Source organism: Dipodomys spectabilis, unplaced genomic scaffold (assembly GCF_019054845.1).
Source record: "Dipodomys spectabilis isolate Male_0828 unplaced genomic scaffold, ASM1905484v1 ptg000117l, whole genome shotgun sequence".
Taxonomy (NCBI): domain Eukaryota; kingdom Metazoa; phylum Chordata; class Mammalia; order Rodentia; family Heteromyidae; genus Dipodomys; species Dipodomys spectabilis.
The window spans coordinates 1108078-1180166 of record NW_024870794.1 but is presented as its reverse complement, the minus strand read 5'-3'; positions in this window follow the sequence as shown (position 1 = coordinate 1180166).

The following is a 72089-nucleotide window of genomic DNA, read 5'->3' as shown; positions in this document are numbered from 1 at the left end:
TCCTACCCGATGGTGGATGGGAAGCCATACCTGGGTAGGATTTCTTCCAGGATCTTCTTAGCCATGATGTTCGCGATCTCATGCTTTGTTGGGTAGGCTTTAACAGATCCTGAAAAGGTGTCTACAAAAACTAGCAAATATTTATATCCAAATTTTTCAGTTTTAATTACAGTGAAGTCTACTTTCCAATACACACCTGGCCTATCTCCACGGAGGCGAGCTCCTTTTGTAACCAGTTGATTGGGGCCATTGGTGAGCTGACAGGCTTTAAAATTTTTAATAATGTCCTCAGTGAGTTGATTTCCTTGCCTGATTTTTACTTCTGAGTGTCAGCAAGTCCTGCATTCTTTGGGTTCCCATGTGATAGACCTAATGGATTCTAATAAGAATTCCCTTGCCCAATCTTTGTGGCAATATAAGTTTCCCCTCACCAGTTTTCCATCAGTCTTTATTTCTTTCTCTATTAGGGGTTTATAGGCCATGGAAATTTTCTTTATTCACTCCAAGTCTTCTTGGAAGTACTGAGGCTCAAGAGGCATAGCTCGTGGCCCTGGGTCTATTTCCACTCTGGGCTGGAGGGCCGCCTCCTTAGCTGCCTGATTGGCCAAGTTATTTCCTTTGGTTATTGAATCAGTTACCTTTTGATGGCCAGAACAGTGCATAATGGCAATATTTGCTGGCTCCCATAAGGCCTGGATGAGGCTTAAAATTTCTTGTTTGTTTTTAATAGCCTTTCCCTCAGCTGTCAACAGCCCCCTCCCTTGGTAAATGGTTGCATGGACATGCACAGTGGCAAAAGCATACCGACTGTCCGTGTAAATGTTTAGTCTCTTCCCTTTTCCCATCTGTAGGGCTTTTGTTACTGCCACTAGTTCTGCTCTTTGTGCAGACATTACCTGGGGGAGTGCTTCTGCCCACACTATCTCAGTGTCTGTGGTGACTGCCGCACCCACGTACCTTTTTCCATCTCAAATGAAACTGCTGCCGTCTGTGAACCAGGTATGCTCGGCATGCGATAGTGGCAAGTCCAACAAGTCTGGCCTCTTTTCCTTGGCCTGGTTGCTCTTTTCATGCTCAATTTCACATTCTCTGTCCTTCCATCCCTGTCTTTGCTCCTCTGTCTCTCTCTTATTGTAAACCTTTTCCACTGTAGCTACTAGATCCCTAATAGACTTTTCACCAAGTCTATCTAGAGCCTGTAACTTTCACTTTATGTCTGGTGCAGCTTGACTTATACAGTCAAACATAATCATCTGAGCCGATTCCTGTGTCTCAAGATCATATGGGGTATATTCACTAAAAACTTCTATGAGCCTTTCAAGATATGCTGCCGGACTTTCACTTCCTCCTTGTCTAACATCATAAACTTTGGCCATATTAGCACGTTGGCAAGCCACCGCCTTGAGAACTGTCAACAGAGCCTAGCGATAGATGAGGAGTCGCTCCCTACCTTCAACCATATTGTAGTCCCATGTTGGTCAGATCTCAGGAAAATAGGCAGTTATCAGGGCAGGATCCATGATAGGTGCTCCTGTGGGGCCAGGGATATGTTTCCGGGCCACATCTTAGATAAAGTCTCTCTCTTCGGTGGTAAAAAAAGACCTGTAAAATCTGACTACAATCATCCCAAGTGGGCTGATGAGTAAAGAGAATAGTTTCAAGCAAACTAATTAAATCCTGGTGTTTCTCAGAAAAGGGGGCATTTTGGGTGTGCCAATTGTATAGATCGCTAGTAGAAAATGACCAATATTGGAGTTGCTGTTGACCATCTGCATACACAGGACCTATGGCGTGTAAGGGAAAAACAGCTGTATTAATTAGAAGGGGGGTTGATCCCATGGCATCGTTGAGTGACTGGCCTCTCAGAAACTTTAAGGTCAGGTGCCGAGGATTCTGTACCTCCCTCCTTCTCTTGATTATTCTCAGATTCTGCAAAAAGAACCTGGAAAGGAGAGTATGGGGGAGGAAACATTTCTTCTTACAAGTTATCTCCCTGAAAAACCGGGGGTTACCTCTTCTTTACCTCTTTCTCATTTTCTTTTGGTAAGTCTAGGGGGCTACATGGAGTGTTGCCCACGGCTTCCAGTCCCATCAGTCATACAGTCCAAAAACCAATAAACAGTACAAACAAAACACATGCAGGCCTGACAGTTATACAAAAAAAAAAAGCTTACGAAGTGGAGATTTCCCAAGTTGGTCCACTGACTCCTGTCATGGTGGGGTTACACACCCACGCCCCACAGCAGAAGGAGTAGAGCCACAGTGGGCAGGTAGGGCCTCAGTTAGGAGGCCCTCTTGGTCAGTTCCGGCCCAACACCAAAATGACCCCAGTCACAGAATTTACAGGGCGGTATTCCAAGAATCCCCCGCCTGCCCCACACAGTGGGGTTCCAACTCCCTCCCCACACAGTGGGGTTCCAAGGACCCCCTCCCCACCAGAGGATCTCGGAGGTATCCCAGTTCCTCCAGGGTTGTTGTGCAAGCGTGCCTGCTTCGACAACCCTTTACGAATCAGAGGGGCCATCCTCACAAAGGAAAATGAAAGTATAACAGACAAATGACAGGACAAGACAAATTAACAAAGACAGCGCTGTTTTACCTTTGGAGTCTGAGATCTCGGGGGTCTTTTGGGGGATCCCGGAGGGCCCCCACTAATGTTATACCCAGGTTGCAGGATACCCACCAAGAAGACAATCAAGAGTCAGACTTTACAGTTGTTTTAAAGTTTTATTTAAACGGGCTGCAGCTCGGGTCTTGTCCTACACTCCAACACAGCAGAGCCAAGGAGGAGAACCTTGAGCTAAAGATTTGCAGGGTTTATAAAGGCACACAACCAACCAGGTGTATGGATTACCACCATGTGTTGCTCTGCTAGAAACAAGCAACAAGTAGTCACTGCCTCAAAACTTTAACCTTTCACATGAAGATGCTACTAGTGTGTTCTAGACACTTAAGGTTGGAGACACAAAACACTCATAATTATCAAATCATTTTATAGGCAAATGGAGCAATGCAGACTCTATGAGGATCACTCCTCATATCCTGAGACAGTAAATTCACAACAGCTCAATACTAAGTGACAGGACTGGCATGTACTGTGGATATTTGCTCCCAAATCCTGTGACACTTGTTTCTCACTTTTGGCCTCAAACCTGTGACCAGAGGTTAAGATGAGGAGAGAAAATCTTTCTCAGGGAAAGCACCTATAAAGAATTTTGGGTAGATTACTTATAAATTCAAACCATGGGAATGACCCTGTTAAGAAGACAGATTGTTCAAATTAAAAAAGTGCAGAAGAGATGATATAAGGTGCCAGTGGCTGCTGTCTGTAATCCCAGGTCCTCAGGAGGCTGAGATGTAGAGAAACTTAGTTTGAATCCAGCCAGTGTAGGAAAGTCCATGACACAGTTATTTCAGAGATCACAGAAATACCCAGAAGTGAGTCTGTGACTGAAGCTTAATGCACTATCCTTGAGCAAAAGGAGCTCAGGGAGCACGCCTAGGCTAATATTTCCACCCCCAGGACCTGCCCCCTCAAAAAGAGCCTGTACTTCCATGTCTTTGTCTATGTATTGTATTCCTATAGTTGAAATTCCTGAGTAGCTATGATGAATGGCACCAACCTAAGAAATTTTATTCAATACAATGAGTTCATAACAGAGAGGTTTCTTTTAAGACAGTGCGTGTTCCGTGGCTCCCTTCACTCTTCACAGTGTAGCCTGAGGGTTTCACTGCATCCCAGGCCTGCTGGAGGAAGTCTCTCCTTGTCTGGACAGGCGCAAAAAAGCCCTCACTCCTGTACAGCTGGGTAACAAACAACTCCATCTGGACCAGATAGTGAGGATGAGTGTGGGTGGGCTCTGAAGGTCAGGAGATAAAGGCCTGTTTGTACCCTTAGCTATCTCTCTCCCCGGTGCTCTGTTTTAACAGGAGGCCTTCATTTGTGCCACCTCCCATGGCAGGCCAAGTTCTGTGCACTTATCCTGACTTTTTGAGACAATATTCCGCTGTTCAATTACAGTGCCCAATAAAATTCAGGAATCCTTTAGGCAGACAAGTAGGCCACTGAACATAAAGAAACGTTTCATTGCAGGCAATGTTGGCCCATGATGACTATCCTGTGTTTCCAGAAGCTTGGGAAATCCAAGCACATGTTGGATATCACAAAGCTTCCTGTCATCTAGGACTGGTGAAGCTCATCAGGTTTTGAAACCTTTGACTTCTCCTAGTTGGGCCCTGGGTGGCTAGGTTTTGGGGTTGAACACAAGGACTGGGTGCTGACCATAAGCTCAGTGCAGAAGCCCAGTGCTTTACCATTTTGTGTAACTACATCACATGTGTGTGTGTGTGTGTAAACATGACGGTATGTGTGTGCACGGGTGTGTGTGTGTGTGCACACACATACATGAGTCCTGAAACTTGACCTCAGGACCTGAGCACTGTACCTATTTTCTCTTGTATAATGATATCCCTCTCCCACTTGAGCCACATAGCCACTTCAGCCTTTGTCCTAGTAATGTGGTCCTGAGAAATGAAGCCCAGGATTTCATATATGGAAAACACTCTACCACTAAAGCACATTCCCAGCCCTCTACTTCAGCTTTATTAGTTTATTTCTGTCTTTTTTATTGTTGTTGTTGTCAGTTGAAGGAGTTGAAGTCTTGGCCTGGGTGCTGTCTCTGACCTCTTCAGCTCAAGTCTTGTGCTCTACCACTTGAGCCACAGAGATACTTCTGGTTTTCTGGTGGTTCATTGGAGTTAGTTTCTCAAGGTTCATCCTCAGATCGCAACCTCCTGAGTAGGTAGGATAACCAACATGAGCTCAAGCACCCAGCTTCCCCTTCAGATTCTTAGTAGTGAATTAGAGATAATAGTCTCATGTTATCTTTTGTGTCTGAGGTAGTTTGGAACTCAGATCTTTAGAACTCAGCTTCCCAAGAAGGCAGGATGACAGACTTCAGCTACTGACCCCTTGGCCATGGCCTCTGCTATAGGGGATCCATGGGTCCACGTGGTGGAGTGCTAGCCATGAGCCCAAGAGGTAAGGCTCAGAGCCTAAGCCCTGAGTTCAAGGTTCATGACCGAGACAAAACAAAACCAAACAATTCTCTGCTGTAGACAACTCACTAGTCTTCAGTAATACATAATTTTGTCCCTGATGGGGACCTATCTGAGCCTCAATATTCTTGTCTGTATAATCATCTAAGTTGTGGAGCTCTTACATAGAGAAGATGTAAGAATACACCTGGTTAAGGACACAGCACATGGACTCTTTGCACCACTCAGCACACAACATCCTGTTAAAGACTCAGCACCCAGCACCCAATGCAGAACTCAGCACACTGCATCCTATGAAATACTCAGCACATGGCTCTCTGTGCGGGACTCAGAAGCACATAGTTCCATGCCACAAGCTGTAATTAGATTTAGGGTGCTTTCATCAGTATCACCATTCTTTGAGGAAAATTTTACAAGCCATACAAGTTCACATCTAATTGTTTAGTGGGGTGCTTTTTTGGGGAGATGGTGTTAACCATGGGGCTTGAACTCAAAGCATGGGGATATTGTTCTAATAACATTTGCTCAGGGCTAGAGCTCTACCTCTTGGAGCCACATTTTGAGGTGCCTCTCAGACTTCCTTCCAGGACTGGCTTTTAAAGCCCCTGAGCAGCTAGGATGACGGGCTTAAGCCAGGATGACGGGCTTAAGCCAGGATGACATGGGTAACCCGTGGAGCTGGGTTGCAGCAGTTTACATGTGGCTAAGTCAGGTTAGGTGGCAGCTGTCAACACCAGACTCCTAGCTTGATCTCTAATGATGTATTTGAAGTTCTGTACTTCTATAATTGCAGTTAGAACATTCTACCTTTTATTAGCATCAGACCTGGGGCTTGAGGAAGAGCTTAGACACTGTCACTAAACGTTTGTGTTCAAGGCTGGCACTCAATTGATTGAAAGACAGCAGAACTTCTGGGTTTTCTGTTTTGTGGCACTGAAGAATCGAACCCAGGGCTTCGTGCTTATTAGGGGAGCACTCAACCACTGAGCCCCAGGAGTGAACGAGGTACAAATAGATAGAGATTGCTGTATATAAATATTATATATATACACAAAATAGATTTCTGCATATGATTAAATTATAGATAATATTACTACCAATTATTAGGTATTAAATTATGTCTCCATTTAATGATGTGTCCCAGTTAACAATTAATAAAGCATAAATCCATACATATAATTAGATATTTCATAGAATGAGACCAATGTCTATATATTATTAAATTATGCATCATGTGTTACTACCAATTATTAGTTATTTAATTATATCTCCATGTAATTTTTATTCTGTTAATTCTTAATAAAATATTAATTAAACTTTAAATATTAATTAAACTTTAAAATATTAAATAAACTACACTTATTGCATCTAATTTTATCCTAGAATGATTCACTACGAATTCTATTTGTTTATCATTTACTGTAGTGGCAATTCTTCTACCTATGTTTTTTACCTTTATTACATCCTATTACATAGCATATCGATTTGCATCCAAATTATACATCCTACCTGACACCGAGCACTTTCACAGAAAAGGAAAACATGTGTCACGCTCGGCTTCTCACTCCAAAATTACATTTTGGCAGTGCTGGGATCTAAACTCAGGGCAAAGAAGGCTCAGTTCTTGAATGGGTGACTGCCAGCACAGCAGCCACTAGCCAATTCAGCTGCCAGGTAGTGCCCAGGCCCTGAGATTCAACCCTGTATGTTGACTCCAAATTGTGCTTAATGAAGTTATTCATTTTATTTTTTTTTATTCGTTTAACATTTATTTTATTGACTGCTATAACACATGGAATAATTACTACATTTATTACATAGGAAATAGAATTGCCTGTGTATGAAACTTCACACCTGACACCCAGGACATTCACAGAAAAAGAAAGCATGAGTCACCCTGTGTCTTACTGCACGATTCAATTTTTGTGAGTGCTGGCATCTGAACTCACAGCCAACAAGGCCCAATTCATGAATGGGTGAGTGTCAGCACGCCAGCCTGGGGCATATTGAGCCGACAAGCAGTTCCCAGCACCTGAAATTGAGCCCCAGGGGTTGACAAAACAAGAACAGATTGACATGCAGATAGTAATACACAAATAAATATAGATCTTTATAGAGTGCCAGAGATGTCTATACATTGTTCAGTTATATAGGCTACATTCCTACTAATTCTTGGGTATTTATTATGACTCCATGTAATTAATATTACTGTTTTCATCCTTAATGAATTATTAATTAAATTGACCACTGTCCCGAAACTATTGTGTCCATGTAATTAATAGTATTCTTTTAATGTGCCAAAAATATCCATTGAAATCCATCGGCCTCCTAAAACCACTCTCTAATTTTATACTAGTATCATTCAGGAACAACTAATTCAACCTTGACATTCATAACTTTCCATCGGTATTCCTATGAATAGGAACGAGATCTTAAGATCTCCCTCCATTGGTAGGGGTCAGGACCCAGCTTCTAACACAGGACCTATGTTGTCATGTTGGCCCATGGCTTCCCTGGAAGCCCGACAGCCTTCAGCAATGGCAGGTTACCAACACTTTTCAGCACTGTCATTTAGACCCAGAATGGTCACCTTGAAAAGAGAACAAATGTAAAACCGGCAGACATCTGCAAGTTACTGTTTTTTTTTTTCTGTGTCGTTTTATTTATTTATTTTTCCTGTCAGCCTTTGAGGCCCAGGGAGCTAGGTTCGGCTGTGGGTCCACTGGCTGCAGCCCAGCCTAGAGGGATCAAAGCTGAGGGAGAGCTGCTATTGAGATTGACAAAATAAAAATACATAATACATTCATGCATACATACATATATAAATAGATACATTAAAATATTTAAATCATTATGAGGCTACTTGGCGTATTCGTGCTATTTTTTCTGCCGGGCCTGGGATTTGAACTCACGGTCTGGGTAAATCTGCAGTACTGTGAGGGAAGGGAAAGCTCACAATGCTGGAAGACAAGAAAGACAGGCCTGTTCCCAGGGGCTGAATTCAAGCCCTAGCACTCGCAAAAATAATATTCATATACATTTTAAATATATGATTTATATTTACATATATATGTTTACTGCATATTGCAGTTAGCGTAGTTATTCATTTTATTTTGTTATTTATTTATTTATTATATATTTTAGAGAGTATGATTACATGTATAATATTTTTTACATCCTATTAAATAGAACATAGATTTGCCTATGAGACCCAGGACTTTCATTGATAAGTAAAACAAGTGGGACAATTGGCTTTTTCTACCAGGATTAAGTTTTTGGCAGTTCTGTGATTTGAACTCCAGACCTAGAAGGCCCACTTTTTGAATGGGTCAATGTTAGCACACCAGTCTGACGCAAGTGAAGTTGTCGGGCAAATTTGAGGACCTGAGATGAAGCCCTAGGAGTGGCCAATATATAAACAGATAGATATGTAGATTGCAGCATGTGTATTTGCATACGTATATGCATCTATAAATAAAGTTATATAGAGAGACAGATAGACATGTAGATTCTAGTGTATAACTCTATATAAAGAGTGATGACTATATCTTATTTTTATATATTCTATTACTATAAATTATTTGGACTAAAATTATGCCTCCATTAATTAATCACGGTGGGAGACTAAATAAAAATTAATTAAATTAATCAATGACCTATATTTATTAAGTACAATCTTATACTATAATGACTAGCTAATTAGTAGTTCAATTGGTACATTACAAAGATTCTATTATTGTTCCTATAGATAGGAACGAGTAGGTGGAAGTCCCAGGATCAAACTCAGGGCCTAGGTGTCTTGGTTGGGCTCAGGCTTCACTGCCAGCCTGCCAGCCTTCGGTCATGCAAGGTCATGTACAATTTTGAAGCCGAGTCATTGAGACCCAGGATGGTCACTGTGCAAAGGAAACAAAGTTAAAACTGTTGTCTAAAACTTCTTGGTTTTTGCTCCTTCATCTTGGTTGGTTTAATTTTTTGTTAAAGCCGGGGGTTGAACTAGGGTCCTAGGATCCCTGGATCATCTGTGGGTGTAAAAGCTGCACCCAGCCTAGGGTAATCAAGACTGAGGCAGAGTTGTTGTGACCAAAGTTCAAGCTCCGTGCCTGCCACCCAAAAAAAGTTAAGGTCCTGGCTAGGAGTTTGGGTTATTTTATCTGCCATACCTGGAATTTGAACTCAGGGACTGAGTAACACTATTGTGCTCTGAGTGAAGTGAAAGCTAATCTCCTAGAAGAAAAAAAACTCCGGAGCATTTCCCAGTGTGTGAATTCCAGCCTTAGAACTGGCAAAAAATATTTATATACATGTATAATATATATCATATATACGTATTTGCATAGATATTACATATTGTACCTAGGACACAATATTTCCACAGAAAGGAAATCAGGTCAACATTGGCTTCTTGCTCCACCAATTGAATTTGGCACTGCTGGGATTTGAACTCAGGGCCTGAAATGTCTAATTCATCAAGGGGTCAGTGTAAGCACAGCAGTCTCAAACAAATTAAATGCCAGGCAGTTCCCAAGACCTGAGTTCTAGCCCCAAGAGTCGCCAACATATAAATAGATAGATGTGTAAATTGCTGCAAATACATGTAATAAATATATATATATAGAGAGAAAGATATATATATATATATGTATATTCCACTGTACATTTAAATATAAATATATTTATAGAATGTGAGATGTCTACATATTATTAAATTGCATGTAATATATTACTAATAATCATTAGGTATTAAATTATGCCTCCATTTAATGAAGTATCATGGATTAAGGCACAATAAATACTTCCTTGTGTAAATGGAGCTCAGCGACAATTTCTAGGTTCATAGTTCAAGCCTCAGGACCTGCACTAAAAAGAAAGAGCCAGTAATTCCATGTGTCTGTGTATATATGCATGTATTTCTATCAGAAAACATCCTAAGTCATTATGAAGAATAGCACCCAGCTAAGAAATTTGCTTTGAATAGAATGATGTCATAGCACAGAGAGTGTGAGGATATTATTAAGTTATATATTATTACAAATTATTAGTTATTAAATTATGCTTTCATTTAATGAAGTATTGAAGAGTTGAAGTAACTCCATTTTGAGGCACCAGCTATTCTGTCCTTTATGTTAAATTATGAGTTACCCAGAGCAAACATAAATTCCAGGAACTGACCTGTCCATGTTGAAGTTAACCAGAGCTGACATAAATCCCAAGGACAGAGTTATCTGTGGCCACAAACTTCCCTTGCTTCACAGATAACCCCCTGCCCTTTATTGCCCTAGCCCAAATGGTCTGATAACCCTCTGCCCTTTATTGCCCTAGCCCAAATGGTCTGATAACCCCCTGCCCTTTATTGCCCTAGCCCAAATGGTCTGATCACCCCGTCACCCCTTATCACCCTAGGATGTCCTGTTAACACATCTGGTTACTGTAATTTTGTAGTCTTTGCCTTTATAAGCCCTATGAAATTCTAGCTCGGGGCTTCCTCCTAAGCTCCACTGTGTCGGTGTCTAGGACGAGGCCCAGGCTGCAGCCCAATTGAATAAAGCCTTGCTTTTGCATTTCGGAACGTCTGATTCTTGGTGGTCTTCTTGGTGGGGGTCCTGCGATGGGAGCACTTCAGTATCATCATCTAATATTATAAAATCATTAATAAAAAATCAGTCAATATCCTTAATCATACCATGGTGCTAGAATGGAAGATATATATTCAATAATTTTTGTGTGGCATTCTAATTGCAAATTTAATTATTACTTTCATAACATTCCATTAGCATTCACATGGATAGGAATGAGTTTGTCAGGATCTCCCATCATTTGTGGGTGGTAGTGCTAGCATTCAAATTCCAGGCCTGGGAAGTTTACTTCGAATGCAAACCATTGGAATGACACCTTGAAGATTTCATTGTCAAGAAAAAAAGAACAAAAAGAAGAAAAGGAAGCCAAGTTTCAGTGGCTCTTGCCTGTAATCCTAGCTCTTCAGGAGGCTGAGATGCAAATTTGAATTCAGCCTGGCTAGGAAAGACCACGACACTAATATTTCTTAAGAGATCACATGAAATAAAAACAAAATAACAACAAAAAAACCCTGAGTGACCCTGTGGCTCAAGTTGCAGAGAACTACCCTCGAGCAAAAGGGCTCAGGAACAGGGCCTGGATGATGGGCATTCAGCAGGTACCCATGCCCAGCCCCCCAACCTGGGCAAGCTGGAACAAGCCCTCAGAGAGTACTAAGTCTGAGCAGGCAGCTTGAACAAGCATCCTTCACTGCAGTTTAAGAACTGAAGCCAGGAAGGATTTGCCTAGGCTGGTGTGTGCAAATGGTGTGTACAACGGCTGCATTATTTCCGGCACTTCTGAAGGGAAACCACAATTCTTAGGCTGACGGAGTTGTCGAAGGCTGTGGCTCTATATCTTATATCCCTCATTAGGATGTGAGCCTAGACCTCTGGGGCCTGGTGGCCATCACTCATTCATAATACCTCATTGCTGAGTCTCAGGCTGGTCCCAAATCCTGGGAAAGATAGGAAATCGCCAGCAATTTATGTGCCAAAAGGAGTAATCCAATAAATCCCACCATCATAACTCCCGTAAGAAGTAAGCCGTGGGCTTTGAATGTGGCTTACTGGTAGACTGCTTGCTTAGCACACATGAAGCCCTGAGTTCGATTCCTCCCTACAACGGAAACAGAAAAAGCCAAAAGTGACACTGTGGTTTAACCAATAAAAGTGCTAACCTTGAGCAAAAGAAGCTCAGGAACATACCCAGACCCTGAGTTCAAGCCCCAAGATTGGCAAAAAAAAACAAAAAACCAGCAATAAAAAAATGTGAGCATAGTCAGACATATTCTTCTGGGACTTAGAGGAGGGCCATGGTTATGGGTAATCAGTAGAGGGCAGGTGCTGTTTTCTCACCACTGTAACCTTAGCTACTCAGGAGGCTGAGATCTGAGGATCCCAAATGCAAGCAAGAAAGTCTATATGAGACTCTATTCTAGAATTAAACACCCAAAAATCCAGAAGTAGAGCTGTGGTTGAAGTAGAAGAGTGCTAGTCTTGAGCACAAAAGAACAGGGATAGCATACAGACCCTGAATTCAAACCCCAGGACACGCACACGTGCACACACACACACACACACACACACACACACAATACACACACCAAGATAGAGAATTTGACAGCCAGCCTGCAGGCATTCCACCTCTAGAAACTCAGTATTTTTTTTAAAGGGAGAAGGGAAGGAAACTCTTGCTCCAGGAGGTGATATAATCAGTGTCAAAATTCCACAGGAGTTCTAAGATGTGGAACAGGACAGAGAGCCTCAGGTACAAGGTACAGCATGGGCAAAGGTCTTGAGGTGTGGTGTAGAGCAGGTGGTGTGGATGGAATGAAGGTTCTGTGGCTTCAGACAAGTCTGGCAGAACACTGAAGGCTGGGTCAAGTTTTGATCTTGAGTCACAGGTAGGGCAGAAGGTGGGGTCCCAGAATGAGGCCCAGGGAAAGATTAGCTTGACATTTCACCAAAGACCCCAGCCAATTTCTGTGGCTGGAAGCCTATTTAATACAGCTCGTGACCCTCAGGCTCTCTTTGCAAAGAGGAGTCATGGCAAATGCAGGGAAGAACTCTTGCTTAAGAAAAGCTTCTAGCTCAATCCCACCAGTGGCTCAACCCTTGTAAATCCTAGCTACTCAGGATATTGAGATCAGAGTTCGTGGGTCAAAGCCATCTCAAGGGAGCAAAGTTAGTGAGACTTTCTTTCCCAAAAGCCAGAAATGGAGCTGTGGCTCAAGTGGTAGCATGTCCGCATTGAGAGAAAACGTTAAGAGACTACAGGCCAGACCCTGAGTTCAGGCCCCAGTACTGGCACCTAAAAAATAAAGAAAAGCTTTCATGAGCTAATAGTCCACTGTGGTAAAAGGCCGGATCAGCCAGGCATGTGTGGCTTATGCTGGTCCTCCTAGCTCCTCAGGAGGCTGAGATGTGAGGATTGCCGTTCAAAGCCAGCCTGGGCTGGAATATCTGGGAGACTCTGATGTCCAGGGATCCACCAGAAAACCAGAAGCGGCGATGTGGCTGAAGTGCTAAGCTGAAGAGCTGAGAGACAGTGCCCAGGCCCAGATTTAGAGCCCCATGACCAATACCTTGCCTGCTTTGACCTCATGTTGTGGTTCTAGTCAGAGTACTTTCCAGTGGTCTCCTGATGGTCTTCCAATGTCTATGTGTCCTAAAAGTCTTGAGAGCAGCCTCCTTGAAGGCCTTTGCCTACAGAGCAGGACACAGTACCAGATAAGGATCAAGCCTTGTGGCATGCAGGTCATCAGCCGGTCATCAGAAGGGCATCTGTCATGAGTGCAGTGTGGATCTGAGCACTAAATCGATGTCTCAGACCACGGTTCTTGGCCAGAAGGGTTGAACCAGTTAATGACAGCTCACAAGGGAATCACAAGAATGTGAATTTGTCAGGCACACCTTGGGCAGGTTTTGAGTTGGGCTCATGAAAGAATTGTAGGCTGAGGAATCCAAAGCAGGCTGCCTGCTGCTTGTAGCAGTCACTATGTTCCAGGATTTCAGGGGCTCGGAGCTCTGCTCAACTCACCAGTGCACAGGGGCAGATGAAGGTCTGCAATCATGGGACAACTACAAAGGAGCATTCATAGTGTCCTTCCCTTGGTTTTATATCCCTGTGCTGGGATGGAGGGGCAGGTTCCATGGAACTTATTGCCATAGCCAAGACCCCTCAGCCCAAGAAGGACTTAAGGAGAAATAACTGATGTGGCTTGAGAGTTTACTATGATTATGCCTCAGGACTGCCCCCAGTTCTAGCTCAGCTTATCATTACTACCTTCTTCTGAGTGTGTGTGTGTGTGTGTGTGTGTGTGTGTGTGTGTGTGTGTGTGTGTGTGTGTGTGTGTGTGCGCGCACGTGTGTGCACGTGCACATGAGTGCATCTTGGTAGTAGGGCTTGAATCCAGGGCCCATGCTATGTCCCATAGTTTTTTCATTCAAGGATACCACTCTACCACTTGAGCCACAGCTTTTCTTCCATCTTTCAGGTGGTTCTTGGGAGAGGAGAGTCTCACAGACAATTCTTACTGGGCTGCATCTGAATGTTAATCCTCCAATCTCAGCCTGCTAAGTGAGCTAGGAATATGAGAGCATGAGCCATTAGCATCTGGACACACTTTCCTTCTTGGATAAAACAGAATACTTATTTCCAGCCGAGCACCCATCTACAGTTATTCCTTGTACCCCTTCTCCTACCCCTCCAGGCTTCAGAGGAACCATAACCTCTCCTGAGGACAAATAAATAGAATGCACTGACAAGTTTGAGCATTATAATCTCCACACAGTCAGGGGCTGTTGGGAGCTGATATAGAGGTCAGCGATCTAGGCCAGGGCAAGTAGACAGCTGTTAGAATAAAAGTATGAAAAGACATCCATGCAGCTGGATATCAGTGGCTCATGCCTATAATCCTGGTCACTGCTTCATATTCATTCTAGCCCCTACTTCTTATTTATCTGAGGATTGGCCATATGGGTTTGGGGGCGGGGATCATCCTAGCTGAGAATGTGACTCCGTGATAGAGTGGTCACCTAGCAAGCCTGAAGCTCTGGGTTCGATTCCACAAAGAAAAAGCTAGAAGGGGAGGTGGGGCTCAACTTGTACACCACCAGTCTTGATCAAATAGAGCTGAAGGACAGTCACACACACACACACACACACAAAACCCATATGCATGCAAAATCAGAGATTTCTACACTGTAACCTTTTGGTATTCTCTACCTTTGTCCCACTAAGTCTGTGGTTGTTGGCCTAGGAGTTCGAGGCATCCAACACCACCTGACATCTATAATTTTCGGGAACAGAATGGCTAGAATGTCAGCCTTCCCCAATCTCAGCTCCTTGATTGGGTCGTGGTCTATTCAGACCCTTTGGGATTCCTTTTAGAGACTCGTCAAGATCCTTTAAAAAGTCATCACATGCTGGGCACTGGTGGCTCACGCCTGTCATCCTTAGGTACTCAGGAAGTTGAGATCTGGCTTCCAAGCCAGCTTGGGCGGGAAAGTGTGTGAGACTCTTATCCTCAATGAACCATCAGAAAACAAGAAGTGTCCCGGTGGCTCTGTCGCGACAGCCTCGACCCGCAAGGATGACGCAACAACAGGTTCTTCTTTCAGGCGGTTTATTCAGGACCTTTTACAACATCTTCTCTCCTGCTTCTTCTGCCCGCTTTTTCCTGATTCTCTGTCCCACCGCCCCCGCGCTCCAGTTATAAGCCTCCTGGATGGCCAATCCCTAAGCGCCACGTGGCATATACCGATAGGGCTGCAAACACGGACACAAACTAGGAGCCAAGTCATAGCCATATAAGGAGTTGTTTTTTACAGAGAGCACTCGTCACTGAGAAGACGGAAGGCGGGAGCCAGAGCCATCTTTGATCGTAGCCGCGCCAGCTACAATGTTGCTTTTTTGGCCGCGCCTTACAGACGCGCCGTCTTTGGACGCAGCTCCCGCAGCTCTCCACAGCTCCCCCTTTTTTGTTTTATTAAGCAACAGGTAAGAGTAGAGGTTGGGCCTCTGTCTAAAACATTAATGAGAGGACCTTGTACTGGTCTTCGCCTGAGGGGCGCCTTCCCCAGTGATGACCAGGCCCGTCCGATGCCTTTTTTGCAGAGGTTGGATCTTGGGCATCAACCCACTTGCAACCCAACATGCTTTTCTTGGGCTCACGCCAGGGAGTGATTCCCAAGTGCAGTGCGTTTGCCTCGCTCCCTGTGCTATTCCTTTAACGTGGCAAGCCATGCGTAGGGGGACTGTCTGGCTTCAATGGCAGTGAAGGCCTGGACCACCATAGCCATACTCCTGCGCTGCGAGCTCCTAATCCGGCATATGCACCACAGGCACAGCAAGATCACCAATGCCAGGATACCAATAAGGGAGCCCATTCCCGCCCACTCCTTCAAATGATCCACAGCTGTCAAACTCTCCAGTCCAATTGCCTAAAAGATAAGGGCATCGGTCTCGGGAACACGGACAGGATCCCCCATCTTGGCACTGGTCTTACAGGCTGTATCGTTGTGAGGGCGATCAGAAGAATCATCCCCACCCCTTGCATCTTGTGCTTCTTCTCCTTGGACCCTCCTAACGAGTCGTTCAGGTACCCAAACCGGATCCTGTTGGTCCTGTGGAAAAACACAAACAGAACCTCGTGCCCATGTTAGCACGGGATCAGGCCAGCGCCAGAACCCTGTCAAAATATCTTTCCATTTTACCATTCCTTTTGTTAGACCTTGAGACTTGTTATGCCTGTCCGCTGCAGACAGGCCTTGAGCATCCAAATTTAAAAAATTAATAGTGAATAAAGCAAGAGAAAGCCTTTCCTTAGGGGTACGGCCATGGCCAATTCCCCCTTTTTGTTTTTGTAAAGTCTCCTTTAGCCTGCGATATGCACGTTCTATGATGCCTTGTCCTTGAGGGTTATAGGGCAACCCATGAAGAAGTTGAACATCCATTGCTTTGCAAAAGGAGAAAAATTGATTTCCTGCATATGCAGGACCATTATCAGTTTTGAGCTGTTTTGGTTTGCCCCAAGCTGCCCACGCCTCTAGGCAGTGGGTAATAACCTGATGTGCCTTTTCTCCAGTCATAGGGGAGGCATATATAATGCCAGAGCATGTGTCTACAGAAACGTGTACGAATTTCTGGCGTCCAAATTCAGGTACATGAGTAACATCCATTTGCCATATTTTAAGAGGCAAAAGGCCTCGAGGATTAACACGAACACTAGGTAAGTGGTGATAAATTACACAATGAGGGCAATCTAAAACTATTTGTCGGGCATCTGCACGGGAAAGTCGAAATTGTTTTTGTAAAGCTTTTGAGATAACATGAAAGTTATTATGAAAAGTTTTTGCTCTATCCAAATTTGAACTAAAAAAAATCCAATCTTGACGGGTATAGCAATCAACAATATCATTGCCTTCGCTTAAAGGGCCAGGCAGACCAGTATGGGCGCGAATATGTAAGGGATAAAAAGGGTGTTGTCGTTGCCAAAGCAATCGTTGTAAGCGACAAAACAAATATCCAACAGGAGAGGCCTGTTTTATTGGCCCTGCAGCCTCCAAGACTCTTAAAGCATTTATAACATAAGCAGAGTCTGAAATTAAATTAAAAGGAAAAGGACAGGTTTGAAACACTTTTACAACAATTTGCAGTTCCACTAATTGTGGAGCCCTGGCTTGAAACTGGTGGCGGACTGGGTCATGGCCTTCACCATGTACACGCCGCATCCCATTTTAGAGCCATCGGTAAAAATATTGCAAGCTCTAGCAAGGGGATTTAAGGAGGTTACTTTAGGAAAAACTACGGGATGTTCTTTTAGAAAATTTAACAGGGGATGTTTTGGAAAATGGTTATCTTTCTGTCCTTTAAAACTACATTGTAAGACTGCCCAATCATCTACAGTAGCACATAATGTTTGTACTTGATGATTAGTATATGGAACAATAATGAAGCATGGAGCATTGCCAAAATATTGGACGCACTTCTGAACCCCCGACAACGCCAGACTGGCTACTGCGGCAGGGTAATACTCAATGGATTTTGCCGGAGAAACTTTTGGGTAAATCCAAAGCAATGGGCCATCTTGCCATAAAAGCCCTGAAGGTTGAACACATGTAGGGAGAATACACAAAGTAATTGGCTCACCTTCCTTAACTCTTTTTAAACATGCCTTTTGTAACTCATGCTCTACCTTTCATAGTGAATCACGTGCCTCATCCGTAAGCTGTCTTGGAGAATCTAATGCAGAGTCTCCTTGTAGCATGTTATATAAGGGCTTAAGTTCATAATTTGGCAGCTTTAAATAACATCGGATCCAATTAATGTCTCCCAATAACTTTTGATAATCATTCAGGGTTTTTAAATGATCCTTCCTCAATTCTACCATTTGGGGTACAATATGAGATTTATGTATGGTAGCCCCTAAATGTTCAACAACAGAGTGTTGTTGTACTTTCTCAGGGGCAATAAACAATCTTTTAGCAGAGTTCTGCAAAATCGGGGTATAATTTTGACCTTGGCCTTTTTGCAGTGCCACTAGCAACACGGCCTCTCTCTGATCTTTCTTCCTGCAGTCTCTCTAAAGCTGCTTGCCCAATCTCCACTACCTCGCTGCAGCGCTGATCCTCCAGGCAACTTCTCACTAACCTACAAATTGGTCTTACCCCACTCTTAAGTGCTCCTTGTTCATAAGCAAAATCTAAGTCCTCTCCCAATTTCTCCCATGAGGCTACCGTGAGGCTCCCGGAGACTACGAACCAAGGAGCTACAATGTTGCATTCATTTAAAAATCTTTCTAGGCTACCTATCTTTAACTTTAACCTTTTGGAGTATAACAGCTCCTTAAGAGCCAGCTCTGGTTATAAGCCTCCTGGATGGCCAATCCCGAAGTGCCACGTGGCATATACCGATAGGGCTGCAAACACGGAAGCAAACTAGGAGCCAAGTCATAGCCATATAAGGAGTTGTTTTTTACAGAGAGCACTCGTCACCGGGAAAACGGAAGGCGGGAGCCAGTGCCATCTTTGGTCGTAGCCGCGCCAGCTACAATGTTGCTTTTGTGGCTGCGCCTTACGGCCGCGCCGTCTTTGGGCGCGGCTCCCGCAGCTCTCCACATGGCTCAAGTGGCAGAGTGCAAGCCTTGAGAAAAAGAGCTCAGGGACAACGCTCTTGGACAAAAACGACAAGGAGAGGCATTGCATGTTGGCTTTGGGATTAGCATGGGCCAAATATTGGAAATTTCAAGTGCACCAAGATAATGCAGTACCTCCTCTAGTCCCATGCTCCTCTATCTTCTCCATGCCTTGGCCTTGGCCGTGTTTCGGGTCAGAATGGCTCTGGCTTGAAGGGAAGGCTCCAAGGAGGAAGATCCCAGACCAATTACCCCGGATCCTTCCTCCCTACTCACACTGCTGCTTCTGCTCTTTGCCATAGACCTTCTTCCTGAAATCCATCCATGAGATTATTGACACCAACACAATGGTGAGTGGTGGGTCCAGCCTAACTCAGGGAAGTCAGAGGTGGAAGTCAGCCTGGGACTAGGAGCTTCTATTATGGGTGTGGGCTGAGGCCAGGGCTGACATTTATTTCATTCTGAGCCTTGCAGTGGTAGGGAGACTGTGTAGACACAACATTGAGTCAGGTAAGACGGGAATATGTAGGACCACTTGTGTGGGGAAGGCTGTGGGACTCAGGGGGCCACTGTTCTTGGTACTCCTCTCTCAGATGTCCCTCTCCCTCTCTCATCCCTCAATAGTAAAAGAGAAACTTTAAATAAGGGTGATGAAGAAGGGGCAGGGGAGTATTTCCGTGTGAACCAGACTTGTGCTTCATATTCATCCTAGCCCCTACTTCTTATTTATCTGAGGATTGGCCATATGGGTTTGGGGGCGGGGGATCATCCTAGCTGAGAATGTGGCTCAGTGATAGAGTGGTCACCTAGCAAGCCTGAAGCTCTGGGTTCAATTCCATAAAGAAAAAGCTGGAAGGGGAGGTGGGGCTCAACTTGTTCACCACCAGTCTTGATCAAATAGAGCTGAAGGACAGTGACCAGGCCCTGAGTTCAAACCCCATGACTGGAAGAACAAATCTTTGTGGAGGCTTTTTTTTCCCCTGTAGAAACAATTTATTCTATTTGATAAGCATAACATGGGCCTCTTCCCTGGCCACCAATGAGCCATTAGATGTCCCTGGAATTTGCCTTCTCCCAGCAGCCTCTGCTCTACCAGATCCATAGTTTACCCTTCCAATCCCCAGGCAGATGGAGGCCTAGAGGAGCCCACCTGGCCACGTAGTTCTGGTGGCTGCTAAGGATTTTGGGACTCATTATGTCACATAGGGAGTGATCATCCCCATGTGTCGACAGTAAAAAGGGACAGAGCACTGCAAGCCTGAGTGCACCAGCTGTGGGCAGTTCTGGATATGGGGATCTGCAGCAGGACATGCTCTGTGGGGGAGTCCTGTACGGGGCAGGGAACCCTGACCTCTCCTCTTGCAGTTTCCACACTATCCCGAAGTTGCAATTCTTCAAAACCTTTCTGCTTCTCCCTCATTTTGACTACCCAGGAGCCTGAGGCCTCTGAAGCATCTGCACTGGTGGGGAGCTCAGCCTGTGTCGGCATCTGGAGCCCCGTGTAGGAGTGACAGCATCTCCTGCAGCTATCTACTCTTCATCTTCTCCTGGGACAGCCGGCACATGCACTTGGCTTTCTCCTGACACAGCTGATCCAGAATGAACATCTGTCCTTTACATGCCAGGAGGGACTCCTGGATGGTGCAGATATGTGCCGACAGCTGGTTGCATCGATGGTGGAGCTAATCTGCAGGACTCTGGAAGTCCACCTCATCAGGTAGGTTGTGGATGAAACAGATTTTCTTCTCGGACACCCACGTGTTCCACTTCCCATCCTCACACATGCTGTGGTGGCAGCTCAAGGGGCGGGGGACCTGTGTTTCCAGCTCTGTCTGGCACTGAACTCTCAGGAGGAGGGGGGATTGCCTGCAACAGTCCCGCCGCTCCTGTGGCAGTTTCCCCCTGTGGATCTCAGCCTCCTAGACTGCTAACAGAGCCATGTCCCTGTCAGTTTGGGAGACATCTCCATCCTCTGCCATCGAGGAGAGTTGCTTCCTCATCTTTTGCTTCTCCAGGGTTCACAGATTCTCCTTCCCTAGGGAATACCAGGAAGCTCAGCTGGGCCTGCAGGCGCTCCTCCTGTGGACTGGTCACTTCCAGGCACTTGAAACTGTCCTGCCACTTTGGGGGCACCACCTAGTCCCCCAGTTGGTCGAACCCTGCACTTGTTTCAGCTGCTCCAACAGCTGGGTCTCCCGCTGCAGGTGCTACTGCAGGACCTACTACTTGGAGCACAGCTGCTAATTGGAGGCGATGTGCTGCTCACAGGTGATTCTGAGTTCCTGCAGCTGGGCCAATGACTGCTCCTGCTGCTCCTGGAGCTCCCAAGTCGCTTGGCTCGCTCTCTCTCTGCCACCTCTTTCCCTTCCTCTATCTTCTAATCCTATCTTTAAAATATGTATAAGGAGTATGTTTTCCAGGTCTGGGGCTTGAATTCAGGCCTAGGGATTAGGCCTGACTTACTGGTCTTCAAGCAGGGAGAGCTTCCCCTTCCCCCACAGTACAATAGAGTTACCCAGACCCCGGGTTCAAATTCCAGGACTTGCAGACAAAAAAAAAATGGCACATATTCCAAGACAGGGAGCTTCTTTAGCATTTTTATTTTTAAAGTTCACTTCGCCTTTATTTGATACATACTGATTTTATAACATGAGAGTTTTTCAAAAAAGGGATCTAAACTTTTACATTTCAGCATAGCACATTGGTTTTTCTATTTTGACCATCTGAGAATGAAAATAAAGACATCATTTCTCCATAGAAGGTCGGGACAGTTGAATTTATTTCTATTTAGAGTTATTTCTACAATTATAAACTCTCTGCATTTGTGTCATATGAGTTTTCCTCAGTGCCTACCACGAAATACACCAGGGGAGTCCTCATAGCACAAAAGGTTGGGTTTCTGAATAAAATCTCACTTCTGTGAGGACAGTAGGTACTTCTAAGCATTTTGGGAATAAACTGGATTGTAAAATGAAAAACAAAAACAATGGGACTGTGATGTATCTCAGTAGTGGAGTACTTTCCTAATGAGCATAAGACCCTGACAGAAAAGTTTCCTAAAGCTCAGAATGTTAGAATTTTATGATCTGCATGAACAAACTTCTTTTTTTTGTTTTTTTTTTTGGTCCTGCGGCTTGAACTCAGGGGTTATCCCTGGGCTCTTCAGCTCAAGGCGAGCGATCTACTGCTTGAGTCACAGTGGCACTTCGGTTTTCTAGTGGTTTATTGGAGATCAGAATCTCATGGACTTTTTTGCCTGGGCTGACTTTGAACCGCCAACCTCAGATCACAGCCTCCTGGGTAGCTAGGAATATAGGCATGAGTCACCGTTGCCAGGCACATGAAAAAAAATTTTAAAGATTGATTCTGAGAAAAGAAAGTTGGAAAACACTTTTAGTATAAATAATTTATAATGCCATGTTTAAGGCACTAATTAAGAAGTATTTATTCATTGGCTGGTTTCTTAGTTTATTTCAAATATATATATGCATTATTAATATATATGTATATATTATTAAAAATATAGCTTTGAAGTGTACCTAAGAGCATATGTGCTCATGTAAAGTTATACAAATGAAAACGTTTCATTTTTCTTTTCAGTTTGTTTCGTACCATAAATTAGCTGGGATTTGTGTATTGTTCTGTTTTCTGTTTTTGGAGGATTTCTCTCCCTTTTATCCCCCAACCCCCTCTCCTCACATTTGAACTCAGCTTGCTCTTTCTTGGCTTCATTGTTCATAGCTTATTTTCTACCACTACAGCTAAACCTGTAGCCTGGCTTTTTGCCAGTTAATTGGAGATGATGTCTCTCAGGCTTTTCTGCCTTCATTTACTTTGAAATTTCATCTTCCAGTTCTCAGCCTCCTGAGTAGCTAGGATTAAAGATGTGAGCCACTGGGGCTCCTAGGGATAAATTAGACTTTGGTTGGTGTATTCTTTCTGTTTTTCTTAGCATGGGATCATGTACTATAGAAATTCTGTGAATGACCTGGGTCTGAAGCAAGATATAATACATATGCAAATCTGTATAATTTTCATAAGATGTAATAAATTTAATTTGTTATAAGTGTAATAATAGTCAATAAATATAAAGAAATAATAATATAAAAATGAATACACTCAAAGCAATATGCAGTAAACATAAGTATGTAGATATTAATCATTTCAAATGTGGATGAATATTAATTAACAGGGCTGGGAATTGAATTCAGGCCTAATGAACAGGCCTGAATTGCTTGTATTCAAAGAGGGTGAATTTCCCCATTCCCCAGAGTGCATTAGATTTTCCGAGACTCCAAGTGCAAATCCCAGGCCGGGCATTAAAAAACGAGCACGAAATCCAAGCCAGGGAACACCTTTATCATTTTTAAATTTTTAAAATTCATTTTATTTTATTTTCTATACATTTTATTTTTTTATTTATTTATTTTGCCAAGCACGGGACTTGAACTTAGGTCGTGGCAACTCTGCCTCAGCTTCCATCACCTTAGGCTTGGTTGGTGCAGCCTTTGGACCCACAGCCCATCCTGGGATCCTAGGCCTCAGGGGCTGACAAGAAAAAAAAATGAAAATTTTAAGGAAAAATAGCCGTAAATTGCGAACAGTTACAGTTTTCTCGGTTTTTCCTTCCATGCATGGTGACCATCCCGGGTCCAAATGACACGATTGCAACCTGTAGGTCACCTGGCCTTGCTGTCAGTGGGATGTGAGTGAAGCCATAGGCCAATCTGCACACCTAGGCCCTGAGTTTGAATCCCAGTCAAGCCACTTACAAAGGGCTGGAGAGAATAAGAAACTATTTATTGCCTGTCCATAAGAACACCAAAGGAATGTGATCAATATCATGGTTGGGTGAACAGTTTGTCAATTAGTCTAGCAAAATTAAATCCAGTATTCACAAGATGTGGATTGATTTTAATTTATAGTTTATTATGCATTAAAAGAATACAGTGTGTGTGTGTGTGTGTGTGTGTGTGTGTGTGTGTCTGTGTGTCTGTGATTTGTCAGTAGTGGGGACTGAACTCTGGGCCTGGGCGTTGTCCCTCAGCTTTTCAGCTCAGGGGTAGGGTGGTACCATGTGAGACGCAGTGCCATTCCCGGCTTTTTCTGATCATGTGTTGCTGAGGAATCGAATCCATAACTCATGCATGCAAGGCAAGCCCTCTCCCAATGAGCCACCTTCCCAGACCCTAAAAGAATACTAGTGATTAAATGGAGTCCTCACTAAATACTCGAGAATCACTAGGAAGGTAGTATATGTCATTAAATACTAGATAGGTATCACTGGCAGTATCTAAATTTCTAAATATATATTTATTTGTATACCACCGTCTTCATAGAAAGGTATTGCTATTTTGGCCAAACCTGTGTTTCCATCCTAGGTCCTGGGATCCACCTGGCACCTGAATGTGCTAGAGGCTGCCGTGCTGACACTCACCCATTCGTGAATTGGGCCTCTAGGCCCTCAGTTCAGGTCCCAACATTGCTAAAAATGTGTTCCTGGAATAAGACTGCAAGTGTGATACCTGTTTTCTTTTTCTGTGCAAGTGCTGGGTGTCAGGTATGATGTTTATAATATGTCTGCAAAGCTACATGCTATGGAATAGATTTGAATGAATGTAATAAATGTTATAGGTGCACTCACAGTCCATAAAATAAATGGTAAACAAATAAATATATAATAAAATATAATGAATAAGTCCAACAAAGAAGATATAGACAATGTATGGATGTAAGTATAAATAATAAAATAAAAATGTCTATAAATGTTATGCTCTCCAGGGCTGGGGCTTGAATTCAGGCCTAGGGAACAGGTCTGAATTGTTTGTCTTCAAGGGAGGAGAGCTTCCCTTTCCTCCCCTTCCCCCAAGTGCATCAGAGTTACCTAGATCCCAAGGTGATGTCCCTGGAATGACAGACGACAAAATGGCACGAAGTCCAAGACAGGGAGCTTCAAAAGTTTTGTTAATTAATTAATTAATTAAATTTTGCCAAGCACGGGGTTTGAACTCAGGTTGTGGCAACTCCTCCTCAGTTTCCATTACCCTTGGCTAGGATGGTGCAGCCTGTGGACCCACAGCCCATCCTGGGGTCCTAGGCTTCAGGGGCTCACAGGAAAAAAATGAAAACAGCACTGAAAAAAAGCCACAAACCCCAGACGGTCAGCAGTTTCTGTTTTCCTTCCTTGCATGTTGACCATTCTGGATGTGAATGACATGGCTGCAACCTGTTGGTCATCTGGCATTTCTGAAGGGTTGTTCTATCAGCGAAGTCATAGGCCAACGTGGACACTAGGCCCTGAGTTCAAATCTCCGTCATGCCACTTACAAGGCGCTGAATAGCCTAAGAAACTATTGCTTGTCCATAGGAACACCAGGGGAATGTGATTAATGTTAGGCTTGGATGAGTAGTCGTCTTGCATAAAATTAGACCCAATAATCACTGACTTTAATTCATAGTTTATTATGCATTAAAAGAATACTATTGATTAAATGGAGTTCTCACTAAATACATGAGAATTGGTACGAAGGTGGTATATGCGATTGAATACTAGATAGACACTTCAGGCAGTACCTAAATATCTAAATTTATATTTGGGCTGGAAAAGTGGTTCAGTTGTAGAGCTCTTACCTTGCATGCCTGAGGCCCTGGGTTTGATTCTTCAGCAGCACATAAGCAAAAAGAAAAAAGCAGGAAGTGGCGCTGTGGCTCAAGTGTAGAGTGATAGCCTTGAGCTGAGGGACAGCGCCCAAGCCCAGAGTTCAGGCCCCACGACCAGACACCAAAATAAATACATAAATTTATATTTATTTATATACCACCATCGTCATAGAAAGTTACTGCTATTTTGGCCAAACCTGGGGCTTGATCCCAGGTCCTGAGATCCACTTGGCAGCTGAATGGGTTAGAGGCTGAGGTGCTGACACTCACCCATTCATAAATTGGGCCTCTCGGGCCTTCACATCAGGTCCCATCATTGCCAAAAATTTCTTCCTGGTGTAGGATTTCCAGGGTGACACCTGTTTTCCTTTTCTGTACAAGTTCATATTATGTCTGCAAAGCTACATGCTATGGAATAGATGGGAATAAATGTAATAAATGTTATAGGTGCACTCACGGTCCATAAAATAAATGCTAAATAAATAAAAAAATATAATGAATCACTCCAAAAACCATGATATAGGCTGAATATATTGATGTAAGTATAAATCATATATTTAACATGTCTATAAATGTTATGAGGTGCTTGATTTCAGGCCTAGGGAAGAGTTTAGTTCATGCATGATTCTCATAGGAAATGATAGGCAAGATGTATGGCACAACAATTAGTTTTAATTAAGAATTCATGAAGTGTGACAATGAGAATCACATTCAGGAATTGGAGGCATTGGGAAAGATCCAAGAATCGGTTCTCAAATGGTAGATAGGATTCAAACACAGCTCGCTACATCTCCTACTCTATCCATATACGTAATTAGCATACTAGCTTCAGCTTATGAATGGATGAATATTGTGCCCCATCCCCACCCTGGGGCTCGATCTCAGGTCCTGGGTATGACTAGCTCCTTAGTGGCTCACAAGCTGATGGGCTCATGTGGACCCATTTGTCTGTTGGGCTTCCTAGATCCCAAGTTCAAATCCCAGCACTACCAAAAGGTTTATCTTGATGTGAGAAGCAAATCCTTGCACCTGTTTTCCTGTACTGTATAAGTGCTGGGTCGCAGCAAGAATCAAGAAAGCATTGGCAACTCTGCACCCGTGGGAATAGGTTGTCATCCATGTCAGCACAGTTTTATTTGTGATTCTATGCTCAATAAAATACACAATACATCCTTGAAAAAGACACAAAATAAAAAGAATAACTATACTAAATGCAAGATGCATACCACACCTGTATGTAAATAGAGATCCTATGTTTAAAAGAGCTGGGCTTCTTATTTTGTCCAGTGCTGGGGCTTCAGATCAGGCCCCACACCAGGCCTGACATTCTTGTCTTCAAGGATGGTGAGCCTCCCTTTCTCCCACAGTGCAACCTAGTTACCCAGACCTGAGTTCAAATCCCAGCACTGACATAAGATTCATCCTGATGTCAGAAGCCAGTCGTTGCACCTGTTTTTCTCTCCTGTGAATGTCTTGGTTCTCAGTTACGCTGGAGAATGAATGCATAGGCAACCCTATAACCATGGGAACAGGTTGACAGGTTGTCATCCATGCCAGCACAGTTATATAGCTGTCACACTACTCAGTAAAATACACAATACCTCCATAAATTAGACACAAATTAAGGAGAAGTGCACCCAATGCAAAATTATGCCCGCACATGTATATCAATATAGATCCTATGTTTAAATTATGAATTTAGGACTATGCTGGCCCTCCCTGGGGTTCGAGGTCAGGTCCTGGAAAAGGTCTAGCTCCTTAGTTGCTCACAGGCTGGTATCCTCACCTTTTTCCAATTGGGCCTGCTAGGCTTTGTGTTAAAATCCCAATACTGCCAATAGATGAACGTTCATGTGAGAAGCCCATCGATCCACCTGTTTTCCTATGAAAGTCCAGGTTCTCAGGGAGGATGGAGAATGCTATATAGGCAACTCTATATCCATGGGAATAGGTTGTCATCCTTTTCGGCACAGTTATGTCTGTCATGATGCTCAATAAAACACAAAATGCATACATGACTAAGACACACAATAAAAAAAGTAACTACACTGAATGCACGAGGCATTCAACACATGTATGTAAATAGAGATCCTATATGTAAAATAGGTGGATATATTATTTTTACCAATACTGGGACTTCATTTCAGGCCCTGTGACCTAGCCTGATATTGTAGTCTTCAAGGATGGTGAGCTTCCCTTTCCTCCACAATGCTGTAGATTTACCCAGACCTGAGTTGGAAACCCAGCTGTGGAAGAAAAATGGTGCCAATTCTGAGCCAGGGGGCTTTATTATTATTATCATTATTATTTCACAAGGAAAGGATTTGAACTCAGTTCGTGATAACTCTGCCTCAGCTTCAATCACCTCAGGGTGACAGGCTGTCATGGGCCCATAGCCAATCCTGGGATCCTAGGCCTTGAAGTCTTGCAAGAAAACACACACACACACAGAAACACACACACACACACACACACACACACACACACAGAGAGAGAGAGAGAGAGAGAGAGAGATTTTTTACATTTTTTTTCCTTTCCACGGTGACCATCCTGCGTCTGAATGACACGCCTACAAGTGGTATTTCACCTTGCATTGGCGAAGGCTAGTGGGCTATCGGGGAAGCCATAGGCCCATGCAGCAATGTAGGCCCTGAGTTCAAATGCTGGTCCTGACAGCTACCAATCAGGGCATTTCCCAAGAGAATCATTCCTATGCATCGGAATACCAATGGAATGTTAGCAAACTATGAATGAGAAGTTTCTGCATGCATCAGTCTAGTCTAAAATTAGATGCACTGATCTTATTGCATAGTTGATCTTATGAATCCTATTCCTTCAATGGCTCATAATAACTACCTAAGAGTTGGTAGGAATGTAGTTGATGTCATTGAATCCTAGGTAGATGTCTCTGGCACTCTATACAAATATATATTTATTGGTATACCACCACCTGCCTATCAATTTATCGCTATTTTGTCACCCCTGTGGCTCGATGTCAGGGTCTGGGAACTGACTGGCATTTTCTTGGGATAGAGGGTGCCGTTTTGACAAACCCATTGATGAATTGTGTCTGCTAGGCCCTGAGTTCAGATCCCAGCACTGCCAACAATTGGATCGTGGAGTAAGAAGCCAAGTGCGACACCTGTTTTCCTTTGCTCTGAGCATTCTGGGTGTCAGACATGATGGAGAACACGTCTACAAATCTAGATACTATGTAATAGGATGTCATCAAAATAATAAATGGAATGCATGTTATCACAGTCAATAAAATAAATGGTAAATAGATGAATAAAACAAAAATACAATAAATAACCACAACAAACAGGATATGTACTGAACATCTATAAGTAAGTACAAATCCTATCATTATAATGTATATAAATAGTATGTTTCCCAGGGCTGGGGCTTGAATTCAAGCCTATGGAGTAAGCCTATCTTTCTTGACTTCAAGCACGGTAAGATTCCCCTTTGTCCACAGTTACCCAGACCCTGAGTTCAAATCCAAAACGTGGCAGAAAAAACTGCACCAATTGCAAGCCAGGGAGATTATTTATTTATTTATTTATTTTTATTTTTTTATTTTTATTTTTTTTGTGAAGCAAGGTCTTGAATTCAGATCATGGCAACTCTGTCTCAGCTTCCATAACCCTAGTCTGGGGTGCAGCCACTGGAACCACAGGCAATCCTGGGATCTTTTACCTCCAGGCCTTGTGGAGGGGAAAAACGCGCAGAGAAGAAGTGGTGGGATGAAGTTTTAACATTTTGCACCATGACCATTTGGGTCTGAATTACACGGCTCCAAAGGGTACTTCACCTTGTATTGCTGAAGGCTGGCAGGGTACTGGGGAAGACATAGTCCTACAGGGCAATATAAGCCTAGAGTCGAATCCCAGTCATGTCACTTCCGGATAGCGGGAGATCCTAAGCCACTCATTCCCATTTATAGGAATAATGATTGAATGTTGTAAGTGTCACGGTTGAATGAGTTGCTCATGAATGATACTCTTATAAAATTAGACATTATGATTTCTGTAGGCTGATTGATTTTATTTAATATGAAGCATTAAAAGACTATTATTTCTGGAAGTAGTGCTGTGGCTCAAGTGGTGGAGCACTCGCTTTGAGCTGAACAGTGCAGGGACAGCGCCCAAACCCAGAGTTCAAGCCCCACGACCAACAAAAAAAAAAAAAAAAAACGTTTCTGTTTCTAAAAAGACTACTATTTCTCACAGGGACACTGATTTACTTCATAGTTTAGTAAGGATGAAAACAATAACATTAATTATATGGAGGCATAATAAATACCCAAGAATTGTTAGCAATGTAATCTATATAACTGAATAATGGATAGACATCTCTGGCACACTATAAAAATATAGATTTATTAGCATACTACCATCTGCGTGTCAAACTGTTCTTATTTTGTCAACCCCTGGGGCTCAATCTCAGGTCCTGGGAAATGCCTGTCAGCTCAGTTTGCCCCAGGATGGCATGCTGACACTCAATCATTCATGAATTTGGCCCTGTAGGACATGAGTTCAGATGCCAGCACTCCCAAACAATGAATCATGGAGTAAGAAGCAGATGGTGACACGTTTTCCTTTTCTGTGAAAGTCCTGTGTGTCAGGTATGAAGTGGAATACATATGCAGACCTATATCCTATGTAATCAATATTCTATGTGCTATAATAGTCAATAAATAAATGGTCACTACATGAACAAAACAAAAAATAAAATGAATAACTACACTAAATGCAATATGAAGTCAATATATGAATGTAAATATAAATCATATATTTAAAATGCACAAAAAATAAGATGTTTCCTAGGGGTGGGGATCAATTTCATGCCTAAGGAACAGACTTGAATTTCTTGACTTCAAGAAAGCAAGCTTCCCCTTGCTACACAGTGCAACAGATTTACCCAGACCATGAGTTCCAATCTCAATCCTGGCACAAAAAAATGGCATCTCTATGCTATGTGACGCCCAATTCTTAGTTATTTCATTATTTCTCCTTTGAATGAATGTAATTTTTTAAATGCTTCATAAAGTATTGATTAAAATCAATCAGTGTCCTAGAATATAATTGTGTATAATTTTATCCTAGAATCATTCAAGAACTGCCATTCAATCATGATATACATCACATTCCATTGGTATTCATATGGATAGATATGAGTTTTTTAGGATCTCCTGCCATTTGGAGGTGGCAGGACCAGGATTCGAATTTGGGCTCCAGCTAACACCACTTAAACCCGAAGATAGGGAACTCACCGGTCTGTCCAAGAACATCAGCAAGACCAATGATTAAGCCGACACCAGTGGCTCTCAGCAGTCTTCCATGATACTTAAAAGGCTGTGAAAGGAGATTCATGGTCAAAGTCACCCTAGGGTGGAAAGTTGGACCCCTATCCAACTTCAATGTCAACAAAGCCAGAAGTAGGGCCGTGTGGCTCCAGTGGTAGAGGGGTAGCCTTGAGCAAAAGCAGCTCACGAACTGTGCCTAGGTCCTGAGGTCAATGGCCAGGACTGGCAACAAACAGGCATACACAACAATCTGTGCAGCTATCCGGCTAAAGCAGGTCACCCTCTTCTTCCCAACTGGATTGGACAAAGTTCCCTGGGAAAGGGGCTGCTGTCATTTTTGACTCCGCCCATTCTGCCTGCATCACAGGATACCAGCCACAACCTCATTCAATCATGGTTCTTTCTGACCAATGGGATAAAAGAATCCTGGCCACACCCACATTCCATGCTGCCCTGTAGCACCAAGATTCCCTCTGTTGGTTGACACCACTACCAGCAGTTGAGAAGGTAGAGGTAACTGAGTCTTAAGCAAGAGTCTTGACATGAATTTGGAGTACAGTAGGAAATTGACCACCTAGTCAGAGAGTGGGAGAATAGAGGATTTCCCAGAGCCTGGGAATGTGGCCAGCCCATCTTTCCCATCCCAGTGCTCAGATGTCTGAAACAACAAGACTCCGTGAGAGAGCTGTAAGTAACAAATTACTGCCAGAATACCAGCAGAAAAATCCTCCCATCAGACCTACAACATTCAAGAAAACAAAGATTAGATAAAGGGGGAAGAATCCCAAAGACAAATACCACTGGGGAGGGTAATTCAAAGGAGGGTCTGGCCAAAGGTGATGCCGACCACGGGCCACCCTGCCTTTGGACACAGTCACAGCCACCAGGGTCCAGAGTGTCAAGGGTCCCGATACCACCAAGAATATGCAGAGGTGCTTCTGACATGTGGTGCCTGCCCTGGACCGCAGCAAAGAAGAAACCAGGTGCTCTATGCCAAGATCCAACCACTGAAGCAGGAAAAGACAGACCTGTAGGATTGAAAAGAGAAAGAGAAGGAGAAGGTAGCCCAAGTACACAAAGCACCAAAAGCAGCTAGACATCCACAAGCCACCCATACAGAGGTTGGTTTCGGCAGAAAGTGATTTACAATCGACATCAGCCAACATGCAGCTCACGGCCGATGACAGAGAAATGGAGCACAAAGCTCTCACAAGCTGCTTACAGGCCGCAGAGCAGCACATGTCAGAGCTAGATATGGTGGCTTCTGTGGTTACTACTTACAGAAGGAGACTGAAATTTTGTTCGAACAGCTGAATGATGTAACACTTCAGCACGAGGAAAAGAAGAGAAGCTTCTATGACCTGCAGCAAGTGAACACAGAGTTTTAGGAGAAGCTGGAAACATTCTGGACATAGAGTAGCAGCAGGAAGACCAGAATCTGCAAGTTCCAACAAGTGCTGGAGGGGTGTGAGGTACTAAAGAGACTTCAGGACAACCTGAGCTGAATGGTGACCGCAACGAATCTGGAGACAGACACCTTCTCACAGAACCTGAGCATTGAGAGGTCCACGCAGAAGAAGAAGCCCTGGTGGCGGACGGAGCAGGTGAACCAACTGACAGAGAAGAAGTAGTGAGGATGGAGGTAGGTGCTGCACCTAGAGAATGAGCTGAGGGAACTGAGAAGGAAGTTGGCAGAGCTATGGCCCTCCGTGGGTCCATCTCAGGAGGAGCAGCACCTGCAGGCCCATGCCTACCACACGCAGATGCAGTTGAAAACCCTGGAGGAACAACTTCACATCCAGGTCCAGGAAAACTAGAGGCTCCGTCTCAAGAATGCGGAGCAGTGGGAGCCACTGGGAAGACTGGAGGAGAAAACCAAGGATCAGCAGGAGATCCCCGAGACCCCACAATGTGCATGTGTATGCAACCCACAGCTGGAGGAACAGCTGGCCTTGCTGCGGGACGCTCTCCACAGGGTGAGCAGTGTGAAGGAGGAGCTCACCAGCTTTGTGGACTCAGAGCATCAGGTGAAGAAACATCTGCGGGAACAGCTGGACTGCTAAGAGGAACTTCCATAAAAATGTTCAGTCTATATTATGTTTGGTGTGGTTATTCATTGTATTTTTTATGTTTTTTCATTTATTTACCGTTTATTTTATTGACTGTGATGACACCTAACTATGTATTACATTGTTTACATCCTATCACATACCATCTAGGTTTGTAAATGTGTTATCCATCATGTCTGACACCCAGGACTCTCCCAGAAAAGGAAAACAGGTGTCGCACTTAGCTTCTTACTCCAAGATTAAATTTTTGGCAGTGCTGGGATCTGAACTCAGGGCCTAGCAGGTCCAATTCATGAGGGGTGAGTGTGAGCACAACAGCCTCTAGCCAATGAAGCTGTGAGGTGGTTCCCAGTTGCTGAGATTGTGACCCAGGATTGGTCAAAACAGCAATACAAGGATAGGCAGACAGTAGTATACAAATAAATATATATTGGTAAAAAACACCATAGCCTCCTATCTTTGATTGAATGACATATACTACATTCCTACTAACTCTTAGGTATTTATTATACCACAATTAAATACTATTCTTTTCATGCTTAATAAAGCATGAAATTAAGATCAATCAGTGTCCTGGGATTATTGTATCCAATTTTAGGCTCGACCAATGCACAAACTTCTCTTTCAATTCATATTCCTATGCATAGGAACGAGTGTCTTGTGATCTCCTGCCATTGGTAGTTGTCAGGACCTGGATTTGAACCCAGGGCCTATGTTGACAGGTTTGCCTATGGCTTCACTGTTAGCCCGCCAGCCTTCAGCAATGGCAGGTCAGGTGTACTTCGCACCAGTGGCATTCAGACCCAGGATGGTCACCGTGCAAAGATTAAAAAAAAAATAAACCTCAATCCCTCTGCAGCTTGCCACTTTTTGTGCTATCTCACTTTTTTTTATCTTTCCGCAAGCCCTCTGGGCCTAGGATTCCAGGATTGCATATGGGTCCCGAGGCTGCACCCAGCCTAGGGTGATCATGGCTGAGGCATAGTTGCCATGACCTGAGTTCAATCCCCACGGTGGGCCATAAAAAAGAAAAAAGAAAAAATGATTATGTAACTAAATAAAAAAATAGAGCTCTCTGGTTTGGAATTTCTGCCAGTTTTATTTCCTAGACTGGGATTTGAACTCAGGAACTTGCAGCAATGTGAGGGAAAGTGCAGACTTGCTACTACCTGAGTTCAAAACTTGTACCAAACCAAAACTAAAAAATTAAGTCACTGAGCTTGGTAGGGTTAGTAGTTATGGAGATGGGAGGCAAGGGATGGTAGTGGGAAAACAAAGGGGGTGGTAACAATGCTCAATAGGAAATATACTCATGACATTGCTCAAGTAACTGTGACCATTCTGTACAATATTTTTACAATAAAAAACATACAAAAAGAAACAATGTAGTATTCCGAGAAGCACTTTAGGATATGGGAAGGATGTCTGAATAGATGTACAAAATTCTACACTGCTTTTTACTTAATATTTAGTATGGAACTGAATAAACATAACTGCTTCCATTAAAAGATTAAGTCACTGTCTTGGAACTGGGGCCAGTATTTCTACCATTGGTGGGATTTGATCTCAGCATCCAGGTAACTCTTTTGTACCATGGGTGAAGGAAAAATTTACTGTCCTTGAGGAAAAGAAATTCAGGCTAGAGTTCCCATGGCCTGAATGAAGGCCCTGCAATGAAGAAGATATTTCTATACATGTGTAATATATGATATATACATACATATGTATGTTTATTACATGTTATGATTCTCATTATTGATTTTGTATTTATTTTATTTTTTATTTGATTCATTCTTTAATTGTTTATTTTATTTAGTATTATCATTCCCATTTACATTTTGCACATCTATTATAAAATTCTACACAATAATTTAGGACCTTGACTCATTTATCATTAAAACTTTTTGTGTTGAAACATGATACATAATTAAATGGAGGCGTTTGTCATAATCTTCTCAAGGTTAGAGTCTCTCCCAAGAATGAGCTTTGTCTTATTTATCTTTGGACACTTCCTATAGGGTGTCTTTAGATGATCTATACTGAGAAGGCTTTTCTTGAAGACAGGCAAGTTGTGGGATAAAATTGTAAGGGGGAGGCTAGAAATGTGGCTTAGTAGTAAAGAGCTCACTCAACATGCATGAATACCAGGGTTTGAATCCTCAGTGCCACGTACTAAGAAAAAGCCAGATGCAGTGAAGTGGCTCAAATGGTAGAGTGCTAGCCTTGAGAAAAAAAATCCCCAAGACTGTCAAAAACAATAGGCCAGATGCCAGTGGCTCACATCTGGAAAACTACCTTCTCATGAGGCTGAGATTTGAAGACCACAGTACAAAGACAACCTAGGCTAGAAAAGCCTGTTAGATTCTTATCTCCAATGAACCATTAAAATATCCCAAGCGGAGCTGTGGCTCAAGTGGTAGAGAGTTAGCCTTGACGGAATTGCTCAGGGACAGTGCCCAGGGTTGATACGAGACTCACAACTGGAAAAAAATAAAGGGTTAATCAAAGTACTTTTCCTATTTGCTAATTACGAGAACATTCTCTGGAAAATCAACGCTGGTATACTCCAGAATTGAAGTCAGACCTCCAGGCTTGAGTGTAGCAGATCTACATGCCCAGCCTCCCAGGCTCTAGCATTGTAACCTTGTGTCCACAGGGTTCTGAAAGGTCCAATGTTGAAAGGCTTAAATGCTCCCCAAGCCCTTTGTGATAAGCAGTTGATTGTATTGTCAATGTCATTACAAGTCTGAACTTAGCAGAGCACCAGTAGCTCTTGCCCATCACCCTAGCTCAGGAGGCTGAGGTCTCAGGATCACACTGAAGCCAGTCAGGGCAGGAAAGTCTAGGACACTCTGACTTCTACGTCTGAAAGGTCAGATTTTCAAGAGCTTCTTGTTTTTCCCTTGGTGATGAGAAGTTACTCTAAATGTTCTTAGTGTTCTTGACCCATTGACCCATCCTGGGTTCAAATGAAGTTCTCAGGATCCAAGCCCTGGCAGAGTTAGCAGGAATAACTCCAGTGTAACACTGTATTTGAAGGACAGAAAACAGTTTCAAAAGCCTGGCTAGGTGAAGAGAACAAGGAGGCAGAATATACAAACTCAACAGTGATTTGAGCTGCAAAACCACTTCATTCATTCCAGGCACAGATAGCAATAGGGGAAAACCTGAAACATTTGTTAGAGTTACACCAGGGTCAGGCTTTTCTCAGCTTCCTCAAACAATGACTAACTTTCCTCCCTCAGGTGAAGGGAGCCTCAGGCTATCTTTAGGTTACCAATAGAGAGCCAGTTTAGTGAGGGAGAGGGGAAGAACAGAGCAGAAAAGCCCTGCTCTCTGGTCTTAGGGAGTGGGATTTTTATTCTCCATCTATCAGATTTGAAGGCCCTTCTTCTACATCTGCTAGTCTTTTCTTCTTCCTTCATTCTCCATATCATTAATGTTAATCCCCAGTCCAAGGTGAGGCAGGGTCATTTCTCTTTTGTCTCCAAGCAGCTGAGTCAGAACCTGGCTCTGCCCTCTTGGCTCTGGGGCCTTCGGCTGCCTGAGAAGATGGAAAGAGACATTCTTCCTGTTCTGTGGTTGTGTGAAGGTGATGCTGGTGTTCTGGCACAATACAGAAGCCTCATGACTGTGAATTGTTCCCTTCTTTCCTCCTGAAGTCCAAGACCAGATTCATCTATCATTTTTCTATCTATCTATCTATCTATCTATCTATCTATCTATCTATCTATCTATCTATCTATCTATCTATCTATCTATCTATCTATCTATCTATCTATCTCTATCTATCTATCTATCTATCTATCTATCTATCTATCTAGGGATCTTTCTTTCTTTCTTTCTGTCTTTCTTTCTGTCTTTCTTCCTGTCTTTCTTTATCTATGTATCTATATATGTATGTATGTATCTATCTATCTATCTTTCTATCTATTTATCTGTCTGTCTGTCTGTCTATCTGTCTATCTATCTATGTACCAACCTACCTACGGGCCTACCTACCTACCTACCTACCTACCTACCTACGTACCTACCTGCATAGTTATCCCTTTCACATTTCTTGGGCTGAACTCAAGGCCTGGCACTGACTCTAGCACTCTGCTACTTGAGCCACAGCACCAATTCTGGATTTTTCTGTCTATGTGTTACTGAGGAATAGAACCCAGGGCCTCTTGCATGCTAGGTAAGCACTCTCCCACTATTCCACATTACCAGCCCCCTCATCTTTTTTTATGGTAGGTTTTCCATATATTTGTTCCCATTTTGCATCCCTAAGTATAATTTTCTGAATACCGCTTATTTCTACAAACTCTGATCATCTCTTCCCCTGCCTGATTTGTGACTGCTCCAGCATTGGCCTCATAATAAAATGTAAATAAAGGCTACTGAGAGCTTTAGTGTGCATTATATAAGGAAACAGGCCTAGAACCCTGGAAGAGAAAAGCAATGGGGCTGAAATGAAGAGAATGATGCAGTATGTACAATGAGCATATCTAAAACATAAATCAGTAAATAAAAGCAGAAATTTTCATACAGCCTCTTTGCATTTAGGGAAGTAATATACACATGTAAGTAAGTAGGACACTGATACATAAACTTGGCTTCTTTTTGAATTTTCTTTTGTGGCCATCCCATGGCTTAAACTGAGGAAGTTATGCATTCCTCAGCTATTTTTCACAAGTCTGAGGTTCTATCACTGCCACAACTCCACGTCCAGCTATCTGGTTATTCAATGGACCAGACTGGTCCTGGTCTGGCCTTTATCTCCTGCTTGGCTTTCTCTCTCAAAGCTGGAGCTCTACCCTCTAGGCCACTGCTCCACTTCTGGTTTTCTGGTGGATTATTGGAGACAATGAACCTTTCCTGCTAGGGATGGCTTTGAATGGAGATCTCCTGAGGAGGCTTCAAGTGGATTTCCTCAGGGATTCACCTAGAAGCCCCTCCACCCAATCTTTAGTCTAAATCTCGAGAGTTACTAGAGAAAAACAGAAACAGGACATGCTTCTAGTGTGTCCTAGATATTTAAGGTTGGAGATACAAAACACTCATAATTATTAGATCATTTTATAGGCAAAAGGAGCAATGCAGATAGTATGAGGATCACTCCAGCTTTCTTTCCTCATATCCTGAGACAGGATATGAGCTCAATGCTAAGTGACAGAACTGGCATGTCCTGTGGACATTTGCTCCTAAATTCTGTAACACTCATTTCTCACTTTTGGCTTCAAACCTGTGACCAGAGTGTAAGATGAAGAGAGAAAATACTCTCAGAGAAAGCAGGTATAAAGAATATTGTGTAGTTTACTTATAAGTCCCAACCATAGGGATGACCTTATTAAGAAGTCAGTCCAGATTTTAAAGCAAAGAAGAAAAGAAAGAAGGTGAAAGTGCCTGCTGACTGTAATCCCAGCTCCTCAGGAAGCTGAATTGTAGAGAATTTGAATTGGAAACTAGACAGTGTAAGAAAGTCCTTGACAATATTATTTCTAAGAGATCACAGAAAAACCCAGAAGTGGGGCTGTTACTCAAGCTTAATGCAGTACCCTTGAGGAAAAGGAGCTCTTGGACCAGGCCTAGGCTCATAGTTCAACCCCCGGACCTGCCCCCTCAAAAAAAAAACTATACCTCAATTTCTTTGTGTATGTATGGATGTATTCCTCTAGGTGAAATTCCTGAGTAGCTATGATGAATGGCACCAAGCAAGGAAAATTGTTTCCAATACAATGGGTTCATAACACAGAGACTGCTTTTATGATATTGCAGGTTCCAGGGATCCCCTCACTGCTCCCAATGTATCCTGAGGGTTTCTCTGCATCCCAGGCCTGCTGGAGGAAGTCTCCCTCATTGTCTGGACAGGAACACAAAAGACCTCACTCCTGTACAGCTGTGTACAAAATAACTCCATCTGGGCCAATTAGTGAGGATGTGTGGGCGGGCTCTGAAGGTCAGGAGAAAAAGGCCTCTTTTTACTCTTAGCTATCTCTCTTCCCAGTGCTCTGTTTTAACAGGAGACCTTCATTTTTGCTACCTCCTATGGCAGGCCAAGTTCTGTGCTCTTATCCTGCCTTTATGAGACCATATTCTGGTGTTCAGATACAGTGCTCAATATAATTCAGGATTCCTTCAGGCAGACAACTACAGCACTGAACATAATGAAATGTTTCATTGCCAGCAATGATGGGCCTATAATGCCTGTCCTAGGGTTCCAGAAGCTTGGGAAATCCAAGCACAAGTTGGATATCACAAAGAGCCTAAATCTAGTGCTTTACCACTTTGTCACAGCTTCACTTCTGCTTTCTCTCTCTGTGTGAGTGTGTGTACGTGCATGTGTGTGTGCATACACTAGTCCTGGAGCTTGAACTCAAGACATGAGCACTCTACCTAGTTTCTCTTGTACAAGGTTTGCCCTCTACCACTTGAACCACAGAGCCCCTTCAGGTTTTTTCCTAGTGATGTGGTTCAGAGAAATCAAGCCCAGGTTTTCATATATGCAAAGCACTCTACCCCTAAGGCACATTCCCTGCCATCTACTTCAAGTTTGTTAGTTTGTTTCTGTCTTTTTTGTTGTTGTTGTCATTGTAGGAGTTGAAATTTGGGCCTGGGTGTTGTCCCTGAGCTCTTCAGCTAAAATCTTGTGCTCTACTACTTGAGCCACAGAGACACTTCTGGTTTTCTGGTGGTTCATTGGAGCTCAGTGTCTCAAGGACTTTCCTGCCCAGGCTAGCTTTGAACCATGATCCTCAGATCTCATTCTCCTGAGTAGCTAGGATGACCGGCATGAGCCACAAGCACCTAGCTTCCACTTCAGGTTTCTTAGTGGTGAATTGGAGACTATTATCTCCCATAATAGTCTCATGGTACCTTTTGGTCAGGGATAGTTTGGAACCCAGATCTCAGCTTCTTGAGAAGGCAGGAAGACAGACCTCGGTTATAGAACCCTAAGCCGTGGCACTCTGCTGTAAGGGCGTCCTTGGCTCCATGTGATGGAGTGCTAGCCATGAGCCCAAGAGAGATGGGTCAGTGCCTGGGCCCTGAATTCAAGGTTCATGACTTAGAAAAAACAAGACAAAACAATTGTCTCCTGTAGACAACTGACTAGTCTTCAGTAATACATAATTTTGTCCCTGCCATGGGGACAGATCTGAGCCTCAATATTCTTTTCTGCATAGCCATGTCAGTTTTGGAGTTCGTACAAGGACAAGATGAAAGAATGTACCCTTTGAAGGACAAAATACATAATACTCTTTTTTTTTGTTGGTCATGGGGCTTGAAATCTGGACCTGAACACTGTCCTTCAGCTCTTCAGCTCAAGGCTAGTGCTCTGCCACTTGAGCTACAGTGACACTTCCAGTTGTCTGGTGTTTTATTGGAGATCAGAGTTTCAGCGAGTTTCCTGCCAAGGCTGGCTTTGAACCATTATCCTCAAATCTCAGCCTCCAGAGTAGTTAGGATTACAGGTGTGAACCAATGGTGCCCGGCTCCAAATAACCCTCTTTACAGGACTCAGCACACAGCATTATGTGAAAGACTCAGCATCCAGCACCCAATGCAGGACTCAGCACACTGCACACTGTGAAGGACTCAGCACATAGCATCCTGTGCAGGACTTAGCACACAGCACTCCGTGAGGGCCCCAGCACCCCAGAAAGGACTCATCACATAGATGCATCCCACAAGCTGTCATTAGTATTTGTGTGCTTTCATCAGTATCACCATTCTTTCAGAAAAACATTACAAACTGCACAAAGTTCACATGTAATGATTCAGAGGGAGTCAGCCACAGGGATTGCACTAAAATGTTGGGGGTACTGTCCTAAGATCTTTTTCTCAAGGCTAGAGATCTATCATTTGACCCACAGATCAGAGTTTCACAGACATCTCGCCATGGCTGGGTTTTAAACCCACCAGTGTCAGATCTCAGCCCCTGAGTATCTTGGATGACAGGGGTGAGCAAGCCAGCAGCATCTGGATCTGTGGAGCTGAGTTGCAGTTATATACCCCTGACTAAGTCAGGATAGATGGCAGCTGTCAGCACCAGACCCCCAGCTTTCTCTGTGATGAGGTATTTGGAATCCTATCCTTATGGAGTTGTAGTCACAAAATTCAATATTTTTTTCATGCCCATCCTGGACCTTGAGTAAGAGTCTAGACACAGTCCCTAAGCATTTATGCTCAAACTAATGCTCAACTGCTTGAGCAAGAGCACAACTTCTGGATTTTTATGTGCATGTGGTAGTGAGGAATCGAATCCAGGGCTTTGTATGTACTAGGCATCATTGTACCACTGAGCCCCAGGAGTGACAAGTGTATGAACAGATAAATGTGTACATTGGCATATAAGTATATATATGTATAAAACAAGAGAAAGATGTCTGTATATTATGAAATTACATATATTATATTACTACCCATTATTGACATTCAAATTATTCTTTCCAGTTTTAAGTATCACGGTTGAATACATAATAAAGTATTAATTGAAAATTAGTCAATGTAATAAAATTGTTGTGTATAAATTTATAGTGTACTGATACACTAACTACTAATTTGTTACTTTTATAAAATTCCATTCATATGGATGTACATGTAAATGGGTTTCTTAGAATCTCCCGCCAATACTTAGTGGCACCTTGGGATTCGGTCTGCAGGCCTAAGTTTTGGTTTTGGTTATGGCTTCCCTAATAGCCAGCCAAACATCAGCATGCAATGTCATGTACACTTTCTGGGCTTTGTCATTTAAATGCAGGATGGTCACAATGCAAAGGGAAAAAATGTAAAACCACCTTCTTGAATCTCTCCATTTTATCCTTTAGCTTTTTATTTTATTTCTCGCCAACCCCGAGATTTGAACTTGGGTCCAAGAATTCCAGGGCCAATTGTGGCAGAGATGCAAAGACCTGAGTTCCAGCCCTGTGCTTGGCAAAAAAAATAATAATAAAATAAGGCCCTGGCTTGGAATTTGCACCATTTTTCTGGCAGGCCTGGGATTTGAACTCAGCATCTGGGTATCTCTGTGGCACTGTGGGTGAAGGGGAAGCTCACCGTCTTTGAAGACAAGAAATTCAGACTAGTTCCCCGGGCCTGAATTGAAGCCCAGCACTGGAAAAAATACACACATGAGTTCAGTGAGTATGACGTTTATTACCCTTATTCATTTAGTATTATTACACATATAACATTTCATTTATTACATCCTATCATATAGGATATATTTGCATATGAATTATACTTCATACTGAGACACAGGACTTTTTTTCAGGAAAAAAAATGTGTCAAATGTGGCTTCTTAATACATGAATAAATTTTTGGCATTGCTGGGATTTCAACTTACGGCCTACAATTTCCAAACCATAAATGGGGTCAAAGTCTTAGCACACCAACCTCTGGCAAACTGAGCTGCCAGGAAGTTCTGATGACCTGTTATCAAGCCACAGTAGTGCCCAATATATACATATATATATGTATATATGTGTGTGTGTATGTGTGTGTATATATATATATATATGTGTGTGTGTGTGTGTGTGTGTGTGTGTGTGTAGATTGCTGTATATATATATATATATGTAGAGAAAGAGCATGTGAGGATATTATTAAATCATATATATATATATAGTTACCAATAATTATTTATTAAGTTATGTCTCCACTTAATGAAGTATCATGGTTGAATGCTTATAGAAGCATTAATTAAAAATTAATATCATTCCATTAGGGGAATCATAACATGGTGCTAGAATGGAAGATATAAATGTGATGATTTTTGTGTGGCTTTCTAAAATAGAATTATGAATAACTGCAAATTTAATTACTTTTATAACATTCCATTAGCATTCACGTAAATAGGAATGAGTTTGTCAGGATCTCCCTCCATTTGTGTGTCGCAGTCCTGGCATTCGAACTCCAGGCATGGATAGTTTACTTCGAATGCAAACCATTGGAATGACACTGAAGATTTCAGATTGTCACAATTAAAAAAAGAACTTCAAGAGGAAAAGAAAGCCAGGTGTTAGTGGCTCCTGTATGTAATCCTAGCTCCTCAGGGGGCTGAGATGTAGAGAATGCCAATTTGAATTCAGCCAGGGCAAGAAAGTCTGCAACACTCTTATTTCTAAGAGATCACAGGAAAATATCCCCATGGGTTTGGGATATGGCTCTAGGGCAGAGTGCTACTCTTGAGAAAGAGGAGATCAGGGATAAGGCCTAGGCTCATATTTCAACCTGAGACCTGCCAAAGAAAAAAAGAAGGCAGTAACTCCATGTCTCTGTGTATTTATGGATGATGTATGGATGATGGGCATTCAGCAGGATGCCCATGACCAGACCCCCAACCTGGGCAAGCTGGGACAAGCCCTCAGAGAGTACTAAGTCTGTGCCAGTAGCTTGAACAAAGCATCTTACTCTGCCATTTAATAACTGAAGCCCAGAAGGCTTGCATTGGCTGGTGTATGCAACGGGTTCATTATGTTCTGGCTGAGGTGTCCCATTGGGACATCTATCACCCAGCCACTGCCTCCAGGGAGACCACTGTTCCTAAGCTCTAGGAGTTGTGGAAGGTTCTGGCTTCATATTCCCTATCCCTCTGTAAGACGTGACCATAGATCTCTGGGGGCTGGGGGCTATCACTCATTCATCATTCCTCATTGCCGAGTCTCAAACTGGTCCTAAATCCTGGCAAAGATATGAAATGACCAGCGATTTCTGTGCTGAAAAGAGTATACCTATAAATCCCTCCCTCATAGTTCCTGTTAGAAGTAATCCTTGGGCTGTGAATGTGGCTAAGTGGTAGAGTGCTTACAAGGCATGCATGAAACCCTGGGTTGGATTCCTCAGTACCACATAAACAGAGAAAGCCAAAAGTGTCACTGTGGCTTAAGTGATAGAATGTAGCCTTGAGCAAAAGCAGCTCAGGAACGTGCCCAGACCCTGAGTTCAAGCCACAACACTGGCAAAAAATGTGAGCTTGGTGAGACATGCTCTTCTGGGACTCAGAGGAGGGCCGAGGTTATAGGTTAGAGGTAGAGGGCAGGTGCTGGTGCTCACCCCTGTAATAATAGCATTCAGAACGTTGAGATCTGAAGATTATAACTGCAAGCCTGTGTAGGCAGGAAAGTCTATATGAGACTCTTTTCTCTAATTAAGCACCAAAAATACCAGAGCTGTTGTACAAGTAGTGGAATGCTAGCCTTGAGCATAAAACCTCAGGGATAACATCCAGGCCATGAATTCAAACCCCAGGACTGGCACGCGTGCGCGCACACACAGACACACACACACACACACACAGACACACCAAGATAGAGCATTTGACAGTCAGCCTGCACAAGTTCAATCTCTAGCAACTCAGAATTTTAAAAAAAAAGTGAGAGAAGGGAAGGAAAGACTTGCTTCAGGAGGTGATATGACCAGTGCCAAAATTCCACAGGAGTTCTATGATGTGGAACAGGACAAAGGGCCTCGGGCAGAAGGTACAGAGCATGTGCAAAGGTCCTGAGGGGTGGTGTAGAGCAGATGGTGTGGGTAGAATGAAGGTTCTGTGGCCTCAGACAAGTCTGGCAGAACACTGAAAGCTGGGTCAAGGTTTGTATTTGAGTCACAGGTAGGACAGAGGGTGGGGTCCCAGAATGGCGCTCAGCTTGTCTTTTTACCAAAGACACCAGCCAATTTTGTGGCTGGAAGCCTATTTTTCACAGCTACTGTCCCTCAGGCCCCTTTTGCATGGAGGAGTCAGGGCAAATGCAAGGAAGAACTCTTGCTTAAGAAAAGCTTCTACCCAATGTCTCCAGTGGCTCAACCCCTGTAAATCCTAGCTATTCAGAAGTCTGAGATCAGAGATCGTTGGTCAAAGCAAGTTCAGCGGAAGAATGTTAATGACACTCTTCTGGCCAATGAACTACCAAAATCCAGAAATGGGGCTGTGGCTCAAGTGGTACAGTACCAGCCTTGAGGGAAAAAGTTAAGAGACCAGAGCCCAGACCCTGAGTTTAAGCCCAGATACTGGCACAGAATAAAAATAAAGTTTTCAGGAGATACCAGTCTACTGCGGAGAAAGACCATTATCAGGGGGCACCGGTGGCTCATGCCTGTCATCCTAGCAACTCAAGCCTGAGACCTGAGGATCAATCAAAATTAAAAGCTAGCCTGGGCAGACTCTTTTGTCCAATGTATCACCAAAAAGCTGGGAAGCAGAGCTACTGTAGTTCAAGTGGTACAGCACCAACTTTGTGAAAACAAGCTAAAAGATAGCACCTAGGCTCTGAATTCAAGTCCCGGTAAACACACACACACACACACACACACACACACTAACATCCTTAACAGGTGCCAGTGGCTTATACCAGCAATCCTAGCTACTCAAGAGGCTGAGATCTTAGGATGGCAGCTTGAAGCCAGAACAGGCAGGAAAGTCCATGAGACTCTTATCTCCACTAAACTACTAAATAAAGATGAAAGGTGAGCTCTGGTTCAAGTTGTAGAATGTTAGGCTTTGAGCAACGGAAGCTCAGGGACGTTGCCTATGCCCTGAGTTCCAGCTCTAAGATTTTTTTAAAAGACATCGTTTGCCACCCCCACAGGCCATAAGTCCTGATTTTGGTCATGCTAGACCTCACTTCCACTCCTGCCACTTCCACAGTATTGCCAATAGTGGCCTGTGTGTGGCCAACACTGTGTTAAGAAGTGAAAGTACACAAGGGCATGCATAGCCAGGTCAACACTAATACCCTAAAACAATGAGGTTTTGGCCATACCAGTCTCTCATCCCCCATTTCCCTGGCCCTGGAATCTAAAGTCTGTGCCTCTGTATTCTGATCATCTGTAATTGTCTAGAAGGACCTTAGAGGCCCAGCTGGGGCAAGAAGATAGACTGTCCTGTGATAAAGTACATTTACATTTCCTAGACACTGATCTATACTTCCAAGCCACCTTGGCCTCACCTCCCATGTAGCCCTAGATCCTCCTTTCTTGGGCAGCCTTCAGTCAGCTGTCAAGCTCGAGTTGGCCAGAGGCACCAGCAATTCCCCATTCCCCACTCCACTGCCAGCCTGCTGAGAGGGGTGTGCAGTCAGAGGCCCAGCTGAGGAAAAGGATATGACATCGCATGACTGAGGCCCTCCCTCTCAGGCAGAGGAGACCCTATGCCAGCTGGCATCACTGACCCAGAATCCCCTGGAGGCGGCCAAATATTGGGACAGCCAGACTTGTGCCCCAGAGAAAAGTTGGAATACAGGCCTGTGGCAATTTAGGACTCATTGTAGACCCTGATAGGGGCCTAAAGGCTGGTTGGTGTGAAGGAGGGGCACCATCTGAGGTCAGAAAGAGGCAGACCAGCAACCCGGAAGGGGACAGAAAAAGATAAGGGAAAATTACACACACACCAACACACACACACACACACACACAAACACACACACACAAACACACATACACATACACACACACAAACACGGATATTCCAAGCCCTTAGCAGTTGCTGAGAACAAAACCATGAACTACCTCTATTAGGATCACATCCAACGCGTGAGAAGATGGCACTATCATACTCAGACTAACTGTTGACACAGCATTGAGCCTCCCATATCTGGAATGTCTCATAACCCAGCATGGAATTTCCTACTGTACACACTGCAAGGTGGAAAACTCAGCCAACCTCTTTGTTTATTGTTGGTCATGGGGTTTGAGCTCTGGGTCAGGGCGCTGTCCTTCAGCTCTTCAGTTGAAGATGAACACTCTACAATTTGAGCCACAGTGTCGTTTCCTATTTTCTGGTGGCTCATTGGATATCAAGACCCACAGACTTTTCTGCTCAAGCTGGCTTTGAACCGTGGTCTTTACATCTCAGTATGAGTAGCTAGGATGACAGTTGTGAGCCACAGTAGGCGCCAGACTTCAGCCATCTTCATATACCCAGAGGAAACCCAATTCATCAGGCCACAAATTTCTTGCAACCCTTTATTTCAGACTTTGACACCCAGCATCCAAATCCATCCTTCATTATGGAGAATACAGACACAACAATCCCACCCCTGCACCCATTTGCCAAATCCCTGCCTGCCATAGGCCTTGACCACTTGAATTCTTGGTAAGGTACCATCCATTCTACTGTGGCTGCAAACTGGGGGAGGTCTTAGAAACGTCTGTAAAGTGAGGCCAGCACCTGGTCTCTCAATCACAGCACCCTCCCACACACACCTCCACATCTTTGCAGCGAAGATGGTTTACTTCCTTTCTTTTTTTCTATTGTAGGCTTGAACGCTGGGCCTGGGTGCTGTCCCTGAGCTCTTTAGCTCAAGGCAAGCACTCTACTACTTGAGCCACAGCACCCCTTCCAGTTTTCTGGTGGTTTGATGGGGATAAGAGTCTCAGGGTCTTTCCTGCCCAGTCTGGCTTTGAACTGTGATCCTCATATCTCATCTCCTGAGTACCTAGGATGACAGCCATGAGCTACTGGCACCCAGCAAAACATACTTTTCAATGCCTGTCATCATATCCTCTCAGGAGACTGAGATCTGAGGATTGTAATTAGATGCCACCCTTGGCAGCAAAGTGCATGAGAACTCTTTATCTCCAATTAAACTCCCAAAAAACCTGGAAGTGGATCTGTGGCTCAAGCAGTAGAGGGCACGCCTTGAGCTGAAGAGCTAAGGGATAGTGCCCAAGCCCAGAGTTCAAGCCCCATGCCTGACCAAAAAAAAATCAGTTTTCACTAAGAAGTAGGAGCAAAAATGTCAGATTGAATAGTAACTATAGCATTATCATTATATTTATTTCTCAGTGATCATTCTTGTAATGATTAATGAGAGTTTTCCAACCATGTTTAGCTTGAGAGTTAGTGTTAGGTAATGGATTAGATGGTAAGTAAATCTGAAATTGATTTAGGGTACAGGGGTTCAGGAAAAGGTAGGATCATTGGAAACTACAGTATTTTTCCTGATAAGAGAATTTCAGGACAAATAATATAATACTTCATGTTAGGGAACAAGATAACTTCAGAGGAAGAGTCAGAAATTTTGTGGGAATTAGGGCAAACTGAAACTCATTTCCAGAGTGCAAACTGGAGTATCCATTAGAATGATTAAAAACTAGAGTCTTTTTCTTAAACATTAGAATTGGACTATCATTAGAGTGAAAGTTAGGTTTCAGTTCCAGCTGGAATTAGAGTTAGCCTTAGGGAAATGGAAAGTTTAGGGTCAAACTGAAAGTAAATCTTCGAATAAAAAGTCTAGTTAGAATTAGGATGAATGTGAAATAAGAAACTGCTAATAATATTAAGGTTAGGGTATGATTAGTGTGAGGGTTAGCCTCAATATTCCAGTTAGGGTTAGGGTTACAAGAATGGCAAGATACTGAGTAAAACTACAAACTACTTTTAGAAAGTTGAATTGAATCAAAGTTAGGATGAATAAAAACTAATGTATTTGTATGGCTTTTAGAATCCAAAGGCTATTAGTTCTAGGGTTAGGCTTATTGTTCTAGTTCAGGTTAGACTTATGGTTAGGGAAGGGTAAGCTTTACTGTAAAACTGAGTTTTCTGCTAACATTTTCAAGTAAAATAAGGTTGCAATTTAACAAAAACTACAGTTGTCCTAAGTTTCCTATTCAAGGTTGAATAGGGTTAAATTTAGAGTTAGGTATCTAGTAAGGTTTATATATAGTTAGGGTTAGCTATTAAAGTAGATTTTAAATAAACCTGCAATTTCTTTTGGAGATATAGGAGTTCAGTAAACGTTAAGATCAGTGGAAACTGTGATAGTTTTCATGATATGAAGATTTGAGGTTAATGATTCATAATAGGGAAGGATTTCAGAGTCCAACACAGGGAATCTGTAGGATTTGGAGCAAACTGCAAATCATTTAAAAGACAATGAGTATCTTTTAGAATGTGTCTAAACGCGAGTATTTTCCATTAATTTTAGGATCGGGTTACTATTATCATCAAGATTACTAGGGAAATGGAAGTTTGAGAAATTGAGTGACTTACTTCCTTTGTGTATGTATATGCACTATTCTAAGGCTTGAACTCAAGGCTTGGGTTCTGCCCCTGAGCTTTTTGGTGTAGGCTAGCATTCTACCACTTGAGCCATGAGTCCACTTCCAGCTTGCTTTGACAGTGAATTGGAGATGAGAGTCTCATAGACGTTCTTATCTAAGCTGACATTGAACTGAGATCCCCGGATCTCTGCTAACTAGACAGGACTTTGTCTATATAGCACCAAGCATCTCAAATACTTTGCCATACTTTTAGTACATTTTATTTACTTGAGTTCTTGAACTTTTGCCCTGGTCGGATCCTAGATTGACTGAGACTTTGCTACCTATGCCTCAAAACATAATTACCTAGGATTACAAATGTGACCCACTATGGCCAGCTCATTTGTTGAGATGGCTGTCTTGGCAGTTATTTCTTTGGCCTGGCCTCAGACCAAGATTCTTGTCATTTCTGCTTCCCAATCAGCTGGGATTACAGATGCGGCTACTATACTTGGTGTACATGACACCTTCTGTTTTTGGGGTTTTTTTTGTCAGTAGTGGGGCTTGAAATCTGGGCTTGGGCGCTGTCCCTGCACTCTTCAGCTCAAGGGGAGTGCTCTATCGATTGAGCCACAGCACCAGTATCGGTTTTCTAGAGGTTTTTTCGGAGATAAGAGTCTCACGGACTTTCTTTCTCAGGCGGTCTATGAACCGTGATCCTCAGATCTCAGCATCCGGAGTAGCTAGGATTACAGGAGTGAGCCACCGGTGCCCGGCATACCTTCTGTTTTTTAAAAGAGGTTTTCATTGAAAAAATGCTGTGTAGAGGGGTTATAGTTACATGAGCAAGTTAATGAGTGCATTTTCTATCAAGCATTGTTACCTCCTCCTTTGTTTTGTTTTAAAATACTTGTTCTCAGTATTTCCTTAACCTGTCTAGAAGAATGTTTTAAACTTAGGGATTTTTTATTTCATGCTGTCAGAATTGATTTTGAAGATGTTCAGAGAAAAATTATTTATAGTAAGAACTAGTTTGTATTGCTTTGTATTACGTTTTGCTTCTACATCTATAGATCAGCTGGAAAGTAGATGGCCAAACCTCTCCTCCCCCCACCAAAGTTGTAAAGTTCATTTTTCGATATAATGACTTGTATAGCTCATTGTTGCAATGTGTCCACCTGTATCACTCGTTAAACCATTTGTTTTGCCCTTCCCCTCCACAAATTGTACCAACATCAAATAAAGTGTAAGCAGGGGGAGAGACATAAAAAGAAATATAGAAATTATCTTATACATATGTTAGAAACAACTGCATGAAAGAAAATAATTGAATACTTATCTTGGAGTTCATTCCCCTAGCATCAATTTATCTGACCTTTTCTGCTTGACTCAGACATATACTAGATATTGCAAATAAGGGAATCCATGGGACTTATGTTTCTTTGGGTCTGGCTTACTTCACTTAATATAATTTTTTCCAAGTCTTTCCATTTCCTAACAAATGGGGCAATGTCATGCTTTCTGATGGAGGGATAGAATTCCATTGTGTATATATACCACATTTTCTTGTTCCTTTCATCTACTGAGGGGCATGTGGGTTGGTTACATATCATAGCTATGGTAAATAATTCTGCAATAAACATAGGTGTGCTGGTAGCTTCAGTATGGTCTTGTTTGTGATCATGTGGGTAAATGCCCAAAAGTGAGATTGCTGGGTCATAGGGGAGCTGTATGTGGAGTATTTTGAGGAACCTCCATACTGATTTTCACAGTGATTGAACAATTATACACTCTCACCAACAATGTAGTAAGTTTCCCTTCTGTCCACATCCCCTCCAGCATCTGTTATTAGAGTTCTTGATTATAGTCATTCTAACTGGGGTGAGGTGGTACCTCAATGTTGATTTTATTTGCAATTCTTTTATGGCTAGAGAGGTTGAGCATTTCTTCATGTGTTTATTGGCCATCCTTCTTTCCTTTTCAGAGAAATTTCTCTTTAAGGCCTTACCCCACTTATTTTTTTTATTGTTACCCCCTCCATTGTTTCCCCCCTACCATCCCCTCCCTCCCTCCCTTCCCCGAGGTTCTTTTTTTTTTTTTTTGATTGTGATTAAATGATTACATAATTTCAAAGTCACAAGTTCATTCTAACTTCCCTGGAGCAAATTGTCTACCACAGTCTGTAATATATAACAGTGTTCACATGTTATATACCATATTTGTGATCAGCAGCATGGGGATATTTAGTAGTGGTTCAACCAGATGAGCGGGAGTTCTTTGTTTCTTAAGTCCTGTTAGTTTTGTCTTATTACCTAACCTTTTGGATTTAGCATCCACTTATCAGGGAGACCATGTACCGTTTGTCTCTTCGTTCTTGGCTTACCTCGCTCAACATGATTCCTTCTAGCTCCATCCATTTCCCTGCAAATGCCATTATTTTGTCATTTCTAATGGCTGCATAATATTCCATTGTGTATAGATACCACAATTTTTGGATCCATTCATCTGTGGTGGGGCATCTAGGTTGTTTCCATATCCTAGCTATTGCGAACAGTGCTGGAATAAACATGGAGGTGCACGTGTCCTTGTATATTGGTTCCTGTTGTTCAGGGTAGATGCCTAGAAGTGGTATGACTGGGTCGTAAGGGAGGTCAATCTTTAGCTTTCTAAGGACCCTCCAGACTGCTTTCCAAAGTGGTTGTATAAGTGTACATTCCCACCAGCAGTGTAATAGGGTTCCTCTTTCTCCACATCCCCTCCAGCATTTGTCGTTGGCTGATTTGTGGATGTGGGACATTCTGACTGGGGTAAGGTGGTATCTCAGGGTTGTCTTTATTTGCATTTCCTTCACCACCAGGGATGATGAACATTTCCTCATGTGTTTCTTTGCCATTTTTATTTCTTCATTTGAGAAGTCCCTCTTTAGTTCCCTTGCCCATTTAGTAATTGGTTTGTTAGGTTTGGGAGGGATTAGTTTCTTGAGTTCCCTGTATATAAGGATGTTAACCCCTTGTCTGATATATTGCTGGTAAATATTTTTTCCCAGTTAGTTGGTTGTCTTTCTAGCTTAGTTGCGATAGATTTAGCTGTGCAGAAGCTTTTTATTTTAAGGTAGTCCCATTTGTCGAGTCTCTCTCCAACTTGTTGTGACCCTGGGACTCTGTTCAGGAAGTTCCTTCCTGTGCCTATTAGTTCAAGTGTCTCTCCTACTCTGTCCTGCAGTAGTTTCAGAGATTCAGGTTTAATGTTAAGGTCTTTAATCCATTTTGAGTTGATGTTGGTGCATGGTGATAGGCTGGGGTCCACTTTTAGTTTTCTGCATGTGGCTGCCCAGTTTTCCCAGCACCAGCGGTTGAAGAGGCTGTGTTTCTTCCATTGTATGTCTTTGGCTCCTTTGTCGAATATCAGCTGGCTGTAGGCCTGTGGATTTATATCTGGATCTTCTATTCTGTTCCATTGGTCTTCGGGTCTGTTTTTGTGCCAGTACCATGCTGTCTTTGTGATTATAGCTCTGTAGTAGAGTTTGAAGTTCGGCATGGATAGCCCTCCCATATTGTCTTTATCCCCTAGAATTGTTTTGGCTATTCTAGGTCTTTTGTTGTTCCATATAAATTTTTGGACTGTTTTCTGTATTTCAGTGATGTACGTCATTGGGATTTTAATAGGAATTGCATTGAATTTGTATATTAGTTTTGGAAGTATCACCATCTTTACTATATTAAGTCGGCCTATCCAGGAGCATGGGAGGTCTTTCCATTTCCTAGTGTCTTCTGCAATTTCTTTCTTTAACTTTTTATAGTTCTCATTAAATAGTTCTTTTACATCTTTGGTTAGGTTAATTCCTAAATATTTTATTTTTTGGGAGGTTATTGTGAATGGGGTTGCTCCCTTTATTTCCCTCTCTTCCTGTGCGTTATCAGTGTATAGGAAGGCAACTGATTTTTGTGGGTTTATTTTGTATCCTGCTATTTTGCCGAAGTGACTTATGATTTCTAAAAGTTTGGGGATGGAGTTTTTGGGATCGTGGAGGTATAGTATCATGTCGTCTGCAAAAAGGGATAGTTTAACTTCTTCTTTCCCTATGCGGATCCCATTAATGTCTTTTTCTTGCCTTATTGCCCTGGCTAAGGGTGCTAGGAATATGTTGAAGAGGAGTGGAGACAGTGGACATCCTTGCCTTGTTCCTGATTTTAGGATGATTGGTTGTAGCTTTTCCCCATTAAGTATAATATTTAGCCCACTTATTTAATGGGCAGTTGTTCCTTCCTTGTTGAGGGATTTAATTTTTTTTTAATTCCAGGTATATTTTAGATATGAGACCCTTGTCTGTTGTATGACTAGTGCAGATCTTCTCCCAATACATGGGCTTTCTAGTGATCTTGGTAGCTATGTCTTTTGCCATGCAGATGCTCTGCAATTTCATGCAATCCAATTTGCCCCACTTTCCTTTGAATTTTTGTATTTCTGGGTCTCTATTAAGAAAATTTTGGGGAATTCCGGAAGATGGTGGAGGAGAAGCTGGAGTCTAAGTAAGCTCTTGCATAGAAAGCAGTTTTAGAGTTCCAGTGAACAGTCCTAAGTCAGAGAATTACACCAAGTGTGCCATCACAGGACAGAGATTTAGGCCAGAGAAGGAAACCCAGGCAAGGAGACACTTCTGAGCCCTTGCCAGCAGCCGCTGCCCGAGAGGCAGCTGTGGAGGTGGCGGGTGAGCACAGCCGCCATACCTGAGCAACAGAGAGTCCGGGACGGAGGAGCCAGATGCAGCGGGCCAGCAGATTCTACTCAACACCAGCAAGAACCGACAAGGAGTAGACATGTTCATCCTGCAGTTCACAGACCAGAGACGACCAGGAACTAAGACTTGGCGTGAGTAGAAGCCTGATGTCCTCACTCCTTCTCAGGCAGCAGAGGAGGGAAGGGCACCCCTCCCCCACACAGCACCGGTGATCTCCATCTTGGATACCGACAAAGCTCGGAGGAGCTGCTAGCTCCAGCTCAGGCCATGGAATAAAACGAGTCATTGCGCAGGTCACACGAACTTAACTGCGGCGTGACCTGCCAGACTCAGCTCCACCCAGGGAAAAGTCACCCAGCTCGGGCGCCAGCATGAGGAGTGGGTTTCTTCACTGGGTAATCAGAGCCAGAGGCTGCCCCTCCCTCTAGCAGCCTCGACAAGCAATCGAAAATCAGTAAACAGAAACCCTGAGAATGGCTCCAGATTGGGCTCTATGAGGTTTTCACAAACCAGCCCCGGAAAAGCTACCAGAACCTAGCCTCATCACTGCATCCCCCTCTTTTGTGATACTCAAAGCAGATCTGTCTCCCAATGAACTATCCTGGGAGGAGGATCGCCAAATCCTGGGTAAAGCAGAGCATTTTACTGCCTGTTGGAACAAACTGACTTAAGAAACCAACCAAGCCACAGGACCACAAGCAGACCAGAGGCTACAACAAGAGGATGGTTAGGGATACCAGGGAGACACAGGATTTTTCCCACTCCTCCCAAAAAAAATCGAAGAAGTTTTTTGGGTTTTTTTGGTTTTTTCATTTTTGTTTGTTTGTTTTTCTTTTTTTCTCTTCTTCGTCTTCTTTTTTTTTTAGTTTTCATTTTTGGTACCTTATATAAAATTTTTTTTTCTTTCTAAAACTTTTTTCAAGCTTTAATCTTTAACTTTTTTGATGAAAAAATTGTTTTCCAGAAACTTTCTTTTCCTCTTATAATTTTATTTTGGGGATACGGGAGTGTGCATTTTTGCTTTCTTTTTCGGTTTTCCTTCTCTTTTTTTTTCTCTTTTTAAATTATCTTTTTGTTTTTTGTTTAGCTCTACTGAACTTCTCATCTTTTTCTTCTTCCTTTCTTATCCTTTTCACCTTCTCCTCTCTTTCGTTCTTCTTTATGTGACTTAATTATTGTCCTGCATACCCTCAGATAAACCCGTAGTTAATATTAGACCCAATCCCCCATTGTGTACACACTTAATCCACAAATTTATTACTCAAGTCAAAACCTCTAAGACTTAAATTCCTTAATAGCAGTACTACCTCTTTATACCTATATAATATTTTAAGCATTTTTATTTTTAAGTTTTTCACATCTCCTTTATATCCCTCCCCTTCTCTCAATAAATTCACGTTCTTATCTAAATAGATTGTTATCGTGACTACATAATTTTATTAATTTCTACGTTTCTATTTTTCTGTTCTCTTTTCTTTTCCCATTCCCTTTCTTTTTTTCTCTCTCTCTACTTTCATCTTATCCAACCTATTTCCTGCTTTGAGATTAAGACTTAGTTAACTCCCCCTGAGCCTCCCCACATCAATCTATTCCTCTTTTTTTACCCACATCTCTCCCTAACCCTAATAATTTCTGGTCTTCCAAATTCTTCTTTGCGGTGCATAACCCATTACCGTATAGTTGCTTGATGTTGAATAGATGTATCTGTTGAACTAGATTGTATGTGTAGACTATTGACTGTGCAAATTCAGACTTGGGTTGATGCTTGCCTTAAGATAGTGTTCTAGCACAAAACTGGGGCTATTTTCATCTCAAATGGGCAGAGTAAGCCGGAAAAACACAAGAAAAATGGCAAATCCGGGTATCTCAATTCCCAATCCTGATAATCAGGGGACAGAACAGACAATGAATAATCCAGAGGAGAATTCCCAAATAGCTCTACAAACACTGCTGGCAAACATGATGAATCAAAAGATTGAAAGCATACAAAGGTCTCTGTATGAGCATGATAAGGAGAGAGAGGAGGCATTCCAAAAGTTTATACAGGAATATCATAAGCGTGAGGAAGCTACTCAAAAGCTGATACAGGATTTGCCTGAGCAGCTTGAGAATACTCAAAGAGAAAGGCAGGAATGGCGTGAACAGGCTGAGAATATTCAAAGAGAACTACAGGAATCCCATGAACGGGAGGAAGCTTATCAAAGAGTAATACAGGAATTGAGAGAGCAGGAAGAGAATACACAAAGATTACTAAAGGCATTCATGGAATCCATTAACAAAGAGCTGAAGGAAGTCAGGGAGACCACAAAGAGAATGCTGAATGGAACCCAACAGAAGGAATGGGAGTCCAAGGTAACCATAACCAATCAACTAAGTGATCTGAGAATAAATATTGAACAGCAAATTAGGAAGTAAAGAAGTTCATACAAGATCTAAAACAAAGCTTCATCAAAGAACTTGAAGCCATCAAAACTGACCAATTAGAAGGAAAAGAGATAAAAAACAAAGTAGAAAGTCTTGACAGCAGGTTAGACCATGCAGAAGATCGAATCTCAGGGATTGAAGACAGCCTAGATATTATAGAGAAAGAACATACAACCATCCAAGACAAGTCCAAGAAATATGATAGATCTATCCAACACCTGGAAGACACCATCAGAAGGCCTAATCTAAGGATAATGGGTGTAGAGGAGCATCTAGAAACAGAAGTTAATGGCCTAGAAAATTTGTTTAACAGGATCCTAGCAGAGAACTTCCCAAACATGCAAAAAAATAGTCCTACTCAGATACAAGAAGCTTTTAGAACTCCAAACAGACCAGACCAGAATAGGACATCCCACCATCACATTATAATCCAAACAGGATCAACTCAGACCAAGGAAAAGATCCTTAAAGCTGTCAAGGAGAAAAGATTAATCACCTATAAAGGAAAACCAATTAGAATCACCTCAGATTTCTCATCAGAGACAATCAAAGCAAGAAGAGGCTGGAATGATGTATTCCAAGCCCTAAAAACAAACAACTATCAACAAAGAATACTGTACCCAGCTAAGCTCTCCTTCATTACTGAAGGCCAAATAAAAACCTTCCATAGGAAAGAAAAATTGAAACAATACATCTCCACCAAACCAGCCCTACAAAAGATTCTTAAAGAAGTCCTACACATAGAAAACCAACAAGAACACAATAAAGGTTAAGAAACTGCACCCATACTGAGAATCCAAGAACCATAGGAAGAACCCAGTTTTCACAACCCCCAAGAAGGTGGATAACATGGCAGGAACTCCCAAATACCTCTCAGTCCTTTCTCTTAACGTTAACGGACTGAACTCTCCAATTAAGCTACACAGACTGTCTAGCTCATTAAAAAACAAGACCCTTCTATCTGCTGCCTTCAGGAGTCACACCTTGCCCATACAAACAAACACCTTTTCAATGTTAAATGTTTGAACAAAATCTACCAAGCAAACGGCCCCCATAAAGAGGCGGGAGTTGCAATCCTAATATCAGATAAAATAGACTTCAAATTAAAATTCTTGAGAAGAGATAAAGAAGGTCGCTACATAGGGATTAAGGGATCTGTCTTTCAGGTGGATATTACAATTCTAAATATCTACTCGTCAAACAATGGAGCACCCAAATTTATCCAAGAAATACTACTATCCCTCAAATCCCATGTAACTCCAAAGACATTAATTGTTGGGGATTTTAACACACCAATCTCCCCACTAGATAGATCAACTCGGCAAAAACTCAACAGAGAAACTGCAGATCTAAACAGCTCATAGATCAACTAGATTTAACAGATATCTACCGAACATTTCACCCAGCAACATCAGAATACACGTTTTTCTCAGTAGCACATGGAACATTTTCTAAAATAGACCACATTTTAGGCCACAAAACAAAGTTGTCCAAATTCAGAAAGATTGAAGTTATACCTTGCATTTTCTCTGACCACAAGGGAATAAAATTAGAACTCAACACCAAAAGCCACCAAAGAAAGTCTGGTATCACATTGAGGCAGAACAATACACTGCTGAATCACGAGTGGGTCATGGAAAAGATTAGAAAGGAAATTCAAATGTTCATGCTATTCAACAAAAATGAACACACAAATTACCAGCTCCTCTGGGACACAGCAAAAGCAGTACTCAGAGGCAAGTTTATAGCTCTGAGCTCCTACATCAACAAATTGGAGAGATCTGAAAGAAACAATTTAATGACACATCTAAACCTCCATGAAAAATTGCAGCAAGATAAACCCCAATACAGTAGACGGAAAGAAATAATTAAAATTAATTCAGAATTAAATGAATTAGAATCCAAAAAATCTATAGTAAGACTCAACAAAACAAAGAGTTGGTTCTTCGAAAAAATTAACAAAATTGACAGACCCTTAGCAAATCTTATCAGAAAAAGAAGAGAACCCACACAATTAAATAAACTCAGAGACGAGAATGGAAACATCACCAAGGAAACAACCAAAATTCAAAAGATCATAAGGGAATACTTCTCAAAACTTTATGGTAATAAGTTTGAGAACTTGAAAGAAATGGACATTTTCCTAGCACATATTGACATGCCAAAACAAGATGAGTTAAACCAGCTTAACAGGCCCATATCAAGCGTTGAAATAGAAACAGCAATAAGAGACCTTCCAGCTAAGAAAAGTCCAGGACCAGATGGTTTTACAACGGAATTCTACAAGGTTTTCAAAGCAGAGCTCACACCAATACTCCTCCAACACTTCAATGAAATTGAAAGGGAAAGCTCACTACCGAACACATTCTATGAAGCCATCATAACCCTCATCCCAAAACCAGGCAGGGACTCATCAAAGAAAGAGAACGATAGACCCATTTCTTAGATGAACATTGATGCAAAACTTCTCAACAAAATATTGTCTAACCGACTTCAACAATTCACCCAAAAAATCATACACCATGATCAAAGAGGATTCATTTCAGGGATGCAAAGCTGGTTCAATATACGCAAATCAATTAATATTATTCATCACACCAACAGGAGCAAGAATAAGAACCACATGGTTATCTCAATAGATGCAGACAAAGCATTCGACAAGATCCAACACCCCTTTATGATGAAGGTTTTGGAAAAATTAGGAATCCATGGAACATTCCTCAATACAATAAAGGCTGTATATGACAAACATACAGCCAGCATTATACTTAATGGTGAAAAACTAAAGCCATTTCCTCTTAACTCAAGAACAAGACAAGGATGTCCAATCTCTCCACTTCTCTTCAATGTAGTATTAGAATGCTTATCTACAGCAATAAGACAAGATGCAGACATAAAGGGAATCCAAATAGGGAAAGAAGAAATAAAACTCTCCCTCTTTGCAGTCCACATGATCTTGTATTTAAGAAATCCCATAGACTCCACTCCCAAATTACTCAAGCTGATTCCAAACTTTGGCAAAGTAGCAGAGTATAAAATTAACCCCCCAAAATCAATGGCCTTTCTGTATGCCTACAATGAGAAAAGTGTGCCGGAAATTAGAAAAGCAACTCCGTTTGTAATAGCCCCACAAAAAATAAAATACCTAGGATTTAACTTAACCAAAGAAGTAAAGGATTTCTATGATGAAAACTTTAAAATCTTGAAAAAGGAAATCAACACAGAACTTAAAAAATGGCAAAACATCCCATGCTCCTGGATTGGAAAGATTAACATCGTGAAAATGGCAATACTTCCCAAGGCTATCTACAAACTCAACGCGATACCTATCAATATTCCAACCTCATTCTTCAAGGAAATAGAAGAGGCAATCCAAAAATTCATATGGAATAATAAAAGACGCCGAATACCAAAAACGCTCCTCAACGGAAAGAACAGTGCCGGAGGAATATCAATACCAAATTTCAAACTCTACTATAAAGCCATAATAATCAAAACAGCTTGGTATTGGCATAAGAACAGTCCTCAGGACCAATGGAATAGAATTGAAAACCCAGAAATGAACCTACAGACCTATAGCCATCTAATCTTCGATAAGGGAGCTAAAACAATAGAATGGAAAATAGGGAATGAAGAAATAAAACTCTCCCTCTTTGCAGATGACATGATCTTGTATTTAAAGAATCCCATAGACTCCACTCCCAAATTACTCAAGCTGATTCAAAACTTTGGCAAAGTAGCAGGTTATAAAATTAACCCCCCAGAATCAATGGCTTTTCTGTACGCCAACAATGAGAAAAGTGTGGCTGAAATGAGGAAAGCAACTCCATTTGTAATAGCCCCACAAAAAATAAAATACCTAGGAATTAACTTAACTAAAGAAGTGAAGGACCTCTATGATGAAAACTTTAAAATCTTGAAAAAGGAAATCAACACAGAACTTAAAAAATGGCAAAAACTCCCATGTTCCTGGATTGGAAAGATTAACATCGTGAAAATGGCAATACTTCCCAAGGATATCTACAAATTCAACGCAATACCTATCAAAATTCCACCCTCATTCTTCAAGGAAATAGAAGAAGCAATCCAAAAATTCATATGGAAAAATAAAAGACCCCGAATAGCAAAAATGCTCCTCAACGGAAAGAACACTGCTGGAGGAATATCAATACCAAATTTCAAACTCTACTATAAAGCCATAGTAATCAAAACAGCTTGGTATTGGCATAAGAACAGACCTCAGGACCAATGGAATAGAATTGAAAACCCAGGAATGAACCTACAGACCTATAGCCATCTAATCTTCGATAAGGGAGCTAAAACAATAGAATGGAAGACAGACAGCCTCTTCAGTAAATGGTGCTGGCAAAATTGGTTAACTACATGTAGAAAACTAAAGGTAGATCCTTATATATCACCCTGCACCAGAATCAACTCCAAATGGATCAAAGACCTTGAAGTCAATGCAGACACTCTGAAAACATTACAGGATGGAATAGGAGAAACCCTAGGTCTCCTTGGCTCAGGCCGAAATTTTCTGAATAGAGACCCAGAAACACAACAAATCAAAGAAAGGTTGGACAAATGGGATTGCATAAAGTTGCAGAGCTTCTGCAGGGCAAATGACATAGCTAGCAAGATCAATAGAAAGCCCACCGATTGGGAGAAGATCTTTACTAGCCATACAACAGACAAGGGTCTCATATCTAAAATATACTTGGAACTCAAAACATTAAACCCCCCAACAACAAATCCTCAAAGAAACAACTGCCCAATAAATAAGTGGGCGAAAGATTTAAAGAGAAACTTCTCTGAAGAAGAAAGAAGGATGGCCAATAGACACATGAAGAAATGTTCAACATCCCTAGCCATAAAAGAAATGCAAACCAAAACAACATTGAGATACCACCTCACTCCATTTAGAATTGCTAAAATCAAGAACTCTAACATCAACAGATGCTGGAGGGGATGTGGACAGAAGGGAACCTTATTTCATTGTTGGTGGGAATGTAAACTTGTTCAACCACTTTGGAAAGCAGTATGGAGGTTCCTCAAAAGACTACACATAGAACTCCCCTATGACCCAGCAATTCCACTTTTGGGCATTTACGCAAATGTTTACAAACAAGACCACACTAAAGCTACCAGCACAACTATGTTTATTGCAGCATTATTTACCAGAGCTAAGATCTGGAACCAACCCAGATGCCCCTCAGTAGATGAATGGATCAAGAAAATGTGGTATATATACACAATGGAATTCTATGCCTCCATCAGAAAGAATGACATTGCCCCATTTGTTAGGAAATGGAAAGACTTGGAAAAAATTATATTAAGCGAAGTAAGCCAGGCCCAAAGAAACAGGTCACAAGGTTTCCCTTATGTGCAAAATCTAGTATATGTATGAGTCAAGCAGAAAAGTCAGATAATGTGATGTTAGGAAAATTAAACCTTAGATATGTCTTTTAATGTTTCTTTCTTTCATGCATGTGTTTCTAACGCATTTATAAGATTATTTCTTTGTTGCTTTGTATGTCCCTCCCCCACAGTATAACCCCTGCTTTCACTATATTTGATGTCAATATAACTTGTGGAGGAGATGGGGAAAAACAAGTCGTTTAAGGATACAGGTCCACCTGTTACAACAATGAGAAGTACAAGTTGTCATGTCCAAAACGAGCTTTACAATGTCGGTGCGGGGGGGTGGGGAGGGAGAAGGATTGGGACTGGCGGGGGAGGGGGGAAGTTGTGAAGGGATGTGAAGGGTAAACAAAGGAGGAGGCTGCAATTCTTGGTAAGAAATGTATGCATTATCCTGCCCATGTAAGTGTAACCCCTCTGTACAGTATGTTCACCAATAAAATAAAATAATAAAAATAAAAAAATAAAATAAAAAAATAAAATAAAAAAAGAAAGAAAATTTTGGCCTGTGCCAAGGAGGCCTAGGGTTTCTCTTATTCTGTCCTGTAATGTTTTCAGAGTACGACTTCAAACTTTTAAAGTTTCAAATATTGCAGGAATATCTTTGATTCATGTTGAATGGATGTGAGTAGATTGAGCTGTTGCATATATTCGTGTGTGTGTGTGTGTGTGTGTGTGTGTGTAAGGGGGGTTATGTGTATCATTGAAATCAAGGATAAGGAAATGGTTTCTTTTTCTGAGATATACATTATGGTGTTTCTTTGTTGGTGGTAGGCTCTGATTGCTTGCGTTTGCCTGATGTTCACATTCCAGCCCAATTTTTCAATTAAAGTTTCTTAATTATTATTGAACGTATTATGTTCTGATATTGCTTTGTCTTTTTCTGCCATCTTGGATCTTCTTTTTCTCTTAAATATTAACATTCAATATGAATTTTACCCCTTGAATAAATTTCTCTTTAATTTGAATTTTAAAATAAGAATTATAATACTTTTGATCTCTGTATTCATGAAGAAAAACCATTTTGAATTCTCTGTTTAATGTAATAACACCTGGACAGATTTGTTAGCACCAAGTCCTTAAATTTTCTTTTGTAGTTTTAGTTTAAATAACCCTTCTCCATGTTTTTAGCATGGGTAGACAAAGAATTCCCACAATGCCTCACAACTTTTATCATTCACTTTGTCTCTGCTTCTTTGTCACTGCTAAATTGTTCTGGATGCCTGTATTAGCTACCCCAACCCCTGCAAAGCTGTTGCTGCTACCCAATTTTCTGCTACTGCAACTCAGCAATTACAGTCACAATTACCCTTTCCCTGGTACTCCCTTTCTATGCTACTCATTTTGGTACCCATAATTGTTAACACCATGGTTCCAGCCACCTGCTCCCTAACACCCCTGTCTCTGCTACCACATTCCCAAACAAAGCAAGGCAAGAGTAGGCACAGACAGTCGACTTGGGTACTCCTCTTGCAGGCATAATGGGACGTTATTCCTCAGGCATTTAACATGAGGGACTAACTAGTGGTGGAAAGAAAAGAGGTTACTCATAGGGGACTAAAATCCAAGGATATCAACTTATAACTTGTTGCTAGGAAAAGCAGGCCCTAAGATGAAAGTTAATGAGAAAAGAAAATTTGACAAATATATTGGGGATGATATAAAAAAATAAAAGTTTTAGCTTAATCTCTTTTACCAGTTATCTGAATTATTTTTATGACATAGATATGTAATTACTTTGCATTTTAAAAAGTATATGAAGATGCACATTTATGTGGTACTTATATTAATTTATGGAATATTTGCATATGATCATGTTAAAATGATATTCAATAGTTTATGCTTCATGATATGCTCATGAGTCTGCCTTTGGCAATATGAATTGAGCTCTCTAATAATAAATAGATTTTCATTGTCAAAAACTACAGGGATTGGGGGGGAGGGAGGAGGCTGGAAAGGGATGTGAAGGGTAAACAAAGGAGGAGGCTGCAATGCTTGGTAAGAAATGTACGCATTATCCTGCCCATGTAATTGTAACCCCTCTGTACAGTATGTTCACAAATAAAATAAAATTAAATTAAAAAAAATCTACAGGGATATTACTGAGGCTAATACCAAAATGAAAGCTGGAACAAGAAAACTGAACAAAGCTACAAGTTTGAAGGGAAGGGGTCAGTGGTAAGGGCTATGATAAAAGAGAAATACATCACCATGGAATCCTGGAGGAATACAATGTGTCTTGTTGAACTACTAGTTTTTTAAACATTCTTAGAAAGCAGAACATAATTTTTGATTCTTGCTTTTTGGAACCTCTTTAATGAGTGGTTAAACAAAAAATATCGAAATGACTGAAAATCCACTGACATGAATTATTAGATTAATATTATACTCAAAATTTTCTTGAGATGCAGGCAGGCTGGATTCCTTCAATATGAAATTAATGGAATAATCTTTCTTTGAATGGTTGGACAGTCCATGACACTTGTTCCAAAACAAGAAAAGATACGGCAGAGAAAAAAGAGAGGAAGGAGAGTCAAGGCTGCTGAAATTAGCATATTTCCCATTTGGACTTTAATGGGTTGTTTCTAGAAAGAATTAGAATTTCACCTTAACATAATAATTTCAAAATGGATGTTCTAAAGGATAGCTTTGAAATGTAATATTTAATGCTGTTGGATTACTTGAAGACAAAGGTTTACAGAAAACTTTAAATTCCAGAAAGACTGTAATGTACCAAGAAACACCTAGAAGAAATATAATTTAAAAATACACCTGTTCAGAGCACATCCAGGCATGAAAGTCTGTGAGTCACTTATCTCCAAACAGGAAGTGGCACTGTGGCTCAGTTGGGAGAGGGCTCCCTTTGAGCTGAAGAACTCTGGGATATGTTAATACCCAAGCCCTGAGTTCAAGGCCCATGGCTAACAAAAAGAAATTTTAAAGAATTAAATCATTAGGGCTGGAAGGAGACTCAGTGGTAGAGTGCTTGTCTTTGATGCATGAGGTCCTGGGTTCAATTCCTCAGCACCACATAAGCAGAAAAAACTGGAAGTGGCACTGTGGCTAAAGTGGAGTGCACTAGCCTTGAGCTGAAAAACTCAGGAACAGCACCCAGACCCAGAGTTCAGGACCCCCTACCAACAACATCAACCAAAAAAAAATTAAAGCATCAAACAACCTGAAGATGTTGTCCAGAATAATGAATGCAGCATTATCCGTTGCCATGACTTAGTGACTTGAAACCAAGTTTACCAGGGGAGATGGTGGGCATTTTGTGTATGTGTCAAAACCTGCAAAATTCTTTTATACTTTCCCAGGGAGGGAGAAAGGAGGAAATGGGGGTGGGGAGGAGTGAGGTGTTTGGTGGACTTGCCTTTTGGTTCACTGATTGATTTCTGGAGTCAAATTCAGAGAAATTCAGTTTGCATTCCTATTTGCATGGGCAATGAAGAAGCCGTGTCCTGGAAGTTGTTTTGTCCTGTCTTTGGCCTGGTTCCAACCACCACTGGATAATCCAAGTCCCACTGCTGGACCAAGATGCCTTGAAGACTATTGATTCATTGGGCAGGTGGACCTCCACAGCCAGAATAGGCAGAAAATGCAATTCTGAGGGCAGCATTGGAAATCTACATCAGGCAGAGATTTTTTAATATATTTTTATTGTAAAAATACTGTACAGAGGGCTCAGAGTTACAGGACTAGGTAATGAGTACATTTCCTATACAGCATTGTTTCCTCCTCCTTTGTTTTCCCCCTTCCATTCTTTCCCTCCCCACATCTCCAACTCCTCCCTCCTCAACCCCTGTCTGACACTGTAAATTCATTTTCAACACAGTGTCCTGTACATCTCATTGTCACAATGGTCAACCTGCATCCCCATTTAAGCATTCTGCTATATCCCTTCCACTCCACAAATTTATATATATATATATATATATATATATATATATATATATATATATATATATATATATATATATATATATATATATATATATGATGCAGAACACTGGAATAAAATACAGTGAAAACAGGGGTTTACCTTGGGCGGATGAACGTAAAAAGTATCACATAGTGCATTATAAGAATATTAAAAACAAAAGAAAAAAAGAAAAACCCCCTAGTGTCTCTGACTTGGGGTACATTTCGCTTAAAATGAACTTGTATGGTCATATGTACCTAGCCTTTGATCTTCTTTGCTTGTCTTAGATATGTACTAATCTCTGCAAACAAAGCTAAAACAAGGTTAACCATGGGACCTATGTTTCTTTGGGTCTGGCTTGCTTCACTTAATATAATTTTTAACAAGTCTTTCCATTTCCTAACAAATGGGGCAATGTCATTCTTTCCGATGGAAGCATAGATTCCAGTGTGTGTGTGTGTGTGTGTGTGTGTGTGTGTGTTTGTGTGTATACCACATTCTCTTGAACCATTCATCTACTGAGGAGCATTGCAGTTGGTTACATATCATAGCTATGGTGAATAATACTGCAATAAATAAGGTTGTGCTGGTAGTTTTGTGATCATTTGGGTAAGTGCGCAAAAGTGTGGTTGCTGTGTCATTGGGGAGCAATAGGTGGAGTCTTTTGAAGAAATTCCATACTGCTTTCCAAAGTGGTTAAACAAGCTTATACTCCTACAAGTAATGCAGTAGAGTTCCCTTTTAGCCACGTCCCCACCAGCATCTGTCATTATTACATTTCTTGATTATAGCCATTCTAACTGGAGTGAGGTGTAATCTCAATGTTTTGATTCGCATTTCTTTCATGACTAGAAAAAATGAACATTTCTTCATGTCTAATGGACATTTTTTATTTCCTCTTCAAAGAAGTATCTCTTTATGTCTTCAGCCCACTTAGTTATTGGGCAGTTGTTCCTTTGAGGATTTGTTGTTGGGGGATTTATGATTTTGAGTTCTAAGTATATTTTAGATATGATTTGTCTGTTATATGACTCATGAAGAACTTCTCCCAGTAAGTGGGCTTTTTATTGATCTTGATATCTATGAGCTTTACCTTGCCAAAGCTCTGCTGTTTCATGCAATCCCATTTGTCCAACCTCTCTTTGATTTGTTTTGTTTCTGGTTCTCTATTAATAAATTTGTGGCCTGTGCTAAAGAACCCTAGAGTTTCTCTTATCCTTCATGTAATGTTTTCACGGTGTCTACTTTTATTTTGAGACCTTTGATCTACTTTGACTTGATTCTCATGCAGAGTGATATATATATATATATATATATATATATATGGATCTAGCTTTAGTTTTCTACAGGTGTTTAAGCAATTCTACCAGCAGAATTCACTGAAAAGGCTGTCATTCTTCCATTCTATATTTTTAGCTCCCTTGTCTAAGATTAGTTGGCTGAAGGTCAGTGGGTTTATTTCTGAGTCTTCAGTCCTATTCCGTTGGTCCTCAGGACTGTTCTTGGGCCAGTACCAAGCTGTTTTTATAACTATGGCTTTTTAGTATAGTTTGAAATTTGGAACTGATATTGCTCCAGTACTGTTCTTTCTGTTAAGAATTGATGAACTTACACCCAGCATTACACTTAATGGTGAAAAGTTACAGCCATTTCTTATTAATTCAGGAAAGAGATAAGAATGTCTGCTCTCTCCACTCCTCTTCTATTAGTATTAGAATGCTACCTGGGGCAATAAAACAAGATGCAATCTGAAAAGGAATCCAAATAGTGAAAGAAGAAGTAAAACGTACAACATGAGCAATGGAATAGAATTGAAAACCCAGAAATGAACCTACAGTCCCATAGCCATCAAATATTCGATAAGGGAGCTAAAAAAATAGAATGGAAGAAAGACAGCCTCTTCCATAAATGGTGCTGGCAAAATTCGTTAACTACTTGTAGAAAATGAAAGCTGGATCCTTATTTATCACCCTGCACCAGAATCACAGCCAAATGGATTAAAGACCTCAGAGTCAAAGCAGACATTCTGAAAACATTGCCGGATGGAATAGGAGAAACCCTAGGTTTCCTTGGCTCAGGCCGAAATTTTCTTAATAGAGACCCAGAAACACAAAATCAGAAAAAGGTTGGACAAATGGGATTGCATTCAATTGCAGAGCTTCTGCCTGACAAAGGACATAGCTAGCAAGATCACTAGAGAGCCCACGGATTGGGAGAAGATCTTCACTAGCCATACATCGGACAAGGGTCTCATATCTAAAGTATACCTGGAACTTAAAAAAATTAAATCCCCCAACAACAAACCTTCAAAGAATCAACTGCCCAATAAATAAGTGTGCTAAAGACTTAAGGAGAAATTTCTTTGAAGAGGAAAGAAGGATGGCCAATAAACAAATGAAATAATTCTCAAAATCTCTAGCCATGACAGATATGAAAATCAAAACAACATTGAAATACCACCTCACCCCAGTTAGAATTGCTATAATCAAGAACTCTAATAACAACAGATGCTGGAGGGGATGTGGACAGAAGAGAACCTTATTGCACTGTTGGTGGCAGTGTAAACTTGTTCAACCATCTTGGAAAGCCATATGGAGGTTCCTCAAAAGACTCCGCATAGAGTTCCCCTATGACCCAGCAATCCCACTTTTGGGCATTTACCCAAATGTTCACAAACAAGACCACACTAAAGCTTACAGCACGACTAGGTTTATTGCATCATTATTTACCATAGCTAAGATATGGAACCAACCCAGATGCCCCTCAGTAGATGAATGGATCAAGAAAATGTGGAATTCTATGCCTCCCTCAGAAAGAATGGTATTGCCCCATTTGTTAGGAAATGGAAAGGCTTGGAAAAAATTATATTAAGTGAATTAAGCCAGGCCCAAAGAATTATAGGTCCCATGGTCTCCCTTATTTACAGTAATTAGTATATGTCTGAGTCAAGTAGAATAGGTCAGATAATTTGATGTTAGGGAAATGAACCCTATGATATGTATTGAAATGTTTTATTTTTCTTTCATGGGATTGTTTCTAACACATATAAGATTATTTCTTTGTTGCTTTGTATTCCCTCCCCCACTGTATAACCCCTGCTTTCACTGTATTTGATGTTTGTATAATTTTGGAGGGGAAGAGAAAAAATCGTTTAAATAGGGATACAGGTGGACCCATTGCAACAATGAGATGTACAAGACGTTATATCGAAAAAGAACTTTACAACATTTGTGGTGGGGAGAAGGATTGTGTGGGGGCAGAGGGGGAGGATGGGAAGAGATGGGAAGGGGAAACAAAGTAGGAGGCTACAACGCTTCAGAAGAAATGTACTCATTATCTTGCCCAGGTAATTTTAATCCCTCTGTACAATTTTTTCACAATAAAAATAATAAATTTAAAAATAGAAAAAAAGAAGGAAAAAGACATGAAAATGACATCATCTTGTATTTAATGGACCCCATGGACGCCACTCCCAAGTTACTTGAGCAGATCAGAAACTTTGGCCAACTAGAAGAATATAATTTTTTCTCAATAAAACAAAACAGGAAAAGAATAAGAAATAAACAAGAAAGTAATACACAGTTGGAAATTTGGGCTAATTTTGTCATTATGCTTTGAGAAGTCAAGTTTCCTATAGAAATACAACTCATATATAATCCTCAGTTGTGTTTTAAATGTTGTCTTAATTACAGAACATTTCTAGGTGCAAAAGAGGTCATGATTCCCAACCAAAAATTTGAAAAAGTAAGTACCATTCCGGTAGAGTCCCAAGAAATGAAGGATTACAAAAGTTTAAGCCTGATGAAATAGGAAAGTTCATTTAAAGTAGGACTTTTTAGACCTGGGTAAATTAGAATTTAGATTTAAAATAGATATTTTTGTTTGTACTTTAATATTCTATAGGATACTACAAAATTCTTTTCAAGTAAAGATTTAATTTACAAATTTACTGATGATTCTGGCATTCTAATTGCCTAGAATATTCTTTCAAGTGAGGTATAATAAGAACTTAGTTAATAGATAATTCCAACAGTTCATGTGTAAGATGATAATGTGAATAATCTAGACAAACTGTCAACAAATTGATGATATTAATTTATAAATATTGAAAAGGAGCAATCTTTTGAGACTTTGGTGTAACGTGGTATGAAGAGAGTAATTGTTTGACATCTTTTTTTTTCTACCTATACATAACACAGGAAGAAATTTCCTTAATTATGTACCTCTGTATACAATGAGAAAAATGCTAGGTTTGATGTTTGTTTTTATTTTGTTGTTGTTGTTTGGTTTGTCCTAGGACTTAACCTCTGGGCTTGGGCACTGTCCCTGAGCCTGTTTTTGCTCAAAGTTACTGCTCTACCACTTGAACCTCAGTGTCACTTGGGTCTGGCTATTCCTTATGAGTTTATTGGAGATAAGAATCTAAGGAACCTTCCTGCCTGGGTGGGCTTTCAACCATAATCTTCTAATCTTAATATTAAGATATACAGATCTCCAGAATATCTATGAGAGATAATATATATAATAAAATAAATATAAAATAAAATAAAAATAAATAATATTTGCAAGTTTTCTGATCTCAAGAATACCACTGCGGTGAAAATGATGTAGCAAAGTTTAGTGTAGTATTCTTTCCACAATTGGAAGGGCATCACATTAGCAGAAATGTAGTATTTATTCACAATATGATAAAGTAGTCATGATGTGAATTTAGGGAATATTAAGGCACACCTTACAAGTTGGAAATTGTTGGGCTAGGATGACTTTATGGCATAAATACTTGGGATTGATTGTCAAAAAAATAATAGCTTACTCTGATGAACAAATGTTTACTCTTAAGGAATTAATTATTATAGATACTTCATAGTTTGATCTACTAGCGGTACTTGTCTACTTTTTCTGTTGAAATTTAAATATGTAATGCCTCATTGGAAACTGCATCTATTGCTGAATTAATTAAAATGAAAACAGGTACTGCTTTAAATGTCTCTGGTATGGCATGTTCAGAATTTGAAAATGAGTAGTTAGTAGTCATAGGAATGTTGAGAAACAGATATTCTGTCCTCTTAACAATTAGTCAGTTTTCAAAGATAGTAGTTTTCATAGAATTGAACTGTTTTCTGTTTTAGTATGATACAATACTAAAATAATGTTTTTTTTCAAAATAATGGCAAGTATATTCTGTAAATATTGTATAGTTTGATAACATTCACGTTGATGTCCCTCCGATAAAGAAAGAGGTAATTCAAATTAGCAGACAAAATGTTCATTTTTAAATGGTAATACACATAGAATAATATTTACTATACCAATACAGTGAAATTATATTTTATGTAGCTCATTTTTAACTTAATTTTATTGTGAAGGTTATATATAGAAGGGCTTGCAGTAATTGTAAGGTAGTGGACACATAACATGTCAAAATTTTTACCCCCTCCCTCATTTTTCTCACACTTTTCCTTCACTCCAATACTCCTCACAAGTTGTAATGTAAATTTCTAACACGTTGTCTTGTGAATATTGCTATTGCATTGGTTTGCCTTTTGTCCTTTGTCTTGCCATTTTATTGTTCCACTTCCCTTGCCAAATGAAAATAAATGTATATACAATACACAGGATACTGAAATCAAATACAACAGTGGACAAACCATAGAGGAAAACACAAAAGAAAAAAGAAATCAAATAGTACATTAAAAACAACAACCACAAAGAAAATACTATCTTTCCATATCTAGGAGTTTATTTTGCTCTGCATCATTTTATGTGCTCATTTATACATAGCTATTGAGCCATTCTGCTCTTCTGCTAGGATTATCCTAGATATTTCCTAGTTATTATAAATGAAGGAAACCATGAAATCTGTTTATTTGTGTCTTGATTATTTTTCTTAGTAGGATTTTTCCAAGTCTTTCCATTTCCTTATGAATTGGAAACATAGAATTCCTCTGTACATATATAAACCACATTTTTTCAATTCGTTCATCTACTGAGTGGCATATTGGTTTAAAACATGATTGCATGTAAGTATCAATTAAGGCCATTCAAAAATGACAGATGCAAACTCACCAGATATACTAATATCATGATTTCCAAGAAAGATAGAATTTTATGGTGGTACAAGTGTTGAGATATAGGATGAGTCTAATGTATATCTTGCATTGAATTAGGCAGGAAGATATCCAATATCATGTAGGACTAAAGTGGTAGTGACAAATTATTTCCCTTGAGAAAGATATAGGAGGCTGCCAGAAGTATGAACTAGTTCAGATAATTTTAAAGAATTTAGAAATGCAAGCTCAATTATGTCTCTTTAAATAATAATTATATAAGTGGAAGGGCAAAAGAAGGGTAAGAGAAGAAAATAACTGACAGCAGATCATTGTCCCAAGTTAGAAAATAAAAAGACATAATCTATAACTTCCAAGTTAAAGAGAGACCAGTATAATTCGGCCCACTTAATTTAGGTACAAGCAAAATATTTGCTTGGCTTTTCCCTACTTAAAAGCTCCAAAACAAATGAAAACTTATAAAAAAAAATTAAGTGACTGCCATTGCTTCAACTTGAACAGTAACTCTGATCAGCCCTCTTTTTCTCACTTTGCTCTTGGAAAATAGTGCCTAAGTTGATGATGTTGTGGCTGATTAGAGGTAGACTAAGGGGCTTCTACTTGTACAATTATCCCAGCATAGTTTAAAGCAGTTTCCCCCCAGGATATACAAGTACATTGTCTGAAACCGTCCTTTGAACACACCCTCACACCTGAGCAAATTATTTGAAATTATACTTCAGCTTTTCTTGGCACATTCTACTTCGTGCCTTTGTCTTC